This window comes from Juglans regia, chromosome 3, assembly GCF_001411555.2.
Source record: "Juglans regia cultivar Chandler chromosome 3, Walnut 2.0, whole genome shotgun sequence".
Lineage (NCBI taxonomy): Eukaryota > Viridiplantae > Streptophyta > Magnoliopsida > Fagales > Juglandaceae > Juglans > Juglans regia.
Window position 1 is genome coordinate 32,539,307 of NC_049903.1, and position 64,644 is coordinate 32,603,950.

General features: G+C 34.2%; 5 protein-coding genes and 2 long non-coding RNA genes across 12 annotated transcripts; 2 read left to right on the plus strand and 5 right to left on the minus strand.

The window, feature by feature from the left end:
- Nucleotides 1-4,597: 4,597 nt before the first annotated feature.
- Nucleotides 4,598-5,974, minus strand: LOC108994925 (chlorophyll a-b binding protein CP29.1, chloroplastic-like). The gene is made up of 2 exons (XM_018970356.2): nucleotides 5,309-5,974; nucleotides 4,598-5,164 (listed from the first exon to the last, which is right to left on the minus strand). The coding sequence occupies exons 1-2, from the start codon at nucleotides 5,801-5,803 to the stop codon at nucleotides 4,805-4,807; spliced, it is 855 nt and encodes a 284-aa protein (XP_018825901.1). The 5' UTR covers nucleotides 5,804-5,974; the 3' UTR covers nucleotides 4,598-4,804.
- Nucleotides 5,975-10,779: 4,805 nt separating this feature from the next.
- Nucleotides 10,780-16,156, plus strand: LOC108994852 (high mobility group B protein 3-like). The gene is made up of 7 exons (XM_018970246.2): nucleotides 10,780-11,050; nucleotides 14,134-14,204; nucleotides 14,391-14,513; nucleotides 14,615-14,672; nucleotides 14,787-14,831; nucleotides 15,460-15,543; nucleotides 15,650-16,156. Exons 2-7 carry the CDS (start codon nucleotides 14,146-14,148, stop codon nucleotides 15,848-15,850), a joined length of 570 nt encoding a protein of 189 aa, XP_018825791.1. The 5' UTR covers nucleotides 10,780-11,050; nucleotides 14,134-14,145; the 3' UTR covers nucleotides 15,851-16,156.
- A 1,954-nt stretch (nucleotides 16,157-18,110) lies between these two features.
- LOC108994939 (E3 ubiquitin-protein ligase AIRP2-like) lies at nucleotides 18,111-22,289 on the minus strand. Its single transcript, XM_018970379.2, has 5 exons — nucleotides 21,884-22,289; nucleotides 20,684-20,834; nucleotides 20,464-20,530; nucleotides 20,122-20,356; nucleotides 18,111-18,584 (listed from the first exon to the last, which is right to left on the minus strand). The coding sequence occupies exons 1-5, from the start codon at nucleotides 21,946-21,948 to the stop codon at nucleotides 18,374-18,376; spliced, it is 729 nt and encodes a 242-aa protein (XP_018825924.1). The 5' UTR covers nucleotides 21,949-22,289; the 3' UTR covers nucleotides 18,111-18,373.
- Nucleotides 22,290-25,116: 2,827 nt separating this feature from the next.
- On the minus strand, nucleotides 25,117-32,124 carry LOC108994935 (protein root UVB sensitive 5). Of its 3 annotated transcripts, none has more exons than XM_018970373.2 (15): nucleotides 31,790-32,124; nucleotides 31,579-31,638; nucleotides 31,081-31,232; nucleotides 30,767-30,867; nucleotides 29,937-29,995; nucleotides 29,677-29,723; nucleotides 29,519-29,597; nucleotides 29,351-29,423; nucleotides 28,990-29,079; nucleotides 28,151-28,210; nucleotides 27,921-28,034; nucleotides 26,259-26,319; nucleotides 26,049-26,167; nucleotides 25,874-25,948; nucleotides 25,117-25,786 (listed from the first exon to the last, which is right to left on the minus strand). In XM_018970373.2, exons 1-15 carry the CDS (start codon nucleotides 31,948-31,950, stop codon nucleotides 25,556-25,558), a joined length of 1,482 nt encoding a protein of 493 aa, XP_018825918.2. In that variant the 5' UTR covers nucleotides 31,951-32,124; the 3' UTR covers nucleotides 25,117-25,555. The 3 variants fall into 3 exon arrangements, with proteins under 3 accessions (XP_018825918.2, XP_018825917.2, XP_018825919.2); XM_018970372.2 differs by having other exon boundaries at nucleotides 25,856-25,948; XM_018970374.2 differs by lacking the exon at nucleotides 28,151-28,210 and having other exon boundaries at nucleotides 25,856-25,948.
- Nucleotides 32,125-33,178: 1,054 nt separating this feature from the next.
- LOC108994937 (vacuolar cation/proton exchanger 3-like) lies at nucleotides 33,179-37,756 on the minus strand. The gene is made up of 12 exons (XM_018970376.2): nucleotides 37,391-37,756; nucleotides 36,844-36,911; nucleotides 36,659-36,687; nucleotides 36,133-36,329; nucleotides 35,786-36,001; nucleotides 35,139-35,267; nucleotides 34,805-34,921; nucleotides 34,643-34,696; nucleotides 34,429-34,545; nucleotides 33,852-33,942; nucleotides 33,693-33,759; nucleotides 33,179-33,580 (listed from the first exon to the last, which is right to left on the minus strand). Exons 1-11 carry the CDS (start codon nucleotides 37,661-37,663, stop codon nucleotides 33,698-33,700), a joined length of 1,353 nt encoding a protein of 450 aa, XP_018825921.1. The 5' UTR covers nucleotides 37,664-37,756; the 3' UTR covers nucleotides 33,179-33,580; nucleotides 33,693-33,697.
- A 2,813-nt stretch (nucleotides 37,757-40,569) lies between these two features.
- LOC118347952 lies at nucleotides 40,570-41,416 on the plus strand. 2 transcript variants are annotated; one of them, XR_004801162.1, is made up of 3 exons: nucleotides 40,570-40,598; nucleotides 40,981-41,044; nucleotides 41,175-41,416. It is a non-coding gene; the product is annotated as an uncharacterized LOC118347952 (long non-coding RNA). The 2 variants fall into 2 exon arrangements; XR_004801161.1 differs by having other exon boundaries at nucleotides 40,981-41,416.
- Nucleotides 41,417-50,252: 8,836 nt separating this feature from the next.
- LOC108994856 lies at nucleotides 50,253-53,535 on the minus strand. Of its 3 annotated transcripts, none has more exons than XR_001996770.2 (5): nucleotides 53,205-53,535; nucleotides 53,032-53,122; nucleotides 52,642-52,792; nucleotides 50,825-50,877; nucleotides 50,253-50,591 (listed from the first exon to the last, which is right to left on the minus strand). It is a non-coding gene; the product is annotated as an uncharacterized LOC108994856 (long non-coding RNA). The 3 variants fall into 3 exon arrangements; XR_001996771.2 differs by having other exon boundaries at nucleotides 50,255-50,457; XR_001996769.2 differs by lacking the exon at nucleotides 50,253-50,591 and having other exon boundaries at nucleotides 50,724-50,877.
- Nucleotides 53,536-64,644: the final 11,109 nt, after the last annotated feature.

Here is a 64,644-nt window from a genome sequence, read left to right on the forward strand (position 1 = left end):
TTGCTAAAATATCGGCCTGTTAATTTTTTTCTAAAATTTTTAACTAATTTTAACGACTTTAAAAATAATTTTTGGCCTAACTAAATCCCAAAAAATAATAACTCCCAACTTATCCAATATGCCCATAAAAATTCAATAACTTTAAAAATCTTAATAGCTCGTAGGCTATTCCAATGCAACCCATTAAATCTATTTTAGGCCTATTAAATTTTTTCCTATTTCATCCTTAATAATATTGGGTTGGGTCGTTACAAGATGCCTCTGACAAAAAATTGAGGAATTCTAAAATAAAGATTATCTTATAATCTTGAAAAAAGCTATTCATTTTCACTCAGAATGTTGGAATCATGCTTAGAAGAATTATAGTACTATTAAGAATGAAATTTTAGCTATTGTATTACGTATTTCAAAATTTTAAGATGATCTATTAAATCAAAAGTTTTTACTAATTGATTGCAAGTTAGCCAAAGAAGTTTTGATTAAAGATTTGAGAAACTTGGTTTCTAAACAAATATTTGTTAGATGACAATCTATATTAAGTATTTTTTATTTTGATATTGAACATATTAAATAAGAGTATAATTATTTTCCTGGTTTTCTTTCCCATGGGGCTTAAAGAGGCGAGTTTAGTCTCCAAGCTACTCGACCTCTCTCAAGGAGGAGTGTGGGTCCAGCTCTTGGCTGCCCAACTACTTACCTTCTCGTGATGAGTAAACAGGCGAGTTCAACCTTAGACTACCCGACCTCCCTCGCGGCGAAGCATGGGCCTAACCCCTGGCTACCTGACATCTTACCTCTTTGTGGGGCTCAAAAGGGCGAGCCTAGTCTCTAAGTTGATCAACCACTCTCACGGAGGAGTGCATGTCTAGTCATTGGCTGCTCGACTACTTATCTTCCCGTGATGAGTCAACAGGCGGGTCCAACCTTAGATTGCCCAACCAGCTCTTGGTTGCTCGACATCTTACCTTTATGTGGAGAGTCAACAGGCGAGTCTAGCCTTAAGGTGCCCTACCTCCCTCACGATGAAGCGTGGGTCCAGCCCCCTGGCTGCCCAACATCTTACCTCCCCGTAGGGCTCAAAGAGGTGAGTTTAGTCTCCAGGATGCTCGACCTCTCTCACATAGGAGTGAGCGCAGGTCTAGCCCTTAGCTGCTCGACTACTTACCTTCCTGTGATGAGTCAACATGCGAGTCCAATCTCATATTGCCCGACCTCCCTCACGGCGAAGCGCAACTAGCGCTTGGCTGCCCAACATTTTATCTCACTGTGAGGCTCAAAAAGACGAGTCTAATCTCTAGGCTACTCGACCCCTCTCATGGAGGAGCACGGGTCCAGCATTTGGTTGCCTAACTACTTACATTCTCGTGATGAGTCAACAGGCGAGTCCAACCTTAAACTGCCACCTCCCTCACGACAAAGCACGCGTCCAACCCCCTAGCTGCCCGACATCTTACCTTCCCATGGAGAGTCAACGGGTGGGTCCAACCTCAGTTGCCTGACCTTCCTCACTGCAAAGCGCGGGTCCGACCCTCTGGCTACCAGACATCTTACCTCCCCATAAGGCTCAAAGAGGCGAGTCTAGTCTCTAGGCTACTCGACCGCTCTCATAGAGGAGCGCGGGTCTAGCCCTTGGTTGCCTAACTATATACCTTCCCATGATGAGTCAACAAGCAGGTCCAGCCTCAGATTGCCACCTCCTTCACGACAATGCACGGGTCCAACCCCCTGGCTGCCCAACATTTTACCTTCCCGTGGAGAGTCAACAGGCGGGTCCAGCCTTAGGTTGCCTGACCTCCATCACGGTAAAACACAGGTCCAGCCCCTTGGCTGCCTGACATCTTACCCCCTGTGGGGCTCAAAGAGGTAAGTCTAGTTTCCAGGCTGCTCAACCGCCCTCACGGAGGAGCGTGGGTCCAACCCTTGGTTGCCCGACTACTTACATTCCCATGATGAGTCAACAGGTGAGTCAAGTCTCAAACTGCCCGACCTACCTCACGGCGAAGCATGGGTCCAACCTTTTGGCTGTCCAACATCTTACCTTCCTATGGAGAGTCAACAGGTAGGTCCAGCCCCCTGGCTGCCCAACATCTTACCTCCTCGTGGGGGTCAAAGAGGCGAGTCTAGTTTCCAGGCTGCTCGACCTCTCTCATGGGAGAGAGCGGGCCTAGCCCTTAGCTGCCTGACTACATACGTTCTCGTAGAAAGTCAACAGGCGGGTTCAGCCTCAGACTGCTTGACCTCCCTCATGGCGAGGCGTGGTTTGATCGTTTCATATACCAAACTGCGCGACCTCCCTCACGCCGGGTCCACCCAGGTTTGGTCGTTTCACATTTGAAGTTTGAATTGTTTATATTAACTGACTCAGTATATTTTAGCATGGTTATGCACCCCATCCTTGAACGAAAGACGAGTTGTGACCTCTCTCATGGAGGAGCGCATGTCTAGTCTTTCGATTATCCGACATTACTCTCGGAACATCATCTCCACCAGCAAATGTTGAGTGTTTACACTAGTGCCATAGCTGCTACCAGCTGGTTACTTTCAGGAATGAGCCTTTGAGATAACAATGCCTTTGAGCTCCACAACAACCTCATGGAGGTTTCATTTGGGAACAAGTCGATGGGCCCAGCAACTGCCTAAGGTGGACTCAGGGGTCGACGGACTCCCTGACCACCTAGTGCAGGTTACTACAAACAAACTCTAGCATTAACAACAATGCACATTGGAAGGAAAAAAATCCACCAATACCATCGAAAACAAAAACGTCGGAAGAATAAATGTTGTTCGATAACGATAAATATTCATACAAAACGAACAAGCCTACTTACCTTCCTCATGAGCATCAACAATAGGGAAAGGTCATGGACCATCCGACCTCCCTCACGGCGAAGCGCGGGTCCAGCCTCTCGGCTGTCCGACTACTTACCCTCTTTGTGAGAGTCAACAAGCGGGTCCAGCCTTTCGACTGCCCGACCTCCCTCAAGGCGAGGCGCGAGTCCAGCCTCTCGGCTACCTAACTACTTTACCTTCCTTTAGGGGTCAACATACGAGTTTATTCTTAAGGGCAGCCCCAACCTACCTCACCACAAAGAGCGAGTCTAGCCTTTCGATTGCCTGACTTACCATCATCTTTATAATGAGTCGGCAAGCGGGAAAGATTAGGGATTGCCCGGCCTCTTAGGCGCTCGAATTGGTGGTCGAGTCACTTGACTGCCCAATCTTTCTCGTGCACATAAAAGAAGAGCTTTGCACTACACCTAATGCAGTCGAGCTAGCCTCTCACTTATCTTGCCAAGACGAGTTCCGTGCCTGCACCTAATGTCATTGAGCCCATCTCTTGCCTAGTCCTGGGCTCGAAAATCTTCATCGCTTAACGCAAGTGAAATGGATAACTAGGGACCTATTCTCAAAATTTATTTCTCTATGGATTCTCAAGGCCTTTTTTTGGAGCACACTGCCCTTAAGAATTGCGGGCAACTGGATGAGGTAAAATATCATAGGCCCAAAGTAGTTTTCCAGGCCCAGCCCAAGGTGAGGGGTCTCATCAGGAGAGAAGAAATAGAGAATGAGGGAGGGGACAAGCTGATGAATGAAAATGGTGTTTGGAGGAAAAGAAGAGATATGACATAAATAATAAGAGACGTGACATAAAGGAAGGAAGGGCAAAGGATAGAAGGGAAAGGACCAGACGACTTCAAAGGGGCTTCTTCTAGATTGCTACTTCGACTTATCCTTTAGCTTTTTCAACCTCGCGATAAGGGCGCCAGCAACAGAGATCTCACCAGACAATAAATTTCTGATCTCTATTATACAACAAGGATGAGAGATTGTAAAACAATCATATTATAGTGGATTATTCTCTCCCCAAACCCTTGTAGACGTAGACATTATGCCAAACCACATAAATATGTGTGTGTTCGTCTTTTTTATTTTCTCTGTATGTATTTCGTATTCATTGTCATGGATGTACGCACGAACACCGTACAGCTATACTGAACCATCGTCGGGGGCTCCACACTACACAGATCGAGGCTTGAACCGTCACTGGCGAGCTGAGAATGACTATTTCTCACATTCCGACCTGTTGTTTAATTTTTAGACATTAACAATATATACAAATTCAATCTTACTACCACCATATAACCTCTATCGGCATTTTAGTCGTTATTTATTCTGCTTTAGATTCTTAAAATGTTTTATCCAAATTTAATTTTGATAAAATGAATTCTCAAATAAGAAGTGATATAACCACAAATAGATTTTCTAAAAATAAATTTATAAATTGACATTAATTCATATAATATGTTATATCTATTTTACAATAAAAATAATTTTATAATTTAATATATATATCCCATATTAATTTATGTATTTAATTTTATAAAATCTCATAAGATAAGTTTGACAAGTGAAATTAGAGACAAAATTCTCATCTCATCATTACAATTTTTTCAAATTATCATACAAAATATAATCAACAATTTAATTTTTTCAAATTTTTAAATAATAATAATATTAAAATATAATATTTTAAATTTTCATATCAAACTCCGTAACCAAACGGTCGAAAGGTGTAGTCTCCCTTGAGACTCTGATATTGAGATCAACTTGTCTATATTATTTTTAATAGGGGCGCGCGCGCACAACACGTGCACATCTTGATAATAAAAGGCACTCAATTTCAAACATGCTGCTTAGCCTAGTAATTGTCATACATATTTTTACAAGGAAAGTACAGACTATAAATCAGCCAAGTAAAATGCTGGTGATAAACCAAAGGAATTACAGAGAGAAAGGTGCTTGATTAAGAGGTGAAGGCGTCAATAATGGTGGTGTGGAGAGGGTCACTCAAATGGGTTGCCCAGTTGTTGAGAGGGCCTTTTCCGGTGACGGCAGCTTGGACGGCAAAGCCAAGGAAGCCAACCATGGCGAGGCGGGCGTGCTTGATTTCTGCCAATTGGAGGGTGGCCTTCTTCTCTGGGTCGGAGGCCAAGCCTAGAGGATCAAAGTACTTCCCGCCGGGGTAAAGCCTCTTCTCCGGGTCCAGCTCTGCGTTTCTTTGGAACTCGATGTATCCAATTACCAGAACCTCAATCCATATCAACGTGGTGATGGAGAATGGAAGGGGTTGGCCAAGGTAAGAAGAACCTTCAATCAGCTCCACCTGAATTAGTACAAGCCCCGATTTATACATTATTTTAGATCAATGTGATTGAGTTTCAAGCCATGCATTGCGCGCAACTGAAACAGAAAAAACTTTTCTATGAAGATTGGGAGAGTTCCACATTAAGACTGGATTTGAACGTACCTTTCCGGCGTCTTGCCAGGTAACGCCGGTGAGCGACTCAACAGCGAGTGCACCGAGTGTGGCCAACATGGCCCACCTTCCATGGATGAGCTCGCACTCACGGAACCTCTGCAACCCGAACACTTCGCTGTAGGGCTGGAACGGGGTCGACTTCACGTCCGAGGCCTCGAATCGGGTGCCGATCACGTCGCCGGCCAAATTCTTAGCCAGGTTCTGGTCCAACGAGTCCAAGTCGAACTGCAAGTACTCGGCGGGCTTGCCCAGTCCGAACGGGTCGAAACCGTAATCACCAACCAAGCTCCCGTCCAGCCATTCCGGAGCTTTGGCTCCCGGATACCAGAGAGGACGATCGGTGGTGGGCTTTACCGATTTCTTGGGCGGGCTTTTCTTACCTCCGAATCCAAATCGGGCTTGGAATCTGCCGGAGTTGGAGTAAACTTCTGGCAGACGTGTTCCAATGAAGGAGGAAGTAGCAGCAGCAGTGGTTGCAGCCATGGCGATGGGGCTGAAGAGTGGCAGGAGGTTCGAGAATGGGTGATTTTAATTGTTGAAACCAATGGATTATATTTGGTGAAGGAGACGAATGGATTATCCGAGGTCTTGTGGATAACCAGAGCTGAGGATTTTGGGTCATTGGATGAAGAAGCGTATCCATCTGACGGGCGTGAGGCTATAGGCTTATCTCTGCCTTATCTCTGCCTTATCTCGGAGTGGTCTAGTGGGGTCCGGTCACTGACCCCTCTTTGCTCGTCCACGAAATTGGACGTCCTCTGAGTTCCCTTTTGTGGTTGAGGTTGCGAGAGGAGAAAATCACGAAAGACTCGAATCCATAAAAAAAACAACTGAAATATTATCAACCCTAATGATCTAAAAAATATTAGTAAATGGGTAATGTTAAATATAATTATAGAATATATAAAAATTATATAATTATTTTGAAAAAGAATGAGATTTATCATTAAAAAATTAATTTATTTTTATATGGTTATCATATTTAATGATTTTTTTTTAAAATGAGTGCATGACGCTTGAGCCTTGCGCACTTACAACTGTAACTATAATTTTCCTAGATAAATATATGTAAAAATGAATTTGGCTATTTGCTAAATCTCTGTGTTTAGTTTCCGTCGAAAGTCTTAGGAGATGTTTGGATTCAAAACTCACCTCAACTCATCTCATCATTATAACTTTCTCAAATTCTCCCACAAAATATAATAAACAATTCAACTTTTTTAAGGCTCAAAATAACTTTTCCAAATTCCTACACTAAATATAATAAATAATTTAACTTTTATTTTATTATTTACAAATCATCTCAATTTATTTCTGAATTCAAACATCTCCTTAATTATTATGTATATTATGAGGTACAATAAAGCCGAATGCCCGACCCGATCTCACCCGACAAATAGATCGATTTTTTTGTTTTTGTTTCAGGGGTATATTTTCTAGAGAAATGATACTTACAATCGTGAGTGTGCAAGCGCCGTACAGTCGTTTTGAAAAAAATGAATAAATATAAGACCCATATGATAAGAAATTAATTTTTTATGAGTGGATCCTACTCTTTTTTAAAGCGATTGTATAGTATTTATGCATTCCACAACTGTATATAGTATTACTTTATTTTCTAAGTTATGGGCTGATCTCATACCCGATTATTTATTTGCATTATCTAAAATATATGTTAAATGATGTCGTTAAATTTTGATTAAAATAAAAAATAAATATAAAAATAGAATTGGAAGTGGGTGGGGTTGAAAATATAGATTGTTTTTGGCCTGACCTTTTCGGCTCGGAAATATTTCTTCCAACTCAAAATAATTTCAAGTTGGTCTGAAGTAAGACTTTCGACGGTTAGGATCGGGTGAACAGTCCTACCATGAGCACTTGAAAAATAGTTACAAATCTCTAGTAAATTTAAAAAATATGTGCATCTTACTGCTTACATACAAAAAATAGAAGCAACTAAACTTTACTTTGTTTATCAACTTCTTTTGGTGACTCCAAAATAGTTAGTAGATGCGAACTTTGGATTAGTGGAGAAATGGATTCAGTTTGGTATGTATGATTCATATCGTTTCATGCAGCTCTCTAGATAAACTGATCCATGCAGTAGTTTAGAATATATCAATGTCTCTTGTTGCATTTGTTTTCTGTGGTAGCAATAGGAATTGTGCCAATTTCCCTTTGCACAGACTCAATTCATGGCTTGATTTGATCAAAACATTTATTTCGCTGCCCCTTGATATACATCTAGCTCATGCCTGGATAAAACTATTGCAATTATGGCTTAAGCCTAGTTTTCACATTCTTTCATTATTTTATTATTATTTGTTATTACTATTCATTATTATATTATTATTATTTATTATTTTTTCATTATTATTCACATAATACCTAAAAATACCATAATATCCAAACGTAACTTTAATTTTCAATAATCCAACAATTCTGCTGTATACAGTCGAGTTAGGCAGTCGGTGTGCAGTCGGGACACCACGTCAGATTAAAAAAAAAAAAAAAACTATAGGAGTCGGTCTTTTCGCCACTTCTCCATGGGTCTTCCATTTCCCACTAGAACTTTCCCCTTCTCTCCATCGCCCCAACACTACCTTCCCCGTGAAATGCACCTATAAATCACCGAAGCACCTGATCTTTTTTCTTAAGAGGAATTTGATCAATTCCATTTCAGAAGTTATCCAAAAACTTGTCTAGCATTTCGTGTGTCAGTGACGAAACCAGCCAACTTAGAAGAGAGAAATGGATCTCAGAATCATGGGTATGGATTCTCCACTGTTCTCCACCCTGTAGCAGATGATGGACTTGCCCGATGACACCGAAAAGTCGTCCTTCAACGCTCCTACACGCACCTACATGCGCGACACCAAGGCCATGGCTACCACAGTGTACCACTCCCGCCGATTTCAAGGAGTACCCAAGCTCCTACGTGTTCATCATCGACATGCCTGAGAATGCCAACACAGATGCTATCTCTGCGGTTTGTGCTGATGGATGTTACCAGATAATTATCAGAGCTGACTAGAACAGAGGTTTTGGTCTCCATATGGTTGTTACCAAATCAAGCAAAACCCATCTGTGGGAGACGAACTTGAGAGAGAGAGAGAGAGAGAGAGAGAGAGAGGTGGAATCGCTTTTGTGGGAGACGAACCTGAGGCCGCGGTGGAATCGTCTTCAACTCAGTGTCGGAGTCAGTTTCTTCGTGCGGAAGAAATGCAGAGAGGGAGGGAATTGAGGAGAGGGAAACTAAGGAGGGGAAGTGCGGCGTGGTTAACCTTTGTAAACGAAACGATGCGTTTTTCTTGTTCCACATCAACAGCTGTTTGCAAGTCGTTTACTTAAGGCGACTGTATTAAGCATTTTACATAATCCAATGAGACAAAATTACTCACACAATGACAAAGGGCATGTACTTTTTTTTTTTTTTTTCCCTAAGCAAACAAATTTTTATTAGAAATGAAAAGGATGATATATGTGGAAGGGGTGAGGTTCCCCAACGAACGCTCTAACACAATAAACATAGTGCAAAAGTGATGAAAAAAAATAAAACAATTTTTTTTGGACCAATTTATTCGTTCCCACCTATGCCCTATAAAGAGGGCGCCGTCTTAAAAGACGGTAGTTAGCAGTTCGCAAAGTTATGTGAACTATAGAACCACCGTCGATAGCGGTGGAACCTCTGTTGGAATCGATGAAAGTTGTGAGTGTACTGTAGTTTGTCGTCTTGAGATATTTTTTAGAGAGATTTGTAGTTCATTTTTCAATATTATCGGTTAGGAAAAACGATAACATAGTTGGAAGCACGGCATTGGATGAACTGATTTGCAATCGGTTATTTGTCTTCTCATGCATCTGTGGTGGTGTGTAGCAACTATGCGCCAGTGGTAGGGAGGCGAGGCAGGGCAGATCTGGAAGATCTCGACGTGGGGAATCTGCTGGTACGGTGCATGTAACCAACGAAGGCGTTGTGGAGGGTGAAGACCACGCGCGGAAACAAGCCGTGTGAGGGCCACGTACTGAGCTTTTTGGTGTGATTCCACTCTATCCCAGTAGATCGGTAGCTATAGAATGACGTGGTGGGACGCGTGTCAACTAATGGTGGTTGGAGTGCAATAGATCTAATCAAAATTGAATCGGTAGAGTGGGGAGGAAACAAATACTACCATAGTGTACACAATGAGGTAATGAAAAAGGAAAAGAAAGGAAGGTGTCTAGCGACGACACTTGAAGTGATTTGAGTTTCCTGGAGAGAATGGATCTCTCTCCAAACAGGAGATCACCATTTTAGTTTAACCGACAAAGGGCATGTACTTAAGCGAAAGATATAGGACTCGGGAGTTTGAGTCCTATATTTTACATTCAGTAGATATTATATGTTTTAAATGAAATTGAAAGGATTATTGTTTTCTAAGAAACTACTAATATTTATGTTTTTCCATAAATATTTATGCATTTTTTATTTTACCCGTTTAATTCATAATACTTACGGTTACAGCATTCTTTTCATATTCCATCAAATAAATGAGAATTTTGCAATATAATTTTAAGAATTTTGCTACTTGCAAATTTAATATGTTATCTTTCTAAGTGTAATGAGAACTGTTATAATTATAAAATTTTTAAAAAGTTAGATCACTATTTTTGTTATAATTGTAATTCTAGGGCAAAAATATATTAAATAAAGAAGTACCAAGTCTATACTAAAATTTTATACAAAATAAATTTATAAATTGATATGTTTCATATAAAATATTTGATTTATTTTATAATAAGAAAATTATACAATTTGATAACATTAAAATATGATAATTTATAATCTTCAATTTTTTTATGTAGATTCAAGAATTTTAATAAAGAAATAAATTTTGCAGTCTTAGGGTAATTTGAATGTTAAATTGAGTTGAGTTGAGATGATAAAATATTGTTAGAATATTATTATTATTATTTTAAAATTTGAAAAAGTTAAATTGTTTATTATATTTTGTATTAAGATTTGAAAAAATTGTAATGATGAGTTGAGATGAATTGATATGAATTTGGTTTCCAAACGAAGCCTTAGGATGCTCAAGTCTCGAATATTTAAAAAAAAAAAATTGGATAAATTTTAAAATTTTCATATAAAAATGATTTTCTTAATTATAAATCTCATTTTTGTTTTAAAAAATATGCATTATTTAGATATTCGAATCTAGCATTACTATTCTTATTAAAAACTCTTGCGGAAAGGTGAGCTAGGTGCGGTGACGTTAAGTTCGAAGTGTCAATGCCCGAGCAGTTCAACGTCACAGGGTCCCCCAAATAGCCACGTGTCAGATTATTGGAGCTTACATAAATATCTCCATTGTCACATTCCAAACACACAAATTTCGCGCCTCTTTGATGGAAACCGGCTACAGTCCGGTTGACCACCCTATGAAAAGTTTACTGGCTGTTCCGGTTGCCTTACTTAATTTCTCTCGTTCGTACACCCCCTGCTTACTGCTTTCTTTCTTTCCCGGTGTTTCCTTTGCTTCTCAGTTCTTGCTCTGATTCTCTGTTTCATTTCGTATTTTTCTCGTTGCTCGTGGAAGAGTCTCCGCCTCTTAGCTCCTTTCCTCAAAGGTACCTCTGTCTTTGGAGATCCTTTCCGCCGTTTTTTTCCGTCCTAAGTGGCTATGTCTCCGTTTGGTTGCTGAGAAAATTTTGATAAACGAGAAGCGAGTGGAGAACTTGTAGTAGTTGGTAAGTTGTTATCAACGGCCTGTGTATTTTATTTTTTACTAAACCTTCAAAACAAAGCACAGCATAAATCTTCGGGCTTATAAAGAAATCGTCTTAATTAGGCCAAAAAGAAAGATAGGTATTGACAGCTTGTTGATAGAATATTTATGCTCATGCTCATTTTTCCTTTTTTTGGTAGAATCTTATGATCGAGACTCTCTCTTTATATGTTTGCGTTTTTGTAACCTGATTTCTTCTGTGTGCGTGCCGTCTGTTTTGGATGACTATTTGTCAGGATCATGCAGAGCTTCTTTTAACGAGTTGATTGATTTTTTCCCCTTTGGAGTTTTGTTTGATTCTAAGTTGGTGCAATATTCAAGTCGGAGAAAAAAAAAAAGATTGCAAAGGATTTAAGTGTTTTTTTTTTTGAAATGGCAAAGGATTTAAGTTTGTTTTGTTAAGTGTAATTACCTACAACATTTGTTAAGTGTAAGTTTAAACCAAACTTTTCTGAAAAAACAAAAAAAGAGTTCGAACCAGACTGCTCGTTCAACTCATTTTAGATTAGATTGAGGCTGCTTTTGGTTATTGATCAAGTTCGATTCAGATTTAAACCTCTTTTAATATTTAAACATTTAACTCTTAAATTATAAAATTTATTTCAATTCAAAATTTATTTACACGTGATATTCATAATTATTTTTAATTCAACACTTCTTTATATGCAAGACTCACAATATTTTCAAATTTTTATAAATATATCTAAACTCAATTTAACATTTAAATACATTTAAATTCATCTTAAGTGAGCTCCATAGAATTCATTCTACCATCTCAACTCATTACTATTTATAAATAATTTAAATTAATTCAATTTATCTCAACATCCAAATACAGCACGTAGATGCCACGTCAGCACCATTACATGCGTGACACTTATAATTTCTTAAAAGTTAAAACTAGTAAAACTCATCTTAAAGAATACAAATTGAAAAAAAAAAAAGCGAAAAATCAAGGGATTTCTTGGATTTTTCACGTGCACTGCCTGGGCCAAGCGCGGCATGGGTCGTGTGACCGAGGCATTACTTGGATTCTGCCCAAGTGATGCCTGGGACAAGTCAAGGCATTGCATGGGGTAGGTTGGGCTTGGGAAGCCTGGGTCTCAGCGCAATCCAGGCATTTTTTTTTTCCAATTTTTTGTCTTTTGATTTGTTTCTTTGGGCTTTTTAATGTTTTTTTTTGTTACATAAAAAAATTATTATTGTTACTTTTTTTTACAGATGCTGCGATGCATGTAAAAAAACTTGTGACACTCAGGTCTCGTTATTTTTATAATTTTTTTCAACTTATCTCGTCTAATCATTATAATTTTTCTAAATTTTAACACAAAATAAAATAAATAATTTAATTTTTTCAAATCTCAAACTAAAAATAATATTAACAAATATATTTTAATAATATTTTATTTAACTTTAATCTCATATGTGAAAACAAACGAGATTTCAGGAATGGTGTTTCACTACATACCATATAAAGAAGAAAAGTTGAAAACCCTAACTCTCATTCTCTCCTCTTCTCTCTTCTCTCTCCCTTCACCATTTTGTTCTACTTCTAGGCTTCAATTCCATCTCTTCTTCCACTTTTCCTTCTTGAAGCTTGTGACTATGAGACACCAACGGGTCACAGCGTGGCCATGGGTTTGCAAAGAGACCCACTGCCATTTGGGGCCTTGGTTCTTTGCTCAAACCCAATGACATGACAGGCCATAGGACTTTGCCTCGAGCCACAGGCCACGACGTGGCTGGGGGTTTGCTTAGAGAACCACAGCTAGGATGGGCTGTGGGTCTGAGCTTCGAGCTAGAACATGGTGTGACTGTGGTCTTGCCACTTGCGTCATTGTGATTTTTTTTTTTTGGTTTAAGACGATATTTTTTGGATCTGTGTTTGTATATTTGTTGTTTGATGATTGATATGTTAATTTGAAGGATAGATTTGTGGACTTGGCGAAGGGATTTGCGAAATGTGGGTTGTTTGGCGGATTCCAAATGGTTTGTACAGTGGATTTGCCCCCCGGAATCCTGGCGGTGGCACCCGCCCACGTTGGCTAGGGCCCAACTTCCCCCCAGCCCATGCTGGGCCAGGGTTGCGGGTAGCACCTCTAAATATTACTAATGACGAGTTAAAATGATCAAAGTTGAAAGCATAGAGCAAAACGTTTAAAAGTAGGGTATGTGGACTAATCTGTCCAAAGGCAAACCACATTATTTTATTGTTTCACTTTTTTTAAGAGGTTAAATATATGTGTCTAGGTATGGTACATTGATTTGTATAGTTGGAACACTTTTACACTGGCATGGTTGCTTTAGAGCATTCACATCTCATTCCTTATAAAATTTCCTATAATTTAGTTAAAAAGTACATTCCCTAAAATTTTTTCTTAAATTTTATTCATTTTTCAAAAACTTCCTACATCTCATTTTCTATATTTTTTTTATTCTATTAAAATAATATTTCTCTATTCTTTCTTTATTATTTTTTCTCTTACTTCCATTTACAAACTTAACTACTCAATTTTTTTTCTTATATTTTGAACTATTACTCTAGTGAATATTTTAAACAAAAATTTAAATTATTTTTTTGTGGATATGATAATATTTTTAAAATTAATTTTTTTTATATTTTCGTAATTAATTAAATTATTTTTAAAATTATTATTTAAAATTATAACAAATATGAGTATGAGAGAAAGTGTAGATGATTAGAAAAAGAATTTATTTTATGTATTAGAATAAGATATTGATAAAAAAATAGTTTAGGAGATGAATAGTGATTTCCTATATTTGAACTACTGTTTATCCCCTAAACATTTTTCCTAAAATAGGGATTAGGATGTGGAAAGTATTTTGATCAAAACCTTAAAATAAACCTCAAATTATAGGAAAAGTAGTAATTTGGGGCATGAAATGTGAATGCTCTCAACCAAGCTTTTGCTTCTTCTCTCATTGTTGTTCAGCCATTGCCTTCACCGTTTTGTAACATTTGAAGGCGGTGTCACAGTTAACTATGTATTGAATTGCTCCATTACGATGCTATTATTTATACAGGAGATTGAAACGATGAAGAGTAAGGGGGTTGCTAATTACTCAAATGAAGCTTTGAAGCCTGTGGAGGAAAGGTTAGTTCTTTCATGCATTGTTTAGGCTTAAGATATGCTCATAAGTAAATTTATTTTAGGATACTGGTTTCACAACCAATCCGCTATGTGATCAGGTTTATCGATTTCTGATGTCACATACTTAATGGTGCATACAGCGTATACAGGAATATTGTAGTGATGTATCATGTATATTCAATTTTTCAGAAAGGTTGGGAAGCGAAAAGCCATGACAAAGGCTGACAAGAGTGTCAAACAGAAGAAGCAGAGAAATGCTAAGAAAGATCCAAATAAACCTAAACGACCTGCCAGTGCTTTCTTTGTGTTCCTGTTTGTATCTCTCCTCTGTTGCTTTCTCTATAAAATTTTCTTGATTTTTGGGAGAGGTGAGTTTGAAAATCAATCTGATACATGTCATGTCAATATAATAGTGAGGAGTTTAGGAAGGACTTCAAGAAAGAGCACCCTGATGTTAAAGCTGTGTCAGCTGTAAGATTTTATTTTATATTTGATCAGTATAAGATTTTCCTTGCTTCTGTATGATAATGCAATTCTTTTCCCCCAAAAGCCAACTGATTCATTCCTTGTTTGCTTTAATTAAAGGTTGGGAAAGCTGGAGGACAGAAGTGGAAATCCATGTCTGATGCTGTAAGAACTCTCAATTTTTTATTTTTTTTTATATCTGTTTGTTAGTAATGACAAAATACCAATATTTTGGGGATTTTCCGTCCTTTGAAGCTGTTTTCCTCTACTTAATAGCCGAACTGTCTGAAAAGCTCTTGCAAGATATAAACCATTATGAAAACATTTGATTTACTGCTTAGATACGAAACCTCTTTGAAAGTCATTGTTAATTGCCTGAAGCATTATTGACTTGACATATTCCAAACGATCCATGGTGGTTTTAGCCCTTCAATCCATTGAGGGAGAGATGGGTGTTCTAGTGAGGTTGATAATGGAATATGGATTTAGTTAAGGTCATTCAGCTATAAGCACATGGTCTTCTGGTGAAAGGACAGTTTTTAGATCAGTCTTGTTTGCATTCAAAATCCAGTTCAACTCATCTCATCATTACAACTTTTTCAAATTTTTACACAAAATTTAATAAATAATTTAATTTTTATTTTACTATTTACAAACCATCTCAACTCATCTCTGAATCCAAACGACTCCTAGTGGTGGAGAGATGGTCCTTTTGTTGAAAAAAACTTTGTGATGTTGTTTTTGGATTCGACCGTGTGTGTTTTTAACTTGAGCTTATTGCCTGGTTTGGAAGGAAAAAGCTCAATATGAAGCCAAGGCTGCAAAGAGGAAGTCCGAGTATGAGAAGCTTATGAAAGCAGCATACAACAAGAAGCAGGTGAATATATTATTATATCTAATTCTTATTTTGGTTTTCTAATCTTGGTAATTTGGAAGGTTTGTTTACTACTGCATCTTTCATGTTTATGTTGATATATAAGTAGAGCACGACAGATGATGGTGATGTGGAGCCAGACTGGTCAGAATCTGAAGTGAATGATGAAGAGGATGAAGCTAGTGCAGAATATCTTAATATGCTTTTAGTTCTGTGTTGTCTTGCCTGGAATGCTTTGTGTTACCTGCCATGTGATTGGGAACCCTCGGGACCATGTGATTGGGAACCCTCGGGAAGTGAACTGAAGTGAGGAAGAAGACTCAGTTAGACTTAATATAATATGTTGGATGTTGGTGGGCCATATGTTTACATGGGCCGGTAGGTTTAATTCAGACAGTGTGGGTTATTATAATATGGGCTTGTCCTTAGTTAGTTCAGTTAAATTGTTATTAGCTGTAATAGTGGGGCCCATTATCGTTTCCAAGGGCACCGTTGTCATTTACTTGCATTTCGGTTATGCTTTTTGTTTTGTTGTTAGTACCGATGGAATGTTCTTATCATGTTTGTTGTGTCTAATGCTACTTGATTTACTGAAGTCAAAACTCGATTGACAGCATCGTCCTTGTTTTCTTTAACCTGTTACGATGGGTAACTATTTCGTTGAACATATGCTGGATTCCTGTGAAATTATTCAAAACGGTTAAGGTTAAAAGTGCATTGGGTTCGAATTGGCTTCAGAGATATGACCTGATTGTGAAGGGAAATTGCAAGCAGCATGGAGAACAGAAAAAAAATGTGTACCTAATAGAAAATAAGGACTACAATGGGAACTTAGCTTAAACTAGTTAGGTGACTCATGCAGAAAATCAAGTAGACGTATAAATTTTTACATTAAAGGCATATATGTGGCTTAGGCTTTGTTTGGATGTTAAGAATATTTTAGATCATTCGTAAATAGTAATAAATAGTTTGTAAATAATATTGAACTGTTTGTGAATAATAATAAAATAATCTAAGAACAATTATGTTTCCAAACACTCTTAAACTTATCGGTTTAAGTTTCAGGGTGGTTTTATTTATCTTTTGACAAGTTTGGTTATGGTTGCAAATATACTCACCCATGTCTAAAGTTCAAACCCAATTTCTAGGAGCTATCGGACTAGAGAGATTTTTTCCTTAAATTACTCGAGATGCAATTACAAAAACTCTTTGTTGAAAGCTTATGCACTCTCGAAATTAGTTAAGATGTTGTTCCGGACACCCGATACCAATAATTTTTTTTAAAGAACTAGCAAAAACATAGGCTTTGTTTATTTTCACAAAACTTCTCAACTCATCTTATCTAATCATTCCAACTTTTTTAAATTTTCATACAAAATAAAATAAAAAATTCAAACTTTTCAAATTCTAAAACAAAAATAATATTAAAAAAATGTATTCTAATAATATTTTATTTAAATTTAAATTTTTATCTCAATTCATCTTACGAAAACAAACGAGTCCTTACCAACATATTGTGCATCAAACTTGGGAGACTGTGCTGTTGTGTCGCGTTTGCTTTTGAGTTTTCCGAATTCCCCAGTTTGACGAAAGAGCATTTTCAATGAATTAGTCAAAGTTAAATGACATTTTTTATGAATATAAGAGAAATTTAACTATTCCATTTTCATAAATCTTTATATTGGAATATCTATTTTTTCATTATATAACAATAAAATAATGTAAGATGAATTTGATTTTAGTTATTCACATCAAATCTCCACATTGAATTATCTATTTATTCATTATATAGTAATGAGTAACTAATAATTTCAAAATTATTTAATTTTTTTAATTATTAATTTTTTTAATTTTATCATATTTTACTATTTTACCTATTATATATTAATTAATAATCATATTCTAATTAAATTAATATATCATTAACTCAAATTAATGTATCAATTGTGATAAAATGTGAGAGAAAGAAAGGAAGAGAAAAATAATTAATAAAATATGTATTTGATATATGTACAGTAACCTTTAAATTTAGAAAAACTTTTGAAAGTCACTATAGCTAAATTCTATTTAACTAATTCATTGTGAGCATGTTTTGCTCTCTAATAACTGAATACTAAATGAATTTAACTTTTAACTAATCTATCGAAGATGTTCGAGTAATTTGTAGAAATACGGTTGTATATGCTTGACGTTGTTCTTTCTTATAAAATATTAATAAAAGAACAAGAAACAAGAAAAGAAAAAGGAGGGGGAGTGGTACTTTAGGCAGTTTTTGGGTCTTTTGGTGGGTGTCCTATTTCTGCCACATCACAGCGTTCACTATGTTTCCGAGGTTCTCTGCCAGATCGAGTGACCACCAGCCTTGGAATGTGCCCTTCGAAATGGCAGTGTGGAACTCCAACTCATTTGGAAGACATGGATATAAGCCATATACAAAACCGGAGTGGCGGTTTGGCAGACCCTTCTTTTAGGCTTACAGCCACAAGCAGAACACTTTCAAAGGGAGAGCGAAATAACTAATAAACTCTTTCTAAAAATATTAAAAAAAAAAAAAAAATGATCTCCATATCTTAAGTGAACAGCCAGAGTATTATAATCACTCAAAATTATAATATACTGCACAAAGTTTGAGCCATGTCAACCGTTCTATGATGTACTGCAAACTATAAAATATAATGCATATCAACAAAAGTAAAAAAATCAAATAATTTACTTTTGAGGTATGCTGAAAACAATTTACCTTATCAGCCATCTTGCAGGAGACATGAATTATGTACAATTCACAAAATGTTATGTACAAGTTTTTTCACCAGCCCGGCCAGCATCTAGTCTGTTAACGGTGATAAGGGTCGTATGAATCAAATCTGGGCTCCAGAACAATGACAGGCAACTTATCGATGTACATAAAAAGTCTCTTCACGTTCTCCCTGGAGATAGCGAACAAATCGACGATTTCATTGTTACTGATGTAGATCCAGAGGTCATCTGTGTCGACTCTTTTGAGACTATCCCGGCAAAAGGGGCATGACTGAGATCGTATACGCCTAAGCAACCACGAAGCAACAAAACAACGAAGCAACAAAACATGATGACCAACTTAAAAAGTGTAGTTACTACCAGTAGAGATAAAATCTTGACCACACATTTTATATGGGTGGGGGATGCAGTGAAGTCTTTCTAGTTGTGCACTTATACAGGTAAGAAATGACCAAACATGAAGATACAATTCACTCCAGGCCCTAATTCTAGTGCCACTATCACGTTTGGGAGCAATCAACACAAGCAGCAGATTCAGTGTATGGACACAGACAATATCACAACCAGCAATGAATACATCAATATCGCTAAAGAAAGCATAGTTTCAAGTTTTGCTGATTTAGATGAAACCTAAAGTTGGTTCCTTGATATCTCCTGTTCTTTTCCAGTTGATATTTTGATGATTAGAGTGTCCATCACTTTGGCTAGAATGCCAAAGATAAGGCCTATATATGCTTCTCTAAAAACAGTGCACTACCGCAACAAAATAAAAAATCATATCTAAAAATCTCACAGAAATTTGTTTTCTAATACAGGAAAGATAATATATGCATAACTTTGTGATCTGTTATTTAACAGAAAAAGACTTTTTGACTTGTTAATGAAATGAGGTTTGGGTTTTTATTGTATGAATCTAACATAAAGCAAACACTTAACTTTTGATAAGTTCTAACATAGCATAAATGAATACATTTAGCACTTGGAAGTTTGTGTAAAAGATCAGGCCAAGATTACAGTCTACTGATACTGTCTTTAGTTGGCTGTGTATTCCAGAATGAGCAGGCTTTTCTGAACTGCCTGCCTAGGTTCTGAGATATCTTAATTATGAGAAAATGTGTTCCTCAAGCTGATAGCATAATGTCTTTCAGGGAAAGAAGTATTTAACAGCTCCTACAAATGCGATCTACCGTGATTTCTGAGATGAGTCCTGGAAGGGGCTAAAATCCTCCCATAAACGCACGCATTCTGAACAAGTTCAATCATCAAACAGGACAAAATATGGTGCATCTGATTAACGAGTTTGATAAAAAGATCCCGGGAAACTGTTAAGGATAAAGTACATTCTGCAACACAAAGACCTTAACAATGATGGCAAAGAACAAGGTAAATCTACAGGGGCAAGTTGAAATTGAATGAGATAGTGAGTTTTGTGGTAAACAGATCTGGAATTCACAAGCTATGGCATGTGTGTGTGTGAGCATGTGAATCAGTGAGAGACCGAGAGAAGCCTCTCTGTTAAAAATCGTTTGTCCCCTCAAGAAAATCCTCTATGATAAAGACCATGGATATGCGCACTCCCTCCACAAAATGTGTCACAGTTAGTATGCAACAACAAAAGGCCATGAGCCTTAGGTACTCAATTGTATCAATTGCCCAACCCCCCCCCCCCCCCCCCCCCCCCTTCTCCTGTTAAGAAAATGCTTGATCCCATCTAATAAACAAGTACACGATCTTTATTACTTTCATAGGACAACCAAGTGCAGATGATAGATTGCAGACACATATGATAAAAATAGCCAGAAAATTGTGTAACAGTTAGCATACCAATTTTGGTAGCACTTTATACACATTGAATGGTTGCAAATAGGCAATACAACCTTGCCGTTCATCTCCATGCAAATCCCACATTCTTCTTCTCTCTCTAAATCAATTTCAGAGAGCTTTCCTTTGTCCGTCTCATATTTTCTCTTGTATTTGGCAGCACAAATTTCTCTCTGCTTCCTGTCTTCCACATCAGTGATTCCTCTTTGAAGTTGCATTAAAGAGGGAAATATTACACCTGTTCTTGAAGAAAAAAATGGTAAGAATTTGGATTCCTACACGGTTGGAATTAAACAAAAAAAAAAATCCAGGAAGCTGACAGAAGATTTCTTTGGAACCTATTACCATAGAACTCTTTTAGAGTGGCTTTCCTCTCATGAATATACATGGTGGTCTTCCCATCTTCATATACCTGTGGCAAACCGAAACTATAACAACCTTCACAAGATAAAGGAGCCTACTGCTCAATTAGATTTTAAACAGAAATTACGGCAATCAAAGAAAGAGACTGAAAACCAAAATACCAATTAATAGATCTGAAAGAACAATAGAAAATGAAATTTACCTTGTATATGAGAACTCTAAGCAATCCCAAGGCACCAGCAAGGTGACAATCAGTCCACTGAACAAGAAAGAGGAAGAAATGAGCAGCAGGACAGTAGGATAATCTCATCTGAAGACATGCGCCATCGTATTCCATTGGATAATCAGAAGCCCTGCATCAACATGACATACTTTAACTGTTAAAAACCATCATTTCTGACAAAAATTGCCGAATATACCCGATGGATTGAGTTATTTCTTTCTGTTCAGGAAAAAAAAGGACTAATGAGAATATATCAAAAGCAGAAGATGTATAAAATGCAATCAAAGCAATGCAAGAACCTAACAAAATAGAAATTATGCAATGGGTTCAGAGATATTCAAATATTGGTTTCAATGAGAATATAGCACTTGGTCTGCAGTCAACCATTTTCTTAAAAAAGATAAAAGGCTTAAAATCTCAGCTTTACACTTTACAGTGAGAATTGAGAGCTACACAAGCTTTGACTGTTTGTGTCTGACAGTGCACACAGTTACAGATCTAAAAAAGGATAGTCACTTCCGGTCACTCCTCAGGTTTTTGCATTGCCTTCAAACACCCACCGCTCCAATCGAACACATTTAAATATATATATACGTGTACATGTTCTGGGGGAATCACGGTTTCACAGGGCAACAGAATACCACACGCACAAAAAATAAAATAAAATAACTGTAAAACCGGTGGCAAAAGTCACCTTTGAAATTCAGCAAGAAAAAGAAAAGGCTAAATTCCAAACATAAGTGCCGGACCTCGATAACAGTGATCCAAGATAACCACAGAGCCCATCGAATAGAGAATCAATAACAGTAGTTAGAATGAACCACAAATTTCTCCAAATTGGTCATAAACATATTGCACATACAACCGTCATAATTCAATTCTAAAAGCCATTCCTTCATGGGTTTTTTCATTTTCATAACATTTTTTTCTTAAAAATATATTCCAATTAAGCTGCGAAAAAAATGAAAAAGAGAGTGACCCAAAAACACAGAGGAAGTGAATTAACAGCAGAAACTTGTTTCGCAGCTAAATCATGGGGAGAGAAAATTTTCAACAATAAAATTCTCATAATCATAGAGAGAATCCCGAAAATTCGTTTCATAAACTAAAACCCACCAACAAAAGAAAAAAGTGAAAAAGTGAAAAAAAAAAAAAAAAAGGCAAAAGAGAGAGATTTACAGGGTATTGGCAAACTGAATATCAGCTTCGAGGGCCTTAAGGGAATCCTTGAAAGACTTGCGCATTTTTCTCCGATTAAACTCATCCACCGACGGCTCACCCAATAATCCTAACACACTCCACCACCCATTCACTCCCACCTCAACGGCTGTAATCCATCAATACCCACAAAACCAAAATACTCTCAAATCAATCTACTCACAATACTTAAATCAACGGCCCAATAGCTTCTGTTTTTTTTATTGGTTACCCTTTTCTTTCAGATAACAATATTTCGGACTTAACAGCCTCGCGTCGTCCCAGAAATTCTTGCACTTTCGAGTGGTTTCGGAGGCAGGGAAAGAGAGGGATGTGGGACTGACTTGGCTTTGGCTTGGAACACACGTAATAGTAATATAATATATTTATCTCTAAATGTATATATATACATCTCTACTAATTATTAATGTGAGGTAGCCCGTGGCTTCCTTAAATGACCAAATTGCTCATCATCAAACCTCGAATTCCTAACATTATCACTTCCAATGCCGGATATCCTCTCTCTCATACATAATTGGACAGTTCTGGGTTGCGTCGAGGTGTCGTTTCGTGGTGAATGTTTCATGGGTGTGCGTGCCTCAGCGGGTGATGAGAGTGGGGGATAGAAAATCTGGTCTTGTATGAACAGAAACCAAGAACGGGAGAAGGTAGCGGCATCATCTACTGACACGTGTAGAGCATGCATAAGTTAGTCTAACCGTTACCGGTGGATCCCACAGTTGGTGGTTAGGTCCTTTGAAGGTTCTAGCATGGATTGGTCTCCGACAGCAAACCCAGCTGTACTGTATAACCAATTGGAAATTGTATGGGACAAACAGGTAGTAGATATGTAGATGTATTACATCATGTGTTTCCTTTTTAATAATTTTTTTTTAAGGTTACCTTGAAATTATGTTGCCCAATTGGTTAGATTATTAAAGGTTGAATTTGTCAATTATTATTTGGCCTCAGCTGAAATTATTTAATGTTATTGGTTTAAGGGTGGGACAAAGGACAATGTTTTGTTGCTTTTGGATAACCATGAGCTACCTACTCAATCAAGTTAAAAAGAAGGTCTAATCCAATCATGTCTTCTGCATTATTTTCTACTATTTTCTCCTCATGTAGTGGGAGCTTGCAACCCCAAGGGACGTTCAATTACTAATTTATTTATTCATTCGAGATGCTTGATTGGAGTTGTCGGTAATTTGTTTTGAACATAATACATCTCTTAATATTGTGGACGGGTTTTGTTACAAATTAACAACCGTTCATATTATACATCCTACATTTATAATTTTTTATAACGTGTAGAAGTGTTTTTTACAGAATGTAAAGTATGAGATAATGAATAATAACAAATGAAGAATTTTTTTATTATGAAAACTATTTGAATTTAAGAAAAAGTTTTGTTTAATTAGGGCTTGTTTATTTTTAAAGATGAGATGAGATTAAAGTTAAAAAATTAAATAAAATATTGTTAAAATATATTTTTTAATATTATTTTTATTTTAAAATTTGAAAAAGTTAAATTATTTATTTTATTTTATATTAGAAGTTGAGAAAATTATAATGATTAGATAAAATGAGATGAGATATTTTCTAAAAATAAACAAGACTGTTAAATTCCAACCTAAACATTTTTTAGAAAGTAATAAATGCTAATGACATCAACATCCTCAAGAAATTTAGAACTTTAGACTTCTACATATCATGATCATTCATTTGAAAAGTAAAATAAAGGATTGGAAATTAATAAGCCAACAATTGGCTAACAAAATATAACAACTGAATAAAATTTTAAAACAGCGTTCAAATCTATAATCTAAATTGACTAGTCGCTTTAAATTAACTAATTCAACTTCGGCGTCTCTGAATATGAGATTCGTAAGTTCACATTGCATTGAATGTTCAATGCCATGCCCCCATGGCATTATTACATCGGCTTTGATATAATTTATATTATTTTAAAAAAGGTTCGATTGGTATCTAAGATAATACTCCGAAAATATTAGTTAAATTGTAATTACAGTTCATTGATCAAATCAGTACAAAAACTCAGCCATCTAATAAGAAATTAATATGGAAATTGACACTTTTAAGACACGTGTATCATATTCATTCCCCCCCATCATATTTCTCCAACTTAGAGGTACGAAACCCCAAAAAAAAAAAAAAAAAAAAATCAGAATAACACTTTGTAAAAATAAATAGAGCCACCCTCCACCGTCCACCCTAAGACCAAAGTTAGATGGTGGGCCGACCCTAAGATCAATCAACTACCTTATTAGTCTATCACCCCATCCTAAATCATGAGAGGGTGATTCCTCTTTTGAAAAAAAAATTAACATTGCATACAATTATTTAAGGAAATATCATTTGACAACAATATACATACCTAAAGTTTCTAGGGATTTGATTATTCTGCTTATGAAATAACACGCCGGGTTTTACTTTTTAGGCGCCGGCAATGTGGAAAACCCTTTTACTTATCTGGACTTTATGTTCATTTAAGGATCACCGCCAAGTTTTTATGGGGGCTCTGCTTTCCTACTTTAGTACTATAACCCTCGGGCTATTACAAATTTAAGATACATATAATGTCAGTTGAGGTCAATTTGTTAAAGATAAACATCCATAAAAAAATTATACAAAAACAATCTTATAAATTGACGTGACTTTATCTGATCTGTTAAATCTATTTTTCAATAAAAATAATTTTATAATCTGACGAACTATATCAAATCACGTCAATTTATAAAATTACTTTTGTGTAATCTCTTTATAACTAGAGTATTTCCCAAAGATAAAAAAGGCCCAATCGGGCTCTCATACTCATAAACATTTAAAGAAATAAAATTTAAAAATAAGAAACAAAAAATTGCAAAAACATCAGAAATAAAAAATTGAAATGAGTAAAAAATAAATTAATATTAAATTAGAAAACTGAAAAATCTTGAAAAAGACAATAAAATTCGGAAAAAAATAAAAATAAAAACTTAATGAATAGGATGACCCTTGTGAGTGATCATCACGGATGGGCTTTGGAGTCTGGACACCCATCTATTCGGGCGACCCAGAAGAAGCAATTCCAAGCGATGGAAAGAGGTGGGAGGCCCAAATGTAAGTAGTAACTCCCATAATTTTTCCCAAGAGAGGCTAAAAAGAACAGAAATGGTACCGTGCTGGGATAGATCATGACCCAGAGAACCAGAAAAACCAAAACTTAACATCAATTAAAGAGGAAATATATTTCCAGTCAAATCGAGACCGCCATTGGCAATCTCTAATAGAACTGTGTGGACATGGTTCAGATAAAAAGACTGTAAAAGATCCCATTTCAACTAGTACCGGTGGCCACCTTCGTCAACCATAACCATCCTCCCAGCATATTTCCTCAGAGATTAGCAGTCATGGTATTCATGTCACAGCAGCTTTCCTGGCCAAATTTCTCCCATAACTCCTCCATTCCTTTATTATTGGATAACATTGGCACAAGGGGTCTGGTCGTCTTCGTCAAAAACAGCAATTTGATGCATGCCACATCATGTCCATTTAATCGGAGAGTGACAGATCGCATAACAAGGGCATAATAACAGTGTAGAAGATCGAACCCCACAATGCCAGACATTTTGATCGCCTTAACTTGAACAATTAAATGGGTGCCACTTCATCGATGGCAATTTCCTTAGGGACCCTCATATTTATTTGATTTGTATCCCAACCAGCTTTATTTAACTGTTGCATGAAATTCTCAAATCTATCTTCCATCTGCCCTATGCTTTGAGCAAGCAGATGGAAGATATCATCTGAACTGTCCCAGTTCTCATGTAGCCAATAAGCCTGCCACACACTACGCAAGACAGAAACACTTGTAGCTCCTACCTGCAGTGAAATGTAGAGAGTTTGACCAAGCTGAGCCAGTATATCCTGACAAATAATTTACATGCATACCTTGAATGAGACAAAGACCTCAAATTCTCCTTGCTTTTGGTTCACCGCGAGAATGTATTGCTCCTTTGCATATAATTTCAAGAGTGTTTTTACCTGTTGCATTATAAATGACTAGTTAACATCTCTACTCAATGCAATAAAAGACAGCGTTACAATGTAATAAAAGATAGTAGAAGAGTAATTAAGGCAATACCATGGAAAGAGATTTCTCGCCACCAACCATCTCCTCCAAGGACACACCAAATGTAATTAATGGCTTCATGAATCTTTGCCATGATAAAATATTTTCTTCCTTATTGCACGCAACACATCCTGAAATCAACCTATCATAAAGATTGGTCATTTTTTATAAAGTCAATAAAATGTATGTTGAGCAAAGGACTAAAAATATTTTAAATTTTACCCGGCACAGTAGAGTGCAAAACATGTGATTTTACCAGCAGACGAGCACGCTTCAGATTTACCTGTTAAGGAAGCAAAACAGAGAAAACAGCCTACTAATCAAACATATCTTCTGCTTTCCAATTTGAAGGTTAATTTGGCAAAATTTGACTTGGTTTCAATGTATATTGCCAAGTGTCCTTTTTACCTATGAAATAACTCAGCCTTCATTTGGGGCCACTTTCAAGGCCAAAGCAATTGAGATAGGGTTATTGAGAAGATTGAGCGTCTGTTGGTTGGCTGGAAGAGGATGTATATGTCTAAGGCATTCTTTCTAATTTGCCTACACGTTCCATATCTCTTTTTCTGCTTCCTTCTAGTGTGGCTAAACGCCTAGAGAAGTAGAAATGAGACTTTCTCTAGGGTGGGTTAGGTAGAGGTCAAATTTCATCTTGTTAAATTGGACAATGTATGCAGTATGCTATCTAATCTTCAGGAATGGCTTGGGAGTTGAAACCTACACTAATTTGATCATGCACCTTGGGGAAGTGGCTTTGGCGCTATCAAAATGAGTGATAAAGTTTTGTTGAGAGCGATAGTAGATTCCAAATAGGGATGTGTGTTGGGTGGGTGATGGTTAAATGAGATCCATAGGCCTCATGAGGGTGGGATTACTGAAGAAAAGATTTAGGAAAGTTTTCTAACCATTCTCAACTTGAGGCGAGAGAAGAAGCTAGGATTAGATCCTGGCATGATATGTAGCGTGGAAATATAGCTATCAAGAAAGCTTTTCCGGATATGTACAGTGTTATAAGTAAGTGCTAAGGATAATTCTATGTGGTGGACCATTGGGAGATATCTAGTAATTTCTCTCACTAGAATATAAGCTTTACTAGAGAGGCTCATGAGTGGGAGGTAGATGCCTTCACTGAATTCTTTAACATGTTGTATTCCGCTAGTTGAGTTGAAGATGAGGGATGTTCAATGTTCATTCCTTCTACAACGTCCTTATTCCTCGTGAAAAAACCCATTTCCTTGAAAAGTATCTAGCAGACTAAGGTCCCTTCTAGAGCTGCATTTTTTTGTGCAAGCCTCTCTTGGAAAAACTCTCACCACAAATCCAAGGAAAAGGCACATCGTTGTGATTGATTGGTGTTGTATTTGTAAGAAGTAGTGGCGAATCCATTCATCATTGTTTACTTTACTGCAAGATTGCCAGTGATGTGGAGTGAATTTTTCAATTGGGTTGGTTTGACATGGGTCATAGTGGGAAGACAAGTGGATCTTTTCTACTCTTAGAGTGGGTTAAGTGGCATCCCACAAGTTGCAACAGTATGAAAGATAGTTCCTATTTGTCTCATTTGGTGCATTAAATGAAAAGGAACAATTGAAACTTTGAAGAACATTAACACACGTTGGAGGAGCAAAAAACTTTCTTTTTCAATACTCTCTTCCATTGGGCAGCTTCTATAGACTTTAATGTGCTCAACTTTCATGATTTTCTTGTATTTGTTTCTCCTCCTAGATAAGTGTCTCTGTATATTTCATGTGTAATAGAGTTGCACTTTTGTGCTTCTTAATAAAGTTTTATTACTTGTCAAAAAAAAAAAAAAAAAAAGAACGAGATAATCCAAGTTAAGTTTTATTTTTAGAAGATTAGGAACCAAATATAGAACATTCTTACTGTGTTAAATAGTAGAACTGAAAGCGATTGATAACGTAGCCAAAGGTGCAGAAGCCGCATGCTCGTCCATGTCAATACCAACACAGGATATGATCTGAAAAGTCCAGGTGCATCCTGCATTCAGAAATCTAAAATCAATTAAATGCATCAAATCAAAAAGTTCGTTAGTTTATGTTAAATTGAAATCGCTACCAAGGAAATTCATGAGCATCTTGAAATATATCATGTACCAGGAACAGTATGCCCAGGCCAAGACCAAGAAGCTGAGCTGCTACTTCCCAAACTTCTTCCTAATTAATTGATCAATCAAGAGAAAAACATTCTCTTTTCAGTAAGAACTTATATATTTATAGAAAGGGGGGAATTTATTTTTATATTCCCACCCAAATGGATATTATTTTCCTCTGTGTGCGCACTGATCTGGCTTTAAGGTAGTAAATGAAAAAAAAAAAAAAAAAAATTCTTTTGGTATCCAGCGAAGGCTTATACTTTCTCCCCCAAAACAGAACCTGCAAACACTTATTAATTGAAAACGAGAGGAGAAGTCAATTTTCAAAACCTCACTTCCTACACAACAATAGCTGATGCTAATGTTTCCATCTTCCTGATATACGAATAAAACACTCGTGGTTGAAAAACATGTCTGGGGTAATTTAGAAAATGGTTACAGCTCTGCATTGCATGCCTCATTATAAATATTGATGGTCCATAGCGTGCCTACATATGTCAACTAACAGGAAGGAGTTTCCTAAATAGTAGGGATTGCTTATTCTATGTTTAGTCAAAGGGAATCAGGGACCAGAGGAAGGATTTGGCTGAAAGAGAGACATATATATTCTTTAAATAGTGATCCTGGATTACTTATATTGCCTCAATACATAATTTGGCGGCAACACAGAAAATCTTCACTGTTGAATAAGAAAGCCGAGCTACATAATTTAAATGATAATATCAACAGCAGCAAAAGCTTCATCATCAACACAGTTAGCAGCAAAACTACATAGTTTATAGCTAATAAATATGATAAAATGAATGACAGCAAAAATAAGCTTTGTTAATAAAAGAATACCTTTGCTGCTACCTCTCCCAGATTTCCTGAGATTGCAAAATGGTTTTGTATTACACGAAATGATGGATCTTTTAGACCTCTAGCCACGGCCTGTTTCAATCTCAAGTAGATCAGTAATAATCAAATCATTCACCAGATAACTATGCTACACTTCCACAATGATTTGGAGATATTTTTAAGCACATTGGTATGAATAAGGTTTTTTTTTTTTTTATAAGCAAAACATTGATATGGAGAAGTTAAAGATTAAGTTTTTCTGAAACATTATTTTAGGCGAAAAAAGTGATTACTAAAGAATATTACATACTTGGGTTGAGATTGTAGTCATCAGAATAAACAAGTGAAATAAAAAGGAGAATACCTTTGCAAGATTTCCAAGAGATGCCAATGGTAAGAAATAGGTTGGATATAATTGGGTACTTAGATCAAAGATGCTGCATGATGAATTAAAATAGAAAATGAATGATCTTGTTAAATAGAATCTGAAAATGAGGTAACCTACATCTAAAGGGAAACTTGTTACACAAACCTTCCTGCACTACCAATGAAGTCAGCGTACATGCGCCATTGTTTTGGATCATCATCAAACAGATTTCCAAACCGCCCACCTGGAAAAGATAGTGAGTCACTGATAAAATTCAGCAGAACAAACTTCTCAATCTTCTAGCTATCTTTACTATTTCAGACCAATGAATAAGCGTCCAACAGCCCCAATGCCATCCTTTGACACCCATCTGTAGAAACCATCATATAAATTGCAGTTTAATCCAATAAAAGAGTCTTTGACACAGAAAAAAAGTCCATGCATGCAGACAGCCACACAAAACACATTTTTGTGCATTTGAAGTAAACACACGCGCGCGTGCGCACACACACACACACTAATTGAAGTTTAAACAAAAGAAATCACAAAAACGCAATAAAAAATCAATGAATTTAAAATTCACCTGATGGCAGCAGCCGAAGCGGCAGCAGTAGTCCCTGAGAAAGAGGCAACACCGACGGCCTGCAAGGAAGTGCATAGAACAATTTTTGTCAGAGGCAAAAATAAATTTGAATATTCAAATGATCTTCTCCTCATTCCTATTAAAATAGGAATTATAAATGTAATGACAAGCATGATCCATGAATATGATATTTATATTCCATAATTATTATGAAAAAAATATTTTATCTCAATGGACTGTTTCAAATTCACCTGCTCTTTTTTTAGGAGTAGGTTAATTTTAAATTAAGAAAAAAAGGATATGTAAACTACAGTAAAAATCTTATACTCTCAATTATTCTAAATCTTCTCAAGTACTTCAAACAAACAAATACCTCAAATCAAGAAGTTAGAATTCATCGATGAGATGACCAAGTTACCATTGAAAAATAAATACTATCCATTTTAAACTAAGATTTTATGAAGCAAGGAGTAGATAAATAAATAAAAATCTCAATTATTATTCATTACAATTTAGATAATACAAATTTTAACCTTTAGAGAAAGTAAAGACATGTAATTACACTACAAAGAATGCGCTACTTTGATATAATTCGAAAAGAGTAACCTCCGTTAAAATTCATAAGCTTTAAACATCATTTCAGTCAAAGCAAACTCCTTACCAAATAAAAATCTAACTACACCAGAAACTTCAACAAAACAAGAAGAAAGATAAGATCAGCTAAAGGAAGATTCTCAAACAGCCTGACACGATTAAGAACAGTTTAAGGTTTCTTTCTTCCTAATAGACATACCCAAGCAAAAGTAATGACCTGAGTTAGACTGACATGCCTTAAGTAGACTTGATGTGACTAAAGCGTGACAGATCCAGGCAGTCACATTGGTAGGGAACTGTAACAACATGTACTCCAAGTAATCATCTGAGACCGATCCTGCATGAAATGCAAAGGAGGAAAGCAGACCTTCTCATCAATCACAAATTCTCTGACAACATTTGCCATTCAAAAGACAAAACTCTTCTATCTCAAAATCGGGATTATTCTCTGATGAGTCACTAATAGGTGGCTCAAAGAGAAAAAAAAAAAATACTTAAAACTGGAAAAAAAAAAAGTGAGAAACAAATAAAGAATGCTCGTGATCAGAACCTGGGAAGCCCGCAGGTAAAATAAAATCTTTAATGCTGTCTGGAAGCCATGATATTCTAGTATCAGCAGTATGCGAGTCCTGGAACCTATTTGTCCCCGAGCTATGCTCCTCAAGAAATGTTCGTAATCCATATTCTTCATCTAACATGTACCTGCTTGTGATGCCACGATTCAAAGAGAGACAAACAAATCACAGCCTAAGGGTTACAAATGTATGACCAATGCGAAATATCACGAGTTGCTTTTCAAAAAAGAAGGTGAAAAGTATTCCAGCATTGACCAGAAAACCGCCCGGCCGCATCATCCAAGAGTCATTTAAAAACAGGAGGGCATTTCTCATCAACAATTACATTTTCATTTCCATTATCACACTCTTTTTTTAATGAATTATACTAGCACAAAAAATAGATATGGTAAACGACCATTAGCTATGATATAGAAAATTTTAATAAATTCAAAGATGAGCTAGAACAAAGGAAGAACTGTTTTAGGAAAGACCTCTTAGAAGTGCCATTGCCATATCTCTCTACCACGATCACCACCTGCCCGCCTTGAACCCTAAAATCCAAAAAAGAAAACCTGGTTATAAAAATCAGTGAAAAACACAAACACAAACTGAACTGAGCCTATAACCATCAGTTTTTAACAACCAGTTTCATACTTGAGGTAAGCTTCTTAATTTTAACAAAAAAAGAATTGATAATCTTACTTGCTATGATCAGCCCCGTCTTGTTCTTCATCTTCTCCACCGCGAAGGTTGGGTTGCGAAGAAAAGCATAGAATTTGAGAGCGACGATGTCTTGCTCTCCGAATCTTTCTGGAAGACTCAAAGGCGTGTATGGGAGATGAGAGAAGCAGAGCGCAAGACATACCGATCAAAAAACGAATAAATAAGGGTTTGGGGGTAACCGGCTAAGTGAGAATAGGAGAATGCGGCAGGCAGGGGTTTTGGGTTTTTCACTCTTCTTTTTCCTGTTTTTCTTTTGGCTCCCTCGCTTCGCAGTTCGCACACCGGGGGAGAGAAGCAAAGAAAAGCCAAGCAAAAAGAAAGCCAGGTGTCACCTATCTTGGCCCTGTGGTTCCGCTTATAGCTATCGTTTAGCTTTGAGACAGTTGGAACTTGGGGTGAAGTGGCCATGGCCCAACCAACGACAAACATGATATACACGTCATGTGGTCTTATAAATTAATGAAATATTTTTAATAAAAATAAATTCTGACATAATTTGATATAAAATAATTTTATATATAATCATAATTGCATAAACGTCACTAATTACTTTAAAAAAAGAGGTCTATTATTAAAAAATTAATTTTTTTCATGTAGATCTTATATTTTATTCATTTTTTTAAAATGATTACGCGGTGATTGCATAATTCATAATTATAAATATATTTTCTATTTGATATAATACGTTAGACTATAAATTTAAAAAATAAATTTATTTAACGTATCATATGACTGTAATATTTTTATAAGTTTATTTTTATAGTTAATGTGTGTAACACTTCTATATCAAATTGAGGCAAATGGGCTCTGTTAAAAAATACCAAATAATCTACAATGCACCAAGCAGGTTGCATGCCTCATTAAGAAGCCTTCAGGAGAGACCATTATTCGGATAGATGTGCAAGCAGCAAGAGCCCAAAATTTGTCTGCAGCATGCAATTGGACTCTTTTAAGGCCCTATCATGAGGCTCGATCATTAATAAACAAAGCTGTTTCACTTGAATTTGCGAGGACTTGTAGTTCACTTGAGTTTCTCCATTACCATGACTATCACGAACAAGAGGCCTAGAAATACGTCTAACGTACGTACAAGGCTAACCATGTATTTGTTTTGACTCATGATCATATTCCTGAAAATCTCGCAGGTTCTATGTTGCCATGCACCTAACACTACTCTTAAACGAAGTTGCCATGGTAGATGCATGGCACTGAAATTTAGTATAGACTTGACTGAAGCCGCTCTATCTATGATTAATTCCAATCTGACATGCATGCATTATCGTTGAATGTTAGTCATTGCATGGAAAGCTAGCTAAAACTTGCTGGAACATACCGTTGAAATGCAAAATTGAATTGCAAACCAAAACAAAAACAAAAACAATTACCATCAATTTATTGATTCTTATTGCAGTACAAAGAGTACTAATTAAAGCAAATATTCCAACCCTTGTTCATTAATGTGAAATAGAACTCAAATTAAGTGCAAGAAATTATAAGATATACAAGACAATATTATATATATATATATATATATAGGTGTTCGTCATCAAGTTTTCGATGGTATCATATAAAATCCATCTCAACTTTAGGCCAAGCATGCATGAAGACGTACGGCTTCCATCCACAACCAAAAAACTTGAATGTTGCTTGATTTCCGACTGATGATTTCAATCAAGATCAGCGAATTTGCCAGTCGATCGATCCGTTGAATGTTGAAGATCCAATGCATGGATCAATCCTTATCTAGGAAGTGATCCTGAAAGGTGGCGCCTGCACCCAAATTAAGCATGCTTAGTCAAGTACTCAATATATTTTTTTATGACTATGTTGCATTTGGATGCCTGTACTTCGTTCTTTTTTAAAAAAGAAGAAGCTGCTATACCTTTGTTAAGCTCTGAAAGCTGCTTCTGTTGTCATCTTAATTCCTGAGTTGATTATATTTGCTTGGTCTGGCGGTCAAAAACTCAAGACTTAGATGTTTGATCTTGGACATAATGTTGTATGTAAGTATCTCATTAAAAACAAAGTTGCAAGTACTTACTAAATGGTGTTTTTGATACGAAGAAGCATGCTCCAATAACAATGTAGCATAAGAGGAGAACCAATCCCTTGATGTAGTGAGAAGTCCCATCCTATAAAATTGAGAGTGAAAGATTTCAATATCATCATCAGTCTCTATATGAGTACGGCGAATGGACATTTATATGGGCTTGTTTGGAGAGAGATGAGATGAGAATTTAGTGAATAATAGTAAAATAGTTTGTGAATAGTAATGAGATAGACGTTTGAGTTAAATATTTTTTAGATTTTGGAAAAAGAGGGAGAAAAAGTTGAATACAAAATATTATAAAGTTAAAATATTGTAATAATATAGTTTTATAATATTATTTTTGTTTAGAGATTTGAAAAAGTTGTAATGATTAGTTTGAAAAAGTTGTAATATTGATTAGTTTAAAAATTTTGTACGTATTTGAATTATGTTTGAGATAAATAAGATGAGATGAGATAAGATGAAATGAGATTAGATGATAATTTTGTGTATCATCTAAGGCCCCTAACCTGCCTTAATAGAGGCCACAACTTCTGTACGTACTGATTAGGCTATATAATATTCTTACCTGTAAAGTGAAGGCCGTAGCAATTATTGATAGAGCAAGAGAGCATGTCTCAAGAATATTGAAATCAAGATCCATCTTAATTCCCATAATCCAAGCTACAACCACGCATAATGGAACCTGAAATATATATTAATTAGGCCATTCATGATGTACTTTTAGTATAAAGTTTATTTTCAAAATTTGGCAAATTAAGAAAGCTTTTTCAAATTCTCACCACAAACATTGCAATTTGAGCTGCAGACCCTAAAGCAACACCTAAAGTTATATCCTGCAATGTTATAAAAAAAAAAGTTAAATCCTGCAAACATTATATATATATAATTGTCAAGACAGGAAAGCGCTAGAACCGGCCATATATATAATTGCTAGTACTCACCAACTTGTTCTTGAAAGCAAATATGATTGCTCCTGCATGCTCTGCTGCATTTCCAACAATTGGTAACAAGATTATGCTAAGGAAGCTGACAGACAAACCCCAAGAATCTGATGCATCCTGAAATCAAGGGATTGGAGTAGTGATCATGAGTATCAATGGTATAAGCTAAACAAATATTTGTAGAGATCATGTTTTTGTCTGATGTAATTAATGGATCTCCTCATGAAAATGATATGTCAAGTACTACGTACAATATTAATGAAATTGTTTCCTACTTAGATAGTGTTCAACCACACTGTGACATGCATGACAGCATATGTGTATGTTTACTTGCCTCAATTGTAGCCACGACATACTCAGACAACAAAGCTATGATCAGGGTCATCCCAACCAACCAAGTAAATCCACTCCAGAATCCTATCACAGCCGTCTCTTCCACAGCATCACCATCCTCTTCTGATTCCTGTATATATAGGTGTTGCACCATTATTATTGCATTTATAAGTTAGCATACTATATATATATATATATATATATATATATATATATCTGGTACCAAGAATGACAAAAGATAGATTAATTATATAGTTATATTATGATTAATGATTAAATATTTTAGTCATAAAATATTTTACAAAAGTTAACTTACAAACAAACGTGATTTTATATAGTACTACATGATCAGATTTTAAAATTATTTTTATTATAAAATAGATCTAATATATTATATGAAAGTACGTGATCAATTAATTGTAAATTTTCTTTTATAAAATCTTTTTATGCAGTTAATACTTCTATTCTTATACTGTGATGGATATATATGATCATGAGCTTAAGAAAACTATCTCTAGTGCTCCACCCCCACCCGCACCCAACGAGTACGTGCATGCATTTTAAAGATCATCAGTACTATTGCAAGAAAATACAATCAGCTAGCATTCATGTGAATTGAGGATATAATAAGTAATTATATATATATACCTCCTGGGCTTCGAACAATTGGCGGTGTGTCCACAATTGAAAGACAATGTATGCAGCGTATGCAATTAGCATAACAATGCTACTGGCTCTCGACAATTGGAGGGCTGACTCGGCTGTATTCAAAGCATCGGATTCCCCTGAATACCGAAACAACATCGGCAATAAGTGGCACAACAGTGCCAACAGCAGCAGAAGAGAGTTCACGTCTGCTTGTCTCTGTCAAAAACATTGTATATATATATATATATAGACATCAATTTACCACCAACAATTTAGCAATTTAAAGATCAATAATATATAATATTTTTATATAAGGTTGTTTCATTAATATGTACGTAATAACTCACTCTGTCGTATTTTTGTTCTTTACTAAGGTTGGCAATGCCACCACAAAAAAGAGATGTCCCAAGAACCAGAAGAAGGTTAGAAAGAACGGACCCCAAGAGGGAATACTTGACCACGCTTATTTTACGGTCTTTTAGAGCAAGTATTGCTATAATGAGCTCCGTTGCATTCCCGCAGGTTGCATTCAGGAGTCCTCCCACTGCAAAATCACAGAATCAAAGTAATTATATATTTAACCTCTGTAATTCAACTTGTTTGTGCATGCAGGGACAAGATTCAAATCAAGCTCGATCGATCTCTGGAAAATCATGATCTATCAAGATCACAATTACCTCATAAATTTGAGGTTTTTCTTTTGGCGTTTACAACAAATTATAATCACCCATTTCAATACGTGGGTGCATGTGTGTCATGTATATATTAATATATATGCACATATATATGGATTTCTATATATCATGTGTATGTGAGGATACCAACCACGTACTGAAAGAGAGAGAGAGAGAGAGAGAGAGAGCAGGCTTATACCTGTGGGACCTGTGTAATAAGCAATTTGTCTGCAATTTTTGAGAAAAAAGAAATAGAGAAAAACAAGAATCAGCTCGACCCCAAAGACAAATGCTTTTGTTGATAATGAACACTCAAAAATAAAAATTAAATATATAAAAGTCGAATATTTGATATTTTTTTATCATATGAATAATTGGTCTTACTCTGTGAGGAAGCTGACACGTTCAGCTAGTGGTACCAGTCCAAGTAAACTCAAAGCGAAGACCCATGGCTGTAATTTGCAATATAATTAATCAGAACGTACGGCTATGGTTGCAGAATAGAAAATGATTAAATACAAAAGAAAATTATTCCCAGGCCTGTTGTTCTTTACAAAAATAGTTTACTCCTTTTGACATGACCGCTAATCAATTATCATTTCTTTTAGTAAAACAGACTTAATCCATTCGTTTTACAACTTATAATTTAAAAGGGGTTGTTTGTAGTCATGAGAAATAGCACCAGGACTGATCATTCATTAAAATCTCGAACTTATACCATATATCTCAATCTAATATTTTGTTAAGCATAATATAATAAGATACTGGTGCAATCTTTGATAATTGTTAATAAGGGCATTCGCCATGATCCTGTAACTCCAAACCGATATTGAAAAGTATTGAAATTATTTAGTCCCTCAACCATGCAGTACTATTGTAACGATGGGGATATATATATATATATATATATATATTTATTTATATAACTTACTCTTCCGAAAGCGTAAGAATCTGCGAGAATGGCAAGCGGGATGGCCGGAAAGAGAGCAAAAAGCTTAGTCCCAAGAATAACCTCTTGAAGGTTAGCTAAAAACTGTCTAAGACAAGCATAAGGAACTCTGGAGACAAGAGTGAGGTCGGACTTTTTGCGGAGGGAAGAGGATGACATGTTGTGTGCAGTCCGGCCGTGCCGCATCTCCTTGCTCAAGCTCTTGACGTTGCCGTTTTCCAACAGCCATGGTTCTTGGTGAGAGTTTGAAGCCATGTTTTTTCTCACACAAAAAGAACCAAACTGTACTTATTACGTTTCTTGGTAAGATATTTCCGTATCTATAATCGTTATGGGGGAGGGAGTGAGCGCTCCTACTGTTATAAATAGGCGCTGCTGGCATGGTTAGAGATTCATGATTTTATTCATGCATGGCAGGTATACGTAAGCTAATGCTAGAAACTCACTGCATCTTCCTCGAAGCTTCATTTTTGTACCAAACAGTGCCTAAATTTAAGGACTTCTAATGCTAATTAATTAGGTTGAGGATGTATTAATTAAGGCCATTTTTACTCTCTACATATATTGACAGCTCAAGTAATTATTAATTTCTCCTATGTCATATAAATATTTTATTTTATGGCTGGCCTGTCTTATGTTCTTTCTATATATGTATAGATGACATGTGTTTTACATGCATTAACAGTACGTAATTCTACATAACTGAGAAGTTTAAAATATTACAACATATATAAATAAAGAAAACTCTCTGATTTAATATATATGAGATCATTATAGTGATTCTAAATTGCAACAATTTTTGAACTATTCTTCTTATGCACAAATGTGCATTTATATGTATATAAATGTTTTAGACATAAAAAGATTTCATAAAAATAAATTTACAGATTGAGTACTACTAGGCTTGATGTGGTGTATCAAGTTGTAATATTGATTTATTTTATTATAAAAAAATTTAACATATAAAATGAAACTAGATTAATTTATAAATTTAATTTTGTAGTTGTAGCACTTATATATATATATTATATTCATGGTCATTCAAACATGTAACACTATATCTATTAATGTCATCAACACAAAATCCATAGTAAGTATAATATTACTCATTATAGGAGATCTGAGTGATGCATATAGCATCTTTTTTAACTAATTAAAATGTGATCGATTATGAAATGTAACCAATTAAAGCATTAATGTCGTTGGCTAGCTAGCTGGAAAATTTTCAACTTCATTTGAAGTATATAATTCTGTGCATGCAACTGCGCGCAATGTGCTGCATGCTAATAATTAATTGAGAAATGTTATAAGGAAGTCTTATACTATACATAATCATCTAATTAATAATATGTGATTTATCATTTTTATTATTCTATTTAAACACACATACTTCAGCATTAAGATCAATACAAAAAAAATAAAAAAATCACATGTTAATTAATTCAAATTATGCAGTGATATAAAACTTCTATATAGAATTTCTCTAATTAATTAATTTAGATAGCGATGAAGAGTTTTTCTTTTTCCAATGCATGGACAGTCAAATACTTTAAGGATCATGCTACAGCTCCCCGCAGGGAGCTGTAGCATATATTTACATGTGTTTTTTTTTAAGTTGTTTTTTATATAGATTTTTTTAATATTTTTAAAAAATAAAATAAATTTAAAATATCATTAAAAACATTTTCTTAATAAAAAAGTAAAAAAAAAATACTTCTTTAATCACGAAGTAAAATAAAAAATATAAATTTTTATATTTTTTATTATATTTTTTATTTTACTTCGTGATTAAGAAAATATTATTTAATAATATTATAATTTTTTTTTTAAATATTTAAAAAATCTATATAAAAAAAAATTAAAAAATATACATAATAAAATACACCAGAGCTCTAGCGCTCATTTTCCATACTATAAATGCCAAAATAGTCGACGGTTTACAACTTAGAAGTTTAAAAACTTCGGTTTCTGGAAACATCAATAACATTCCTCCACGAGGCCCCATCTTCGCATTAATGAACACAAGTCCAAAGCTAGCTAGCTCTAAATTACTCATGAGATGATCAGCTGCCTGCATGCACCCCATGTTTTACGGAGTGTCGACGCAACATGTATACATGTATCATTTTCCAAATTAAGGAGGATTCTGTACCGTACGGTATCCACTTATGTGATGTTCATACTCTTGAGATACTGTGATCTATAAATTTTGATCTTCAAGAAAACAGCAGAAACGAAAAGAAAAAACTGAAATGATCAGTACTGTACCGCGTGACGTAAAAGCTGAACCCAAGAGAGTTCTGATGCTAATTCTTAATTACTACCTACTGCATGGAGCCAAGAAAAACTCGGAAATTACCACGCGTACATGAACTTCTTCTATTTTGTTGGCTTCACATGATATATGCATGTCGTTAACTTGTAAGCTATTTTGATCCACAAAAACATCATCTTACGGTATACCTCGATGATTGTCCGGTCTCAAGGATCTCCAAGTTTATACGTTAGCTTTTACGCGGTATGCATTGTTTGTATATCAGTGTCACTTTCCTAATTGCCGTGATGCGAATCGCGCGTGCACGATCAACACATGCATTTACAGAGCGCTAGCTATCGCAATTTCTTGTGGCTGGCTAGCTCTCGAAGATATACAGTCCTAGGAGAGAGTTAGCATGCATTCAACTCACGACCTCCGTACTGTCATATGCATGGGGGAACCTTCGTGGAAACTTCGCGCGCGGGTCCATACAAAAACCAGACGGTTATCCCTATATAACATGTACTTCTCCATTAATGTTGATCGAAGAAACTCCAAAAGGACAAAATTGCTGGCATTATTGTTTAGGAGGTAGGAAATTAATGATCATTTGTCCAAAGAAATTAATTAACTTGCAGTCATGAGCCACCTTATATATATATATATATATCATCAACTTCCGGTTACAGCATTTAATTATTAGCCCAATATTGTTTGAAAGGCATATTAATTATTGTTTTCCCCCAAGTAAAATTGTGACATGAAAACACTAAGTTCCAAGGTAAGGAAGATAGAAAGAAGCTTCGTCATAATAGAACTGTAGAAGTTGATCATACAGCATTGGGTGTCTATAAATATAATTGCCACTCCAAATTTCGTTATGGATGTGAATTTGGCAACAGAAGTCTTTTGAGCTTTCCACGCTCACGAAAGGTTGGTGCTTACGGGTATGCATATGGTGACTGCTTAGTATTTGATGATGATCCTTTTAAGGTTATATATATATATTTTATTTTTAAATAATTATATATGAATGATTTAGTATCCAAGTATATACCTATTTGGTACGCGCATGCAATATATGCTAGCTGGCCCCATCCCCTGGCCTTTTTTCGAGTCAATCTCTTGCATGGTTAGGTCGATAGTCTTTGGAATTAATATGTTGATTACGTTTCCACATTTTTTGGTCAATTTGGAAATCAACGCGCAAGTACGTAGCTAGTGTTGGAGATATTTTCTTCTTGTGTTTTCTGTCTGCTAGTTGTTATATATCAAGAAGGATCTGATCCCTTCTCAACATGCAATCATATAACAGGTATATGCTTGTCACCATGCATTGCATCAATCATGGGCATGCAACGCCATAGCAAGCTAGCTAGGTAGTTCTTTTTCATTCACTTGGCCTTTTAAAATTAGTTGAAATACCCATGCATGTTTAATTCGCCTAATCAAAGGTCTGCCCAAATGCCATATCCATATTGATTAATATTGATCTTCAATGGGTTTCAGGTTACACCATGACAATTAGTTTACAACGTCGTCCATTAATCTGGCCGACTTTCGGTGCAATTTTGTTGGTTTTCATCAATTTGTTTAGTAATAAGCTGGATACGTTGGTCATAAGCGATTTTGATTCTGAGCTTCTGTGTCATCAAGACATTTATGGGAATTAGCTAGGCCGGCATGAGATTTGTAAAGCCGGCACACAAATTAAATAGGTGACATAATTATAAGTTTTGTTGTCGTCCTCATCATCATCTATAATATTTGCCGGAATGCATGCATACAATGGCGGAACTAGGATTAATATTTGCCGGAATGCATGCATACAATGACGAAACTAGGAATTTGTTGTAGGGAAGGCCGAACAAAGTTAAAATTATAATAAAATATTTTTTATTTTATTTTTAAGTTAAAATAATTTACAAGATCAAAATAATTTTATAGAAGGGATCAAGATAATTTTTTAGAGAGAGGATAAACATAATATGAGATAATATAATCTTATTAAATTAAAAAATATATATTTATATTTTTTTTCAAATTTTGGGGGGAAGATGATAGGTCCGCCACTGCATGCATATCTGATATCCCCCATGCTTATCCCCACCACCTAGATAGCAGTAAGATCGGGAAGATATATAGCTCCTTCATGTATATCTCAGTACATTATTACTCGAGTGATCCAAAACCAACCCACATGGATGACGGATATACAGCCCCATCCCAATCTGGCTAGATTGACATCTAGCAGGCCATGACCATATTTCAACTTCCCACATGCATGTCTGTGTACGTACGCATGGAGCTTCCGCGAAGTTTCGTATTTTCGCCAATTTCCGGACGATTCTGTGCGGATGATTGACGTATACGTATCGTAACTTATATATATAAAATATAATTGACAAGCAAACAATAATTGCTAGTACTCATGTTTTGCAAGGCATTAATATTTTGTAGTGTTTTTTTTGTTTGATAGAATGTTTTGCAGTGTTTTAACTTTTAAGTACTCTTGTTCGTTCTGTATATATATCATGAGAAATTATATTTATAATTTTGAATGCGCAAGTATTGTGTAGTTATTTAAAAATAAATAAATAAATATGAAATCTATATAAAAGGAAATTAATTTTTTAATAATAAATCTTATTTTTTTTAAAACGACTGTATGATATTTATATATTCTACAATTATATATATATCATTACTCATGTATTAACGTTGACGACTATTCAAACTTTGAAACCGGACGACCCTTGTGACAGTACGAAATTAATATGTGGTGTCCGTGGCTTAGGGAAATATATATAGATGCATGCCGGCCTATAATTTGTCTGATAATTGCAACCACTTCGAGCATGCATGGTGCAGAAGAGGGGAGGGGACTGTGGACTCCACAACTTCTCCGGGCAGCTACCCGGGTCACTTGCTCGGGACTGTGGGGCTCATAGCTCTCTCTCATGCAGTCCCCTCCGAACTGCCGACAATCCAGACAAGGGGTTGCAGGGGATATTTATTAGGGGTGGCTGATGCTACAATGCTATTGGCAACTGTGATTTCCCCGAACTTCCAAGCAAGTTGAGAGCTGAACGGAATCTATTGCGCATGGCAACCGCTAGTATCCCTCACGATATTTTTGTCTGCAGCATTGGGGTGTTGATATTTAATTCTACCAGAACCACTTGTTTGCTATGACATTATTAATTTTTACTCCATATTTAAAAAAAAATCTTGGATATAGTGTTATGCATTAAAAGTTTTAAGATGATTTATTAAATTAAAAGTTTTATTTAGAATTGATTTGCAAATGAAAATTTTGATTAAAGATGTGAAAAAGTTGACTTTTAAACAAATATTTTTTAAATGATAAATTATATTAAGTATTTTTTATATTGAACATATTCAATGAGAGTTTAATTATCTTCTTGATTTTCTTTTTAGAGAATTTTTATAAGGAAAATCACGTCATATCTCATCAAAATTCTGAGTAAAATCTAAATCTTCATATGTTAGACCACCATCTCTTACTTTTCATTCACTGTGTCCTTCTATAACTTCAAAATCCTATGCGGTACTATGATCATTACCGCCAATACCGCCAGTATGTAAGACCATCCTACAATCAATTCTCACCATTATCTTCTACAAGATTACCAACCTATTCAAAACTAGCATAACAGTATCTTATTCTTCCACTCATTCTCAAATCATAAACCCTCCACCCATATCACTCCCCTCAACTTCCTCTATCATTATTAAACCACACTGACATCCAGTTTCTCCGATAGAATCCGAGATCCAACATTTCACTGAATCTTAACAACACTCAATGCTTTTCTTCTTCCCGACTAGCATTATATTCTTCAAAATATTAAGAAAACTCAACATTTTTATGAATTCATATTAGTAGATATAGATTTGATTATTATATTTGAGCTCCCATGCAGTCTGAAAATCTAACATTCTCCCCCCTTCACCTGCTATCATTGACTTTCACAAAGTTACCATTAAGCAAGTTCTTACTATAGAGCAATGGAGAAAAAACTCTTATTAGCTAAAAAGATTTACCCCGACATATGACCCTCCGTATTTTGATTATTATGATTACCAACAGGCATAGATGAAAACTTTTTTGAAATAAAAAAAAGAAATCTACTTCATCTATATATGGTTTCTTCATTTTGATAAATTACAGACGGTAAAAATACTCCCGCTATGTTTTTTACTATGGTGAAAATATTATGGACCATAATTTCTCTTCTTCCTATCCCACTCCAAGAGAGTTTTAAAATTTTCTCATCTCAAAATGATTATCCTTCTACATTGGAACATTGCCCTACTCTTTTTGTATTTTTTCTAAAGACAAAATTAAATTGGATCATGAATGAGAATATGTTATTAGCCCACATCACTCTTCCCACAATGTCAAGTTCTTAGCTCATCAAGTTTATATCAAATGGTGGGAAAAATATAATTATAATCATATTGTAAAGATGTTCACCCAAATTACCAAAGCTCTTGAAGTTCTAGTTTACCGCAGCAGATTCCAAGCCCAATTAGTATCGATAACAAACATAAATGAATTAAAGAAACTAGCAGAAGCAATGTGACAATTCTCCAACAGTGATGATGAGGAAGATCCATCATTAGGACAGTCTTAGCTAGATTATCTCCAGCACAACATGTGTCTCCATCATAGCAGACTGGATTATCTCCAGCCCAACAGGCCTCCCCTTCGTAGGCCTTTTCTCTCCAGCCAATTCATCTAATTCAAGAAGCCCAAGATCTATTTGACCTAGATCTCTCAAATTATAATTCTCAGACTGCATCATAAAGAAGATGTGAACTCTTCAATTATCCGAGACAATTTTCATTAATATTTCAACAAACGCAATGAGACGAGGGAATCTCATCAATTATTATCATTGTCTAACCGATGCTACAAGACAAACAACTTTCAGATAAAGAAATTATCATTATTAACTTTTGCTGTTTTAGTCATTGCATAAAGACAAACGGTCTCGTCAATTATCATTTCAGCTGACACATCAATTATCATATTACTGTACATTTTTATTGCTTGGGTGTCTATAAAAGGAGAATTGAGGACTGAAGGAGGGCATTGTAATTTCTTCTTCATGTCTTTCGCTAGAATGCCCTCATTCCATCCTCAATTCTCTTTTAATAGACATCCAAATAGTAAAAATGTATAGTAATGTGATAATTGATGTGTCAACTAAAATGTCTTTCGCTCGTCAGCTGAAAATGATAATTGATGGGGCCGTTTGTGTTGGTGCGTTAGTTGAAACAGTAAAAGTTAAAAATGATAATTTCTTTAGCCGAAAGATGTTTGTCTTCTTGTGTTGGCTGGAAATGAATAATAATTGATGAGATTCTCATGTCTAGTTGCGTCTGCTGAAATAATGAAAGTTGTCTTGATAATTGAATAGTTTACATTTTCTTTATGATGTAATCTGATAATTATAATATGAAAGATCTAGGTCAAATGGATCTTGAATTTCTTGAATTATATGAACAGGCTGGAGAGAAAAGGCCTACGAGGGGAAGGCCTGTTGGGCTGGGGATAATCTGGTCTACTATGATGGACAAGTCTATTGTGCTGGAGATAATCTGGCCTGAAACTGTCCTAATGGTGGATCTTCCTCATCATCATTGTTAGAGACTTGTCACATTGCTTAAGCTAGTTTCATTAATTCCTTTCTGTTTGTCATTGATGCTAATTGGGCTTAAAATCTACTGTGCTGAACTAGAATTTTAGGAGTTTTAGTAGTTTGGGAGAACATCTTAACAATATGATTGTAATTATACTTTTCCCACCATTTGATGGAAACTTGACGAGCTAAGAACTTGACATTATGGGAAGAGTGATGTGGGCTAATAACATATTCTCATTTCATGATCTAATTTAATTTTATCTTTAAAAAAAATAAAAGAAGAGAAGGACAATGTTTCAATGCAGGAGGATAATCAATTTGAGATGAAAATTTTTTAAAAATATCTTAGGATACGATAGGAAGAAGAGAGATTTATGGTCCATAATATTCTCACCACAGTAAAAATCATAGCGATAATATTTTTATCTCCTGTAATTTGTCAAAAGGGAGAAACCGGGAATGATGTAGATTTTTGTTTCGTTTCAAAAAAAATTTTGTTCATACCTGTTGATAATCATAATAATCAAAATATGAAGGGTCATATGGCTAGGAAAATCTTGTTAGCAAATAAAGATTTTTTTGCCATATTGCTCTTGAATAAGAACTTGCTTAATGGTCACTTTGTGAAAGGCAATGATAGGAGGTAAAAGGGGAGAAGGTTAGACTTGTAAACTGCATGGGATCTTAGAGATAATAATCAAATATGTGTCTACGAAGTCATAAAAATGTTGAGTCTGTTTAATAAATTGAGGAATATAATGCCAATCAGGAAGAAGAAAAGCATTGAGTAATTGTTGAGGTTCAATGAAATGTTGGATCTCAGATTCTATTGGAAAAATGGATGCCAGTGTGGTTTAATAATAATGGAGGAAGCTGAGGACTGTTATAATGGTGGAGGGTTTATGATTTGAGAATGAGTGAAAGAAGAAGATGTTGCTTTTGAATAGGTTGGTAAATCTTGTAGAAGATAATGGTGACAATTGATTGTAGGATGGTCTTACCGGTAGTAATGATCCTAATACGTTGTAGGGTTTTGAAGTTGCAGAATGACACAGTGAAAGATAAAGAGAAAATGGTGGCCTAGCATATGAAGATTTGGACTTTACTCAAAATTTTGATGATGACCTGATTTTCTTTGTAAGAATTCTCAGGAAAGAAAACTAGAAAGAGAATTAGGTCTCATTTGGTTACATAGATGAAATGAAATGAGATGAAAAATCTGTGAATAGTAGTGAGATAATTTGTGAATAGTAGTGAAATTGTTTAAGTTAAGATGTTTAATGGAGTTTTAAGAAATGAGAGAAAAAATTTAATAAAAGTATTATAAAGTTAAAATATCTTTAGAATATAATTTTTAATATTATTTTTGTTTTGGAATTTGAAAAAATTGAATTGTTTTTTATATTTTGTTTGAAAGTTTGGAAAAATTGTAATTATTAGGTAATGATTAGATGAAAAAGTTAAGAAGTTGAAAATTTAAAAATTTGAAATTGAAAAGTATTTGTGTTTGAATGGTGTTTGGATGTTGAGATGAGATGAGTTGAGACCATCTGTGAAACCAAACGGGACCTTAAACACTCATTTAATATGCTTAATGTAAAAATACTTAATATAACTTGTCATCTAGCAAATATTTGTTTAGAAATCAAGTTCTTCACATCTTTAATCAAAATCTTATTGACTGATTTGCAATAATTCTAAATAAAAACTTTTTGTTTAACAAACCATTTTGAAAATTTGAAATACATAATACAATAGCCAAGACTTCTTTTTTAATCATACTATAATTTTTTTGAGTAAGATTCTAACATCCGGAATGAAAATGAATAATTTGTTAAGGATTAGAAGATAATTTTTGTTTTAATATTCATTCATAATCAAGGTGAGAGATATCTGTTTCAACAATGCTAAAAAGTATGAGAAGGGAGTCCTAAGCAAGGGAGTTGTTTAACATGAGACTTAATTTCTTTTATAATACTTGTATGCTTTTCTGTCCACGAAAGTGGATTCTTTTTTAATATTTTAAATAAAGATTTACATAATGGTATAAGAGATTGATAAAAATTAGAAATATGGTTAAGGCTTCCTAAAAATCTTTGTAATTATTGCTTATCCTTAATTTCATCTAGAACTTTTTCAGCAAATTCTATTACTCTACTAATAGGTGTGATAGTTCCTTGATAAATAATTAAATATTATGCCTTAGAAATCTAATTTTGTTTTGAAATAATTTTATTTTGGGTGATGAAACTACTAATTCATTTTTTCTAATCATCTGAACAAAAATATTTAAATATTTTCAGTGTTGTTCAATAGACGAAGAAAAAATTACTACATCATCTATGCAAACTATTGAGAAATGAGTGAAATGGGTAAATATTTCATTCATAATATTTTGAAACTCACTTGGAGCATTTTTAATCCAAATGGCATGACGTTTTATTCTTAATGTCCGAATAGGACTATAAAAATTGTTTCATAACGATTCTTTTCAGCAATTTGGATTTACCAAAAATTCATTTTTCATATCAAATTTTGAGAATATAGTAGCATTATAAAGTCGAGAGAATAAATATTATTTTATTAGAAATCAGATAACGAATCCATTGTAATACTTTATTTAATGGTTTATAATTAATTACCAATTGAGGAACTCCTCATTTTAATTCTTCTTATTTTTTTAACATAAAAGATAACACAACTCCATAGTGAGTTACTTTATCTAATTAATCATTTCGTTAATAAGCCACTAATTTCTTTTTTGTAGAATTCTAAGAGTCTATTATTCATTTGAATTGGTAGTTCAGATATTTTTTTTAATTAATTTTTTGTCATATGGTTATTCAATTATGAGTTTTGCTACTTATCATACACCACACTTATTTTTATTTATTTTTTTAGTTTTATTCTTCCTAAACTAATTGAGTTCTTCTACTCATCATTCATACACCACACATTTGGTAAGAGATAAAAATTAAAAAAATTATGTGTGGTATGTGGTGTGAGGATAATGAGTAGAATTTTTCTTCAATTATATGTTGTTTTATATTCCAAAAAGTATTTGGCAAACTAAAGCATATTTCTTTTTCTATTATTGTCTTGAAATTATTAACATTTTGAATCAATAATGGATCCAATTGTTCTTCAATTCTTTTATATTTTAATTCTTATTTTAGAAAATTTATTTAGTTTTTTCCATATTGATTTTATGTTTTGTTAGATAATTGATTTCTTTGGTTAATGAAGTATTTTTTAGATAATTTATTTCATTTGAAAAAAATGAAAATAAAAGTCTATATTGAATTTCTTGTCCTAATATATTACTGGAAACTCTTTCATCTATTACAATATATATATATATATATATATATATATATATATATATATATATACTAGGTCGGGAGCAACATGCAAAGCATGTTGCCTAGTTGAGTGAAACAATTTTCTTTTATAAATATAATATGATTTAAAAAAAAAAGAATTAATGAACAATTTAATGATTGAAAAATAAATAAATTTTAGCAAATATAGAAATAAAAAATATAATAATTAGAGAGAATGGAACAGTAGATCAATATTGATTAATGTTGCCATTTTTAGAGTTGACAAAGACATAAGAAAAGAAAAAATCACTTTTACCCCTTATCACATAATATCTTATCATTCATAGGTCATATATGCATATGTGTGATATTGTTTATTATAATTTATCTGGGTGAGTCACTTAATTAAATTGTATCAGATATTCTTTAAAATTAGATAATGATCAACAAATATTATATCAACTTATAAAAAAGATTAAATTTATCTACACATATATCAACTTATTTACATTTAAATATATCTCAATAAAATTATAAAACAATATTGTTCACATATCAAAAATCATTTGATATCACCCAACATCCAAACATAGTACTATCATGCAAATTACATCCACTAATAAAATAAGTTTAATTACGTAATATAAGATAATAGCATCACATATCAATATTGTGGCCCCGATAGCTCGGCCCCATGCTTTGTACCGTCATTCTTTTCATTATTCATAGTGACTAAAAAGTAGAAAATATTATTACATAAAAGTCTGATAGTGATATTGACGTTCTATTAGTACTCCATTTCCCTTTCCTTTTCTCTCCCAATAATATATCTTTTTTATTATTATTATTAGATTCTCTCTTGACAGTCCCACCACAAACAACATCCAACCCCTACATTTCCCTCTCAATAAATTTTATCATTTTTAATGTCTTTGTTATTGAAGATCTCAAATCATGACAATATCCAATATTGCAAAGCTTGGCCAAACATCGAGAATTTTGTTTGTACGAACCTACGGCTTGGGTAACCAAAAAATAAAAAACTCTTGCTCAACGATATCTTTTGGCCAGACTAAAATGAAATAAAAAAAAAACGCACGCGGACCCACACAAAGAAAAAGAAGAAAACGTACAACTTGGTTCTTCCCTAAGAACATTTAATTAATATTGGTTATTCCTATTCCGTTTATTGTTTAAGAAACGCATATAAAGAAAGAATTAAATTTCACAAAATGTTTTCTTTTAAGCTGTTCACATCACAACTTTACCAGTCACAATTCTTATCTTGAATAATTGTACCCATCAATTTGTTCATCCATTATAAAACAAAACGATCATAATTTAAAACATTATCATTATTTAAAACATTATCATTCGGCAATTAAGTGTAATTTAACACTGCCTTTGGAGTCTATCGGTGGTGGTTGACCACCACATGGGATCAGAATTTTGACTAAATTATATGGATATACATATGAGAGATGTTAAAATCAATTCCACCAAATTTGGATCATAACATATTTTTACAATTCATTCATTTACGTGCAGGGAAGTTAAGGAGAAAAATAAGGTTTTGTTTGATTCTCGAGAAAAGTAAATGAATAACACTTGAAGAATAGCCTCTTATTACATTAAGAAAATATAATAAGCATGTCATACAACAGATAAAAATTCAGTAACCTAAACCTTGCCATGACAATCGCCATTTCCATATTTAGAGATTGCTTCACAAACAACTCATAATTACATGGTTTGTGGAAGAAGCTTGCCAACCAAGTCTCATTCCAGATCCGGCTAGTCACATAGTTGCAATAACGGAAATTGAAGCATAAATAATTAGACTCGTATTAGTGAAATTTCACAAAGTAAAAACAAACTAACAGTCTCCTCCACTAATAAATATTGATTGACAACATCACTGACCACCTCTGAAAGAAAAAATATTTCAACTGAGATACTTTTATTGATGAGCCAAAAAAGGTGCAATCTAAGTACAAGGGAGTCGTTCAATAGATACACCTACGCTTTTTTATATAAATAAAATAAAATTTTATTAGAACAAAGAGCAAACATTAATATAGTCCTAAAAACTAAAACTGAAAGAACATATCTATGCTACCATCCATTATAAAGTGTTCTAAAAAAGAAATCTAAATAAAACCTTTTAGCTTGCTGCTCCTCTAATTCTCTTGTTCTGAATATAAGTTAAACTCCCTGAAAAATAAAAATAAAAAATCTATAACCCATAATAAAAGAAATCAAGAAATTCAAAACAAGAAGGGAATTTAAGAGAAAAATTGCAGACATTAAATACAACGAGGTATTGACTGGTAAATGTAATACACGAAGCAGAAGACAGACTCGCTGGAATTGTTTCCAAGACTTTAGATACATTTGCGGAGGGCAGCCTTCCCTTCCACAAAAAGGAAAACTATTGAAACTCCAATCACCTTATGATAAAAGATCCAAGGTAAAGTCTGCTCTAGACCAGCAGAAGTGCTTGTTGTAATATATATCTAGCATACAATAAAATTGCAAGTGAGAGAGAGAGAGAGAGAGAGAGAGAGAGAGAGAGACCATAAATTGATCAATGATTCATCAACAAAGTAATCTAATATAAGACAACTTTGGCATCAATTCACAACATCATTAATGCATCAAAGGAAATTTATCTCATTTATAAAAATGACTAACAAATGTGGAATAGATTTAATAGATACCTCAAATTTCATTGAAGGGATAAAATATCACCAAAGGAAATACCAAAAACAAACAAAATTATAAAATAAAACAAAAAAATATGATATATTTTATAGGAATAAATATGTGATATATCAATTATCAAGATGAAGGAGAATAACCAAGATTTTCAGCAAAAGGCACAAGCATATTGCTTTCGCAAATTGAAAGTTAACATGCTTTAAACTGAAAGTGGACACTCATGCAAAAATGCTGAAGGTTAGAACCATATCTAGACAAACACCGGACAAAACTGCATTTAAATGCCTTTTGTTCTTTTATATCTTTTTGCAACAATTCCAGTCCTACTTGAAGTACATTATATTATTTTAAAAAAATTTAGTGAAATTCTTTTTAGCATTGTAACAGTTATGAATTGATCCATTAAGATGGCATGTTTGTGTGCGCATTGAGAATATCAACTTGCTCAAAGAGGAATGAGATCTGCTATACATCATCCTACAGCCGGCGCACACTTCACATGATTTTTTTTTTTTTTACACTCAATGGCATTGAGTGTGCGCCGGCTGTAGGCTGCAGCAAATATTTTTCCAAGAGGAATCATCTGGCTTCTCTTTTACGATTTTTCGAATAATCATTTAGCATCTCATGCCATGAAAATTTAAATAAAGAAATCCAACTTATTTGTTTAAGAGTTGAAAAAAGAAAAAGAAGAAGAAGAGATTATTACTCAAGACCACATATCAGAATGACTTTCACACCTAGAAAGTCGAGATGTTTGAGAGTCAGATCGTGTCATTTGTCATTGTCCTGGTCTCAAATATTTCTAATTTCCTCAATCCGCATCCTGGACAAAAACTAAAAATTTTGGAGGACGCCTTATGAAAACACTGACCAGAGCGTTCCTAAATATCATCTGGAATTAAAAAGTTAGATTCTTCAAATAGATTCATCGTCAATTTCAAAATATATTAATATTTTTTCCCACCATGCTGCTTCTACTTATCATTTCAGATGCATGCCAAAACAAATCTCCACCTCCACTTCACCGAACTTAAATTGAACTATCCAAATAGCTGAACCTAACTTTACCTCTTTTTTTCTTTAATCCAAAACAATCAGCGTAAATGACCAATTTAAAAAAAAAAAAAAGATTGCCAAGGAAAAAAAAAAGAAAAGAAAAAAACTACAAATTAGACTTTCTTTTCATTTCTCACGTTTCTCAACATCCAAACAGAAACTGAAATAATGAGGCACAGAGACAGACAGAGAGGTCACCTGTTGAATACAGGTGGGAGGGAAGTAGATCGCCACGGCAAGAATTCCCACATTCTTTGCCATTTTTGCTCCTTGCTTTCCTTCTCACTTGGAAATTCAGATTCCGAACAATGACTTCATTTCTCTCCCTCACCGGGTAGCTCCTGGTTTGCTGCAAAGATGGGTTAAGAGAGAGAAAAAAATGAAATCTATGAGAGATTCTCAGAGAGAAGCCGTGGTGATGCTCAGATGTAGGTGCTCAGATGTCTATAAAAGATAAACTGGGGTGCAACCCGGCGCTGCCCCTTCTTCTTTTTCCTTCGTTCTTTTTCTTTCCTCTGCCTTCTCCTTCGCCGAGCACCGAAAAAATGGGTAAAATATAAAAACTAAATAGTTGTAAGAATGCTTTACCTTACCCATAAAAGCAGCAAATGCAGAACAAAACTCCTTTCATTTGCTGCGGTTGTCAAAACCAGTCAGAGCCTCGGCCTCAATCATATCTCTGAGGTTGTCAAAACCAGTAAGATCTGGACCCCCATGAAACTAAAGATGCAGTCGATCAACACAAATCGAACACCACAAACCTGAAGATGAAAACATGCACATCAGAAAAGCATGGACATCAAACTGAAAACACGCACGTACAATAAAATCATGCTAATAATCCCCATCTTGACGCCGTGTTTGGCTGCTGAGAAAAAAATTAAGAGTTCTGAAATTTGAAACCCAGATCTCTATGGGATGAGGGAGGTTGCATTTGGTGGCTAGAGGCAACCCACGACGTCGCTAGAACTGTCGTGCTCCGTGGCTGCTGGCTGTGAGATGGAGAGAGAGAGAGAGAGAGGAGAGGACGTTAGGTTCAAGGTTAAGAGAGAACTAAGAGGAGAAAGGGAATCGGGAATGAGAGAGAGTGATTTGCACTCATAAATAATAAAACGAAGAGAAATAACAGTAAATAAAAAAAAAATCGCTTACACAAATAGACACAAAGTCACTGATACAAGTAAAATTATCTCTTCCCTATACACTGACTAATGAAAAGTCGTCTTTTCCCTCAGCTTTATCTATTTCCTCATCTTTAATATTTTTTTAATCTTTACTCTTTCATACTTTTTTAGGTGTTATCTTTTCTCTTTCATACTTTTTAAGTGTTATGTCAGAAATGGATGGATTGATCGATAAAGGGGAGGGATAAAAAGGTAAAAATGCGAATAAAACAAAATCAAGCGAAGGATAAAAAAGAGTAAACAAACAAAAGAAATGGATAAAATTGTAAAAGTGTGAACAGAAGATCACCATTTTCAGACTATGATTATCTCTTCCCTATACACTGACTATTGATCCAAAAAGTCGTCTTTTCCCTCAGCTTTATCTATTTCCTCGTCTTTAGTCTTTTTTTTTTTTTTTTTTTATCTTTTCTCTTTCATACTTTTTAGATGTTATCTTTTCTCTTTCATATTTTTTAAGTGTTATGTCAGAAATGGATGAATTGATCGATAAAGGAGAGGGATAAAAAGGTAAAAATGCGAATAAAACAAAATCAAGTGAAGGATAAAAAAGGGTAAACAAACAAAATAAATGGTTAAAATTGTAAAAGTGCAAACAGAATATCATTATTTTCAGACTGCGGTAGCCATTAACGTTGATTTAACGGGAAAATAACGGAAAACAAGAATTTCCGTTTAGTAACCGTTTGATAGCCACTTATATAATAGTATAGATATATATATAAGAAAGTAAAAACTGTATTTTCCAATATTACCTTGGTATTAATATTGTTGACTAAAATAAAGGTGGTTTTAAAATAAACTCCAATGTTACAAATATGTGCATGTGCATGTCATAATTCATAATTTATATTAAATTTTGTGTCGTTGGCTTGAGATAAGGTCTTTTTTTTTTTGAAATATTTAAAAGATATTAGTCTTTGGTAGTAGCTTAAGTCTGCTTCAGTATCTAGTAATGCAACTGTGGTGAAAGAGAATTATTGATTAATTGAAATTATTACTTTAGTATACCATTTTTGAAAATTTATCCTATCTAAGATATTAAGGAAATTTTCTGTTTCTTCTCGGAGGACAATTGTCGAGAAGGTTTTTCCTTTCTCCAAATTAGGGGTAGTGATTTTTTATTATCAATTTTTAATAATAAAATTTTTTGTAATAATTGTTCATTAAAAACTTTCAATTTGAGGTTAGAAGTCTTTAAATGTTTAACTTCTTGTTTTGTTTTATTTATTTCTTGTTGTAAGTCTTGTAATGTAATCTTTTATTTTTTTTTGTTTTGAATCTAATAACTATTTCTGAAAAATTAAAGAGTTGAGATACCAAAGTTGTATATGTAATTTTTGTTTCAAAAGTATCTTTCAATTTTGTATAGTAATCTTTTTTTTCTTCTGGATCATTGATATTATTTATTAATACTAAGATGATATTTTCATGTTTTGATGAAAATATTAGTAGTTTTATTACACATACAATTATCCTTATTTAAAAAATAACATATGTGAACAGTTTCTTTTTCATCTTCCAATTCCATATCAAAAGATTGATCTAAAGTACTCGAATTTTTTAATTGATAAATTTATTCAGAAGAAGTATTTTCTTCCTCACTCAATGGTGTTATAAAAAGGTTTAATAAATTCTCTTTAGCGTTTCAGGTATATCTAATTCATTAATTTGTTACTTGACTCTACAATTGGATTAAAAATGGCCTATTTTTCCATATTTATAACAAATAATCTATTTTTTCTTTTATTATATATATTTTTATACTTTTTGTAGGTTTATTATAGATTTGTTTATCTTTTATCTTTTTATAGGGTGGTCTATATTTTCATTTTTTGTGAGAATAATTTTTATAATTTCCTTTTCCTTTTTATTTCTCATAGAATGAGGTAATAATGTAGTATAACCAAATTGTTCACAAAATGTCTCTAACTCTCTTTTACGAAATTTCTTTTATTTATCAATTTATTTTTTTAATCGTAGATCATTACACATAGTTAAACTAGTTCTATTTGTAATAGTTATAATATCACCGTAAGTAGGATTAATAAAATCAATTGTCCCATTAGGTTTTACTAATGACTCTCTACCTTTTGGGCGAAGTAATATAGAAGTCCTGCTATGAAATTTTCTTTCCGGTATAGTTGTTGACAATCATTTCTAATCATAATTTTGGTTAGAAATACATATCCTACCAACTAAAATTAGATAATTGAGGGCATTTAAGATTGATTAACAAATCACTAGTTTTTTCTTTGAATTGGATAGGGTCACCAACAGAGTGTTTAGTCAATACAAAAATTAAAGTATTAAAAGCGTCTTCTAATGGTTAGCCATCTTCTGTTTTGATAATCTCCATTCTTTCATTTTGTCTATATTGATTTAATATTATATTTTTATCTTTTATTGAAAGATAGTAATCCCACCACCCTTTTAGTTGGCCGGTAAATCATGTGACAAAAATATGTGTTATGTGCTGCTTAGTGATATGTTTTTCCATTGCTTTTATAAACATTAGCAACCATAATTATTTTTTGAAGTTATAAGTCTTGAATGCTAATTTCGAGTGATGGAAATATGATATTTAGAATCTCTAGCAGAATAATTATTAACATGATCTCTTCTATTTTTGTTAACTTGGATATCTAGATTTTTAAATTAGTTTTCAATATTACTTATTTCAGAGAGTCAGATAATAAGATTGGTGAGTATATTTTGCTTAACACGTTAATATGTGATTGCTTATTATAAGTGGAAGAAATATTAGTAATATTTAGTTTTTCAAATTTATTTGAGATTTGTTCTAGTAAATCATTTTTATTTTTTGAAAAAATAGTTTTTAAATGAGATGAAATTTCATGGGGAATAAATAAAAGGATTTCCGTTGTTTCTCTAATTGTGGGATTAATAGGAGAAATTTGGATTTTGATTCTTTCTAATCGTTTACTCATAGTTAGTAAATATAAATTAGTGTACTTGTTTTGTTGAATAATATTATCAACATTTTTAGTATCTATAATTGAATTATGTTTCTTTAACGGTGAAGTTAGAATTTGAGTATCTCTTTAGCTATATTTAATAGGTTCAAAGTTAGGTTACTCTTCATAAACTATTTGATCATTATCCTGCTTAATCCATTGGTTATTAGTTCTATTAATAGTGAATAATTGATTTGATTTATAGATTTTAATCCATGTACAAAATAATATATTTACATGTCCTTCATCAAAAAATTCATAATATTTCTTTTTGATGTAATCTCTTTCTATTTTTGAAAAAGTTGAGAAGAATGTCAATATGTTTTGTTTATTTTCTGTTTTCATAAAAGTTTGTTTAAGATATTCTTTATTAATCTTAAAATCTTCTTTATTAAGGGTATTTATATGGGCATCATCCCTAACTATTTGTGAATATGCTGGAGAAGAGAGATCTTTAGGTTGATCATAAGCATGTGAGGTAGAAGGTATATTATTATTTACAACATAAATAGGTGTATTTATAATGTTTCCAAGAATAACTCATTGAATTTGGGTATCTAAATTCTAGGACTTATTCTGAGAAACTAAGGTAAATACAGACCTAGATGTCTGTAATTAGAGGAGGGAAAATGAACTTTTAAAAGACTGAAAAGATATTTGGACTGATCCATCTAATTTTTTATCTATGTAGTCTAGATCATTTATAGCATTATTCTCTAATTTGGGTAATGGAGTTATATTATCCAGTTTCCATTCGTTTGGGAGACTAATATGATTCAAATTAATTTGTTTATGAATATGTATACTAGAGTTTGATGTGCTAGATTGTAATAATAATGTGGAACCTCTAGGACTAGTAATAAGGGCATGTGGTTCTAATGTAATTTTCATGTGTTAATAATGGATGATGTAAACTACAATTAAATGATGTGATCTTTTTATCATGTGATAACATCACTAGTTTTAACATTTAACAATAATGCATGCAAGATATTAGCATCAAACAATAAAAGAGAATAATTATGATAACAGTTAAAATAAGCAGGGCCTTGGTACAGACTGGATTCTACCGTACCAAGTAATGAGTCATAAAACTTATAATGTGTCCATCTCTTAAGCAAAGTAATACTGAAGCATTTAGTCCACTTCTTGTAAGGGGTTTAACGACAATTTGTACTAACTCAATATGTATAAAAGAATAGTTTTGCTCAATATGTTGCTTAATAGCTTCCTTAGTTAACAACTGTAATGACTCATAATCATTATTCAAACTAATAGTTTTCTCTATAGTTTTGATTGAATAATTGCTAAGCAATGATGAGTAACGCTAGATACAATCATGTGCTTTACAAGCACCACGCACTCCTATTTTAAAAGAGTAATGCCCATTATTAAAAAATTATTATTTTTATGTGGGTATCAAATTTATTCATTTTTTTCAAAAGGAGTGTGCGACACTTGCGTACTCTATAACCGCAAACATCATTCTCTTCTTTCAATATCTATTATATTATAATCTTCATGATTAATATAATATGATAGTACATGTATACATATTGAAGATCTAGTTGAATTTGATTTGAATAAGGAATTCATTGATCCAGGGATCAGGCAAATATATCTATTTCAAGGGGAATAGGTAAATCAAATCTTGAGGAAACACCATCGAGACCACCCTAAAGCTTCCTAGCATTGACGGAATGACCAACATAATTTCCTTGACTTACCAACACAAGACTCTAATAAACACTATTCGCGCTTTCTAGAATATTTTATCAAAAATCTATTCATCAGATTTTCTTACTCTCCATCTCTCTTATTTAGCAAGAGTTCTTCTAATGATGTTGCAATAGCAAGAGTTCTACTATCATCATGTCGAGTTTAGAAACCGCAAAAGGACACAAGAAGAACATGTAAGTTAAAGTATTCAAGTAAGATCAATAAAGTTTAACATAATTTGAATTACCAATTCCTTGGATCTAATTGCATAATTAATGTGAATTAAGCTAAATTCATTATATTTCAGTGGAAGGGAGATTATAAATACTCGATTGACTAGTACTCTCACAAGCTATATATACTCACTAATTCTCATGAATATCACAAAAACTGTTAGAAATACTAGATCAGAAGACGTAGCTGAAGCGATATTATCTCGTTGGTAAATCGTAAATCTAGTGCGGTTGTTCCACGGATTCTCTATCGTCGTCTTTGTTCATCCGTAATCCTCCTGGCGATGGTGGAGTGTGCTACGTGGTAATACCAGAGCAATATTCACTAATTCCACAGTCTAGATACCAGGACTAGAGAGAATTATTTAAGAGAGAGATCGTTCTTGATTCAAGTAAGTCATCCAAAGGGGGGAGGGACTATGTAAATAATCCCTCTAAGCGTAACCCCCGGCTGGCCATTAAGGGCCAACCATCAAGTTTCCTGAAGTGGTTTAAAAGCCACTTCATAACCTCCAAGAGAATGTGAATGGGTGCCCACTATGGGTACGTGCCCCTTTCTTACAAAACCAAATCATCCCAAATCTCATGATTACCCCAAAATCACACCCAAAAAGTGCCAAAGGACATTATTTTTTTAATAAATAAACATTATTAAAATTTACACATAATATGTCATAAGTATTTATTTGACAAGAAAAAAAAAAAAAATTCCCCCAACGTTAAAAACATACATGGATAATAAACTACGTCGTCGAAGCAGGTCGAAGGTAAATTGTAACCTTTACCAAACATAAAATTTGGATTTCCTTCATTTTGATCAGTACTTTCACCCACTTTAAAAGATAAATTCACATTTGTCTTAGTACTATCGGAATGACATGACTACCATTCTCGATCAATTTCTCCATTTTCTTCTCATTTCAAATATCTCACTTTGCTAATTTTCCTACAGTCCCTGTTGCAAGCTAGATTCCCACATTCCCAAGTTGAAAAATTAACACCAAATGAAAATACACTTGCCACACCATATCAGTCTCTAAATGAATTTCGTCATCCAATTGATCAATTGACACCTTAGTACTTTTAAATACCAATGACATGAAGGAGCAAGTTTAGTGAAATTTTGGGAGACTAATTTTTTGGTGGATCAAAAGTCATGTATCTCATGTCGATTCTCCATAAAGTGATTCGCAACAATAAGAAGATGTGACTCATGCATGGTATCATGTCTACCGCCTTTGTCCCATTATGCTCTTGGTAGGGCAGGGATCAATCTATGACTCAAGTATATGAATCTCAAAATAATTATCTTTGTCCATATATAGATATGGCTGCTATCCACCCATATATATATATAGCCACCTTCCCCGGCTCTATTTGTGAGAACGAAACTAAAACATAGTTGTCAATCCCAATGACGACAGACTTGAGAGTTTGAGACCCATGTGGCATCAGAGTATGCAAGTGGGTCTAGGACTGAGCTATAGTCGTTTTCAAAAATTGATAATAAAAAATTGAACAAGATAAAAATAGAATTTGATTCTCACTAATAAATGGGTTCTCATTAAAAGTAGAATTTCATTCATGTCATTTCTTCCCTATGATAATGGATTACTGTCAACTTTCTCGAACACAAATCTTTTAGTTTCATCAACTCATGCATTTTAGCCTTGGTACTAATGAATTCATAAAGGTTATTGAGTTTTAGATTAAGTTTAAGAACTAATAAATTATGGCTCTTGATTAGTACGTAGAATTGCTTTGACACACTAAGTAAAGAACAATGCTTCTTTTCTCCACCAAAATATAGTTTGAAAAGTATTTCATCACTAACATAACTATCTGTGAAGGGTCCCTAAGTGCATGCACTGAAGTCATTAACTCAAAGATGAAGGCTATCCAAATTTTTTCCTCAATGGCATTTCCACAAATACCTAGAGTATATAGTATAATTGATATACTATATAATTACAATATAAATTTTTTTCTCACTAAATCACTACAACTGTAATACCATTTCCTCAATAGTAAATACACAGTATATAGTATAATTATAATATTATATACTATATATAATATAATAATTATAGTATAAATGTTAATTCAAAAGAATCAAAACCCTAAAATTCAAATAAGAGGAGTTGGAACTTGGACTTATCGTTACCAGTGTCGGAGCTGACGATGGCAGGAAACCGACGAAGGGATGCTGTCAACGATGGGCCTGGGCTTTGGATGGTTGTACGATGACAAGGGAGGGGGAGAAGGGCCTCTGAAAGGATATGGGACTAAGGGGAGAACCGAGAAAGAAAGGGGCAGTCGTGGAATAGGAGGGGGAGAGAAGGGGGAGTGAAGAAAAGATGAAGGGAGAGCAAAACGACACCGTTCCAATGGAACGAAGTCGTTTAGTTATTAAAAATAAAATAAATGTAAAACGATGTCATTTCACATCTTTTTTTTCTTTTTCTTTTTTTTTTTCTAAAAAAAAAAGTCAGAGTTCGAAGTCAGATAAGAGCTCTGAACCCCAACTCCAACTTCGTATAAATTATCGGAGCACTTCTGAACTCCGACCCGTTAGAGGCGGAGGCTAAGCGGAGGTTGGCCGGAATCGGAGGTTTCAAAATTTTGCACAACCCTATGTGGGTCTAGGGTGGAGATGTTCAGCTTATGGCCTAGAGAAGGAGAAGGAGAAGGAAATGAGATGGTAGGAAAGAGAGCCAAAGAAATGGGTGTAGGTGTAACGCCCCAAAACAAATTCGATGGAAATAATTTCTTTTATTTAGATATTGGATATACCATGAGAACCTAAGAGAAATTTCATGGATTAAAAACTAGTTAGGTTCTGGCTTATTAGCGTAGTCGAATTATGATATGCTAATGAAACGTAATGCCTTTTAGATTTTTTAAGCACTTAACATCATAATTAGACGAGATGGATTGTACCATTAGATTCGTATGAATTTTTAGGATTTTATGGTACAATAAAAAGTTTCATAATTTATGACTGCCAAATGGGCCAATCAAAGAACGCCACGTGGCATGTAGCACACCACGTCATCAACTAGCTGACCCCTTGCCATGTAGGACGTCCAAGTCAACCTAGGAACTCTAGAAAATCTCATAGACACATGGCGCACCATAACCACCCTCCATTTGGGCCTCATTTTATACTTGTCAAGCTTAGTACATATGTGTAAGGAGATTGAGTGTGAAACAAGTTGAACCTATGCTCCTCTTACAAACCCATACCTCTTTTACACACATCATGCCCCTCCACTGATGACCATCTGCTTCTTTTACAAACCCATACCTCTTTTACACATACCATGCCCCTCCACTTATACCCTTGTACCGCTCATGACCAGCCTGCATTGGATTTGAATTTGAAAGTCTAAAATCGAGACAGCCAAAGCCCCACACCAATCAGGTTGCTTTTCACTTAAGCTAGTCCCAATTGCAAGCAACCTAGACCCACTCCTTTGTACCACCTGCACTGTCCATGCCCTACTCAAGGGGCAGGTTTTCCAGTCCTCAAAACCCCTTTTACACTAAAGCAAGAACATCCCCCATAGTTGAGATCCAAAATCCTAAATCGAGAGGCTTGGTTTTAGCAAAAGAACCGTCTAGCTCCTAACCCTCGGTTTGCAAAGAACGTGGAGGGTTTGGTTTGATATCTCAAGCTAAATATGACTATTTGAAAGAGAAGAAGAAGAGAAGGAAGTTGGACAACTTCTCTTAGAGACTCTCAATTTGCAAATTAGAAGGTAAGAAGAAAACCATCACATATTTATATTCAAGTTTTATATGTCTTTTTTTGTTGTTGGGATGTCATATTAATATTAGCATTTGACTACTTAATATCTTAAACTATTAATTTTTTTTTGTTAATATTTAACTTAATTTTATGAAAATATTAATTTTCTTACATATTATAGTTTGGATATTGATAATAAAATATTTTAATCCAGTTATAATTGTGAATTATTTATATAATTACCCTTATATTTTATATGAAGTTATATTAATTGGGTTAAAAAAAAAATATATAAGGGTAAGTTCAACCTATTTATATGAAACGAGTTAAATGGGTCATGTCCAAGTTTACTCGATAAAAGCTAATTATTATATGTGTTAAGTGTATCATGTTGTGTCATCCGTTATTTATATAAGTCATACTAAGATTTTAGGATCTGACTCATTTAATTAAATGGGTTGTATTCATTTTATATAATATAATATTCATAACTTGACACGACATGAAAATAATCCATAAATACAAATTGTCACCCGAAATCTACATCAGAATCTCTTTTTAGCATGATGGATCTAGTCCCATGGCTTGAGCTATGGTAACCTTTAGTTTGACTTCTTTTGCAAAGTGTATCAATCCCATTATAATTGATCTCAAAAGCAGGACACAATTTACCAAATGTTCAATGAGCAATTGTTAGAAGAAAAATTCTATTTATCATTTTTTTTACTACCATACTCTCAATATCTCATTTTAACATGATGGATCTAGTTCCATGGCTTGAGTTGTGGATTGTGGTAACATTTAGTATGGTTTCTTTTGCTTTGGCTAATAAAGGGTGCAAAGTGTATCAATCCCATTATAATTTATCTCAAAAGCATGGCACAGTTCACTAAATGTCCAATGAGTAATCGTTAGAAGAAAAATTCTAGTTATCGTCATTTTTACTATCATATTCTAAATATCTCTTAATGTGTTATTAAATGATTGGCCTACATGTTAAACATAACACATAGTTAATTTTTCTACTGTGATCTTTATATTGTCTCCTAAACAGTAGTACGTCTGGGCTTGATGCAACTTACATGAGAACTAATGTACTTTACTTCAAAACCAGTATTCTCACAGCCAATGGAGAGGGACCCATCCCCCTTCCAAATTCTACATCTCCAACTCATTTTAAAAGTAGTTAGGACAACTTGACCCATTATTATGCCATTAAGAAGCATAAAATTATCAGAAAGATTGTCAATTTCAATCTCTACGTGCAACATATGAGCATAGAATGTGTCATATAGTGTGAGCATAGAATGTGTCATTACGCCATTGATCTGTTTAATCTATCATCATTATCCTTGTGCTTATAATATTTGAAAGGAAAGGAGAGAATCATTATCAAGCTTACGTATAGTTTAACATCTACAAGCAAGCAAGAAAAAATATATGAAACCTATTTCTTCTTCCATTTTGTTTTGGAGAAGGGCTCGGGCAGGGGACATGAAACTTCTTTTTTTCCTTATGAGATTTTCTGTTTATGAGGAAATAGTTTAGCAGCAATAAAGAGCACATTTTTTTCAAGCATTAAGACAAGACAAATGCTCTCGCTCTTATCTAAAGATAGACATTACTTCATTACCTTCCACCAGATGCATAAGTAAATAAAGTTAAACCTACTAATCGCAATGCCGAAGAGCCAATGTTGTGAACGTACTTTAATATCCACAACATACTTTAACATCATACTAATGCTTACAATTATTTCTACAAATTCTAGTCCTTGGAGTAATGAACTAATCTAGAGAGAACTTGGGAAGGAATCCTCACTAGAAGAGCCGTAGAGTATCCAACATTACAAGATTTATAGTATCAATTATTAACTACCAACACTCCAAAACATAGATCAACAATGTCATTATATACATGCCAAACAACAAGGACCTCATCCATATGTCAACAACATTAATATTGCCAGTTTCTGCCCCAAGAGTAACTGCAACATCACACAGACAATCTCGGGGAATTCCAAATTTCCAGTGACCATAGTCCATGGAACTCCTAGCTTAGGGTGGTGGATTTCCTCCAAGTAAAGATGAATTTTGTTCTTATTTGCTTAAAATATCCCGTTTCTCTCGATGCATTTCTTGTACTTTGAACTATTCATTACAATAAAATATACTCCCAAAAAATATTTAATTGACTGATCAAGTCTGAAAGAAGCTAGCAGATCAAAAGCTTACAATAGGATATCACTAGCATAATTAGGTCCCAATCTGGGTCAACGATTGGAAATGTGTCTCCCCATGTGTATGAAAGAATTCAGAATGGGTTACTAATGAAGC

What these genes read in the sequence shown, in the direction of transcription:
- LOC108994925 (XM_018970356.2), bottom strand. Translation starts at nt 5,803, where the DNA reads ATGGCTGCAACCACTGCTGCTGCTACTTCCTCCTTCATTGGAACACGT. An exon ending in CCTGGCAAGACGCCGGAAAG is followed by an intron (nt 5,165 to 5,308) that starts GTACGTTCAAAT and finishes GTACTAATTCAG; the next exon opens with GTGGAGCTGATTGAAGGTTC.
- LOC108994852 (XM_018970246.2), top strand. Translation starts at nt 14,146, where the DNA reads ATGAAGAGTAAGGGGGTTGCTAATTACTCAAATGAAGCTTTGAAGCCT. An exon ending in AGTGCTTTCTTTGTGTTCCT is followed by an intron (nt 14,514 to 14,614) that starts GTTTGTATCTCT and finishes TCAATATAATAG; the next exon opens with TGAGGAGTTTAGGAAGGACT. An exon ending in CAGCATACAACAAGAAGCAG is followed by an intron (nt 15,544 to 15,649) that starts GTGAATATATTA and finishes ATATATAAGTAG; the next exon opens with AGCACGACAGATGATGGTGA.
- LOC108994939 (XM_018970379.2), bottom strand. Translation starts at nt 21,948, where the DNA reads ATGCGCAAGTCTTTCAAGGATTCCCTTAAGGCCCTCGAAGCTGATATT. An exon ending in TTAGAGTTCTCATATACAAG is followed by an intron (nt 20,531 to 20,683) that starts GTAAATTTCATT and finishes GGTTTGCCACAG; the next exon opens with GTATATGAAGATGGGAAGAC. An exon ending in CACTCTAAAAGAGTTCTATG is followed by an intron (nt 20,357 to 20,463) that starts GTAATAGGTTCC and finishes CTTCAAGAACAG; the next exon opens with GTGTAATATTTCCCTCTTTA.
- LOC108994935 (XM_018970372.2), bottom strand. Translation starts at nt 31,950, where the DNA reads ATGTCTTGCGCTCTGCTTCTCTCATCTCCCATACACGCCTTTGAGTCT. An exon ending in GACGGGGCTGATCATAGCAA is followed by an intron (nt 31,639 to 31,789) that starts GTAAGATTATCA and finishes TTTGGATTTTAG; the next exon opens with GGTTCAAGGCGGGCAGGTGG. An exon ending in TGTTGGACGCTTATTCATTG is followed by an intron (nt 29,598 to 29,676) that starts GTCTGAAATAGT and finishes TATCTTTTCCAG; the next exon opens with GTGGGCGGTTTGGAAATCTG.
- LOC108994937 (XM_018970376.2), bottom strand. Translation starts at nt 37,663, where the DNA reads ATGGCTTCAAACTCTCACCAAGAACCATGGCTGTTGGAAAACGGCAAC. An exon ending in ATGTCGTGGCTACAATTGAG is followed by an intron (nt 34,922 to 35,138) that starts GCAAGTAAACAT and finishes CCTTGATTTCAG; the next exon opens with GATGCATCAGATTCTTGGGG. An exon ending in TTGCTTTCAAGAACAAGTTG is followed by an intron (nt 34,697 to 34,804) that starts GTGAGTACTAGC and finishes ATAACATTGCAG; the next exon opens with GATATAACTTTAGGTGTTGC.